At 36.5% G+C, this 72,089-nt stretch overlaps 1 protein-coding gene and 2 pseudogenes across 1 annotated transcript; 2 read left to right on the top strand and 1 right to left on the bottom strand.

Moving 5' to 3' along the window:
- The first annotated feature begins 4,761 nt into the window (after window positions 1-4,761).
- Window positions 4,762-5,418, top strand: LOC149250333 (uncharacterized). Its single transcript, XM_089453624.1, has one exon. The coding sequence runs from the start codon at window positions 4,762-4,764 to the stop codon at window positions 5,416-5,418; it is 657 nt and encodes a 218-aa protein (XP_089309750.1).
- A 491-nt stretch (window positions 5,419-5,909) lies between these two features.
- On the bottom strand, window positions 5,910-6,242 carry LOC149250332 (ferredoxin--nitrite reductase, chloroplastic pseudogene; annotated as a pseudogene).
- Window positions 6,243-24,877: 18,635 nt separating this feature from the next.
- LOC149250331 (alkaline ceramidase TOD1-like) lies at window positions 24,878-49,019 on the top strand (annotated as a pseudogene).
- Window positions 49,020-72,089: the final 23,070 nt, after the last annotated feature.

Here is a 72,089-nt window from a genome sequence, read left to right as displayed (position 1 = left end):
TGAGGGGGGTCCTTGGATTTAGATCTTTATATAAGGCCTTATGTGCCATTCCCCATTTGAACTCTTTTAAGGGGGTCACCTCCTTCCATGTTTCCTTGCCTACTTAGGGCCAAAATTGACAAACCAAGATTAAAACTTCTTCAACTATCAAATTGGTGAGGTCTCATACCTCATCTTGGCCCTCAATGGTACATATCTCTTCAAAGAGACTTTTGAGGATTTCCCATTGAAAATTGTAGGTTGGATGTCATAGGACATGTTACCCCACTTTATATATGGGTTTTTAGAGGAAATTTATAAATTTTCATTGTCATCTTAGCCTCTGGGATTATTTTCACATTGATCATTTTCCAACTGAGGTATATACATCTATATGTAACTCATGGATTTATCATTGGTTTGATGACACCTTTCCTTGGCTATCTAGGACCCTAGGTGTAGGAAGAGGTTGCTTTAGCTACCACATTTAGCTTGATATGTATGATCCATGTGTATATGATATATTCAATGTGTATTATTTTTGTTGTGATCACTTAAGCAATCTATTCTAACTCTTGATGCTTTGGCTATAAGTTCTAAGTTGGATTGTCCCATGGTGTTTCATAATTTTACTCAAAGAAGTGTGTCATCTTGATGGTTTGGGAATATACTTGGTGATTTGAATAGGTGCTACACATCAATATTATTGTACCCTTATTTCCCTTAGTCAAATTTTATCCCATGTCATTCTATAGGATATTCATTCATTTTCCTCAGGTGACACCTTTATGATTAAGAATTCATAGATTTGTGGCAAATTATTTCCCCTTTTGTCATTTGTGATGAAAGAAAAGAAAAAATTGAAAGCCAAAATCATTAAAGATACACTAGTGCGATGTATCTAAGTTTAAACTCTAAGGTTGAAGTGAAAATTCATGTAAATGTTATATCTATGAGTTGTTCAAAACTAATGAAAGCCTCATTCCCTAAGTCCTAGATATAAGAAAAAGGTGAAGAAAGGAAAATAAGGCCCAATGAATGGTAACCCATGATAATGAAACCCAAGATCTCAAAATGACAACTGCAACTATTTCTAATTGTTTCCTTTGAACACTAAATGAGTGGTGTGATGAAGGAGGTATCCCGAGTAGAAATCAACTAGCCTAAGATGAATTCCAAATTCTTGAAATATAATAGTGAGAAAGTGTGGCCTTTGGGTAACATCTTGGGAAATAAGCCACATTCTCTAGGTCAAAAGAACATCCTTGAATCCCATTTATTTCTATTTCCACCAACATCAATCTAATAGAACAATGGTAAAACATAGTGTTTATGATATAAAATAAGTTTGGGTTGGAGAGCCATGCTGAATGCATGGAGGCTTGAAATGCCAAATGGAACACAAGTGGGCAGATGTTTCATTTATCTTCAATGTTTATGTAATAAAATTTTGTTGTGAGGGATATAACACAAAGTAAAGGAGAGAGGATTGGAGTAGGGTTGAACAACAAATGAAGCACATAGGCATTGAGAAGAACGCCTTGGAGTGAGGAGCTTCCCTTTCATTGACAATGATTATGTTTACAAAGCTCATCAAATTCATGGATGAGGGTCGCATTCTAAGTGTCATGGGGGAGGGAAAGTAATTAGCACCCTTGGGTGGCTCTAATGTAGAGGGTTAGACATAATCCACATTAGGTGTGAGTGTGGATCAACACAATATCACTAATTTACTATTCCATTGATTATTCTCCAAAGATGGGCTAAGCGTCTTGTAGCCTTGAGGGTTAGTTTCAGTAGCCATGAGTAAGATGTGAGATATCTCTCCCCATTTTGGTGAGGTCAGAGGTTCAATTCTCTTGGTCTTCTAGGGGCAAGATGCTTGGAACTTGGGCAGTGATGGTCTACCTAAGTTACCATCCATCAATGGTGGTGAAGTCTATGGAATTTTCCCATGCATATATATATATATATATATATATATATATATATATAACAAGGTCACACATAAGATGGGTGCTCTCCTTGTGGTTTCACCCCATCGACACAAGCATTTATGTCACACAAGGCCCGACCTACTTTGTTGGAAGACTATTGTTGAAGGAAAAGCATAGGAACTTGGTGGAGAAGAAGCAAAGCTCCTTGTCATTGGAGGGTCATATTTTGATCACATGAAGGACAATCAATGCTTGTGGGAGTATTTGGCATTAGGATGCAATGTTAGAGGTCTCATTTGTATGAGAGCTCAATGACTTCTTATTCAGAGAAGAGATGCATGCAATAGTGTAGGCATGACATAAACACGACCAAATAACTTAATTGTGAAAACTCTAAGATATAATGTAATACACATCCTTTATAAACAAAATAAATAAATAATTATTATATAAATATATTATTATTCTAATTTGATTTTAATTAAATCCTTAAATTTATCCACATATATTATTAATTACACCAGACACATTTTAAAATGAGATAAATTATCATATATAACTAGGCATATAGAAGTAATTTATCCCTAAAAAAAAAAAAATTAGAATTTTATCCCTCCAAAAATAAAAATAAAAATAAAATTTAGAAATCAAAATGATTTATGACTTAACTCCACCCCTATTTACAACATTTGACAACCATTATCTAACCATGTGTTACCTCCACGCATAATCGATAAGGGTGGGAAACAAAACATTTGAAAACCATTACCTAACCACACATTACCTCCGTGCATAATCAGCTAAGGGAAGGAAACAAAGTGGTTTCAAATTTAAAACATGACTTTTCTATCAAACCACGTCCATGCATAATCAATAAGGGCGAGAAACAAAACATTTGAAAACCACCCCGCATTACCTCCGTGCACAATCAGCTAAGGGAGGGAAACAAAGTGGTTTCAAATTTAAAACACTACTTTTCTATCAAACCACCTCCACACATAATCGATAAGGGGGAAACAAAACATTTGAAAACGGAGTTGTCTATAATGCGACTTTTTGAGATTCCGGTGACGGAATCCGGCGGAAGAAATTGAGATGAAATCATGATTTGTTGCAGTTAAAATGGGTTTTTAACTGCATATTCGGATTCAGCACCCTGAAAAACCCCTGGGACAGTTTCATTGTGCAGAAATTAGCTATCAAAATTGGATTCCAATAAATTACTGCCGGATTTTCACAGGGAAAAATCGCCAGAAAAGCTTTCAAAAAGTCGCGTTAAAGACTACTCCTTTGAAAACCACCGCACATTACCTTTGTGCACAATCAGCGTTAGAGGTTGGGGTTTATTTTTTCTTATCTGCATGCAGGAACAATTTGTGATCTCGACGTGCTGCAAAACAAGGAGTCACATAGAGAAACTGTGGGCAATGTTAATTCTATTTCAAAAATTCAGAAGATAATATAGGACATGGGAGCCCACGATTTTTCTTTGAAGGACATTTTCAGGCCCAATAGCGAGCGTACCATCATGTTCTTTGGCGCTCTCATCAATTTTTGCTGCTATAGTGAGATGGACATTGTATGTTACGAGACCTTATCGGTAGTGTGTATATTGGATTTAATGTGTTTTGACATTTTTTCTTCGTACTCAAGGAAAATAAATTGTTAGGGGTAAGTTGGTCAATAATGGAATGCAACAAGGAACTTGAAAATGAATTACTGATAGAAGAGACGAACATCAAGGTTTTTCTGCCCAAATTCTCATATGAAAAATAATTGCTTTGCTTCAGATTTTTTTGTAAATTTAATTAGTTTAGATTTGCATATTTATTATTTTTTATTAGATCTGAGGTGGAACAATAATTAAAAGAAATTGAGGCAGAGTGACCATCAAAGAAGCCTCTAACTTAAGCACTAGAGGCTGAAATTAAGAAGTTGCAGCAAAACATCTTGCCCCTGAATAAACAACAATCTGATTTGCAGGCTAAAGTGCGTAATCTCTAGGAGAAGATTAACGAGTATAATAATAAGGATCTCAGTCTCCATTACCTAAGGAATACCCTCACGCAAGCACTTGAATATTATAGTGGCATTCCTCTCTTTAAAATCTCATCACAACATACTTGCACAGGCAAGCCATTTTCAATACTGACCCCAATCTCTGGATCCAGCTATCCTTCAAAGAATTTTATGGGCAGTTGTTTTAGTATATGAATGGAATATGATTCCAGCTCACTGTATGTATGACATTTGAATCTTCTGTGCGCCAGATTTTGCTATTATCATAGGTATTTAGTTTGGGAAGTAGAAAAATTCCACTTTACTTAAAAAAGAAACCACTTATATTTATATTGTGAATATCCATCTAAGAGTTTTAGCCCATTGACCCAGAATATTAAGTATTTGAATAATTGAAATGACCAAACAAAACAAACACTACGACGAGGATTCTGAATTGGGGAGCAAGTACCAACGGTCTCGGTCGGTCTCTCTTACCTGGCGAGTTCCCTTGATTTCTAGAAACTTAAATTTGTCAGCAATTTATATCCGTGATTGGGTTTTTCTATTACCATTCTACAGTCAACCGTTCAACCCCCGTTGTTTCGAAAAAAATTGATGATCTGGAAGCGGATCAGTGAATGGACTCCCTCTCATTTGTATTGCTTTATTGGGGAACAAGTAGCGAGGGTCTCGCTTTCCATTGCCTGACGAATTCCCTTACGCAAGTAGTGGGAGTATTATAGTGGCATTCCTCTCTATAAAATCTCATTACAACCCCCACACAGGTAGGTCATTTTCGTTACTCACCCCAATCTCTGTATCCATCTATCCTTCAGAGAATTTTATGGGGGTTTGTTTTTCTTGTACATCACCTCATCTTCCCACTGCCAAATTAGTGGTCATTGAGGAAGAGGCAGATGGATTGATTAGAGAGTTCCTGGAGCATGTGAAAGTAGCAGAGATATTAAGAGAGAGACCCGGCTTCTTCGTCTGCCATGCCGATTCCATTCGTTACGATGAGTTTATTTCTCCCCTTTCTGCAGAGCAGGAACTGCAAGTGGGGCATCTCTATTTTCTGCTTCCTTTAGCCAAACTGAGTCGTCGTCTGCCGACCACTGATATGGCTGTGTTCGCCATTGAAGCCAGAGCTGCCATGGAATGGAACCGCCACCGCTACGAGAAATTAGGGCGACGACGAGGCCATAAAGTCACTCCGAGTGTGACAATGATGGGACAAGAAGTAAGTGAGATCAATCATCTGGATGGACGCCAGACTGATCATGAAATAACATATTCTAGACAATTTAAGGGCGAGGGTTATAATTCAGAGACATTGGAATGGAAAAGAGTGGGTGTTGGTTTGAGGGCAGGGCCTGTTCGCTCTAAAATGCAGCGCACCGGGCGGAAAAGGGTTAATACGACCTCCTTCAATGGACCCTGGAGAATGAAGCTTCCGACCATCTATGAGGAGGGCTTCCATTCCCTTATCGACATCAAATAGGAGAATGCAAAATCATTTCTCTGTCATTCAATTGTCTGCCGCCGATATCCCCTCAGTTATGGAGAAGACGTGGAATTGGGTACCGAGAATAGAAGGATTGTCCGTGAACACCATTGAACTTTGGAAGAGAACCAATCTGAATAGAATGTGACGCAAGGTTTAATGGAGTGTTATTTTGTTTGGAATAGAGCATAATGGACTATAATGTATGACCAAGTTATGAATGTGGAACAGAGCTTCCCAAATCTATCGCTGCCTGGCTTGATCTTATTCTTTTTCCTTCACGCGCATTTGCAAATCTGGAGACTCACCAACAAAAGTTTCAAAAAAAGAGATCCCTATGTAACATTCTCTTGAACTAAAAAAAAAATATACCTATTTCTCTGGAAAAGATCTGTTTATTTCCCAAAACAAAATGAAAAGAAGCTGACCATTACACAATTTAATTCAACATCCAAAATGAATGGTACCAACAGAATCTACTTTAGCACTCATAGGTTGGTTATGGATGGATTCCCCTTGCCATTGTTGACAATGTAGTCAGTCAGAACCTTTGTATATGGCCTTGTGTCAATGATTTCATCAGCATCAATCCTTGCTAAATAATTGCTCACAGAGTTTCTAACGTTGCCCGTTCCACTCTGCAAGCTTGACAGTCCAAACTCCTTCAGCCCTTTCAATATTCCACTCTGCAATCTTGACAGGCCAACCTCCTTCAGCCCTTTCAATATTGCAGGTACATCATCCAGCATAACTCCACAAATCTGCCAATTACGCTGAGTCGTTATATCTGCGCATCTCTTTGCTCCATATTTTTCAGTCATGCTTGCCAGAAATCGAGTTTGGAGTCTGGTAGTCACTCCATTCAGAATCTTAAGTGTCATCATGAATCTCCCATCTTCAAAAACCAACAAAGAACCAAAAAAACGTTCGGTTCACAATTATCAAATAACAAAAAAAACCCAAAACTTCAGGGGAAGGCATAGCCTAGAGGAATTGAATTAGGGCACCTACACTGATGCTTTCTTCGGTGAAAGAGATCCAACCACTTCAGGCATATATCTATATCGTCCTTATTAACCTTCTCACTCTCAATTTCAGCCAAGGGCTTCTTTGCAGTTCTTCAATCTCATTCTCCATGAACAATTTCATGGGCTCCCTTTCTAACTTAATCTGCACACAATAATCTTCTCCATGAATGAATACACTCCAGTTATTTCATTAGAGACTTCAACCATATATCCATGGTTGAAGTGCAAGACATTTTCCATAATTTCTAAAAACAATTACATTAAGTGGAATTTTGAAATTGAAGTTCCTAAACACAATAATTACCTTAATCAGTTGAGCTTTGAATTTGAAAGACATTTTGATGTAAATTAACTTCTTTGGAAAATCCATAAAAAATTAGTTACTTATGATCCATAAAAAATTAGTTTTTTTGGAAAATCCTTTTTCAAAAAATAAAAATGTTGCATAAATAATATGTTGTCCCAAACTCTTGCCTTTATATCCCATGTTATCACAACAATTAAAATGACAAAACAGATGGCGTATAGCATACAACATGATAGTTTTCTAGAATCTTGAATTACATCATGGAAATGCTCCATGGCAATTGTTAAAAGAGAAAATAGAAGAGTCTAGTGTCCAAGCAAATGGTACTTGGATGGATCTATAGATTGATGCCAGAGTTCTCATTTATTATTAAAAAAGGGTTGGGTTTGATCCAAGCATTTTGAAACAGATTTGTGAGTATTTAAGGAATCATTTGTATTCAAAGTCATTAATTCTAACAAAGGGATCCAGTGACCACAAAAGGAATCCAAGACAAAACTTTCCTTTGAAAGGAAAAATATTATAGACATGTACTCTGTTAATAATGGTACTGAGTAATGCTTGACATTTGGAAATCAATCAACACCATTGTTGAATCTAATGATCCATGCCTTATATAGCAGTATGTTCCTTCTATGACCAAATCAAATTTCCAAAACCCGATTTTTGTACAAATATCTCTGCATTATGCATCTTGTGGCCCAGATCTATCATTTTAAACATGATTTAAGTGTGAGGATTCAGATCAAGGAGATCAGATCTGTGATTCTCACTACATATCGATGATTGATTAATGTTTCTTGGTTCTCGGACAATTTATTTGATCTAGCAAATCTGTGACTGATTTCTTCTAGTACAGCAGCACAGTTGCTCCAACTCTTTGGCCATGTCATTACTATCATCAGAATTGAGGCCGTCAAATTTGGTTGCGAATTTGAGATGCAACACTGGACTTGGACACCAATCGAAAGCTCAACCTTTTTCTATTTGAAGCCTCACAACTCTTGACGCAGGTGGATCTGCTACATGATTGTGTGTCAGTAATTTGTAGAGAACATTCACCTTGGATATCCTAGAATTTGTTCTTTCAAACTACAATCAGTTTTCAGATCCTTGTTTCGCTATGAACACGTTTTGCTGCATCAGGTATGCTCATTTCTTATGACTTTGTTGCGGGTGACAAGTGCGTTTGAAGGTGAGGTAGAGGTGGCTTGAGCAGAGTAACATCAAAATAATTGTGCTGAATTTATGTTGATTCCAAATTCCAGAAATATCCTGAAATTTGACTGTCAAGAGATCAAATAATTGACCCCTCTCTCTTATTCTTCAGATTTAAGGATATTCTCGGAATTTGTAATAAGCATAAGGATGCCCAAAAATTTACATGTAATTCAGCCATATATTAATTATTAATTTACAAAATTCCTGTACAGAGTTTGTACAAAGTTTGGATTAATGAAATTGGTATATTTTATTCCCAGTTTTATGAGTTCAATGTCTTTGCGTTAATGTGCCAACGTATGGTGTTAATTGCATAATACATATTATCCATTCAACCTGTCAATTGTAAGCAAAATTGGGTCGAATCACATCCAAATGGAAGTGCAACATTAAAGTATTGTGTTTTATGGAATAGGGAAAAGGAATTATGTTTGAGGTCGAGTTTGGGGGAACTTTTCTCTGTATAGCGAGCTATTCATCTAAATTGATGATGTAAATTCTACCTAGTTCATCGTTTATATGGAACCAATGGTGAAGCCTCTATCCAACACATCACTCATTTAAAATTGAGTTCAACGTTGATGCATATCGACTTGATTCATCGAAACAAAAGTAGAAATTAGTATCCAATGAGTATATACAATTGTAATTGAGGATGAAGTCTATATAGGAATTTGTGTTGATTGGAATTGATGGTAAAATCAGCTTAGTAGGTTATAGACACAAAACCATGGTTGTAGCATGTGTGCATCAAATCTTCACAGACTATGATTGTAGAGCTATAGAAATTGGTTGCAGAGACAAATGATTGTTGGTTCGAAGGTTATAAAAAATAAGTAGGCCAAACACCAAATCTCTCTATCAAAAAGACTAGTTGGCTCTCAATTCTTGTGGTCATGGGCTTGAAATTTTATTCCTCATGGAATGAGATATAAAAACCTCTTGCCATAGGTTATAAAGAATACATAACCTATCAAATTTGGAATTGGCCTTCTATCCTTTATCTAGAAATAATGAATCAATGATTGATCCTTACAATGTAAATGGGTTTGAGAAGTAGAGTGCAATCAATTACCTTAAGACCAATCTAGTGTGGTTTTGGAACCTAAACTCAGTCTTCATAGAAGACAAAATCTAGCGTGACTTCTAGAATTTATTGAAACTATTACTAATGTGTAATGGTTTTCATTGAATGAACTCATTAGAGCATTTTTAAGGCTCCACATTCTTGCATTGAAATAAATCTGATCGCACTCTCTAAACCAAATTCTCAACAATTGGATCTATATCTCTGTTCATTACTTCATTGTGCAATCATATGGGTTGGGGTGCGTTCAAATCTCATGGATATGTCTAGATATCACTGATATACTCACTTCCTAATCTGAATGAGCTCAATATACATGCAAATCAATGTGATGCTAATTGGCCCAACACCAAACATTTGCATAATGTTTGAATTGTTTTAATGCTTGGTTGTAATTGGGAAAGTATATAATGCATTCAAGAAATTGCGCTGCCACAAATGTTTGAACTCTGGCATACAACATCTATAGCCATTCAATTTGTCTAGTAAGATAATTGCACCCTCATGGTTTGAAGTCATTTTGATTTTCATGGCTCAAAAGTAACTCCGGGTTTATTAGGCGTCCACATTCTGGTTGGCACTTGGGAGGGTACCTACTACTGATAATCTTTTATCTGTGTGGTTTATTCGTTGTGCTTAATGGGTGGTTTTGTAATCACTTATTAATCCCTAAATGTCCACTTGGCTTTGAATATTCACCAATCAATAATGGGTTGACAGTGAATTAATTTGGTGTTTGACCAAAAATTAAAATATATTTTTCAATTTATACATTATAAAAAAAATTACATTTTTTGAAATTATTTTAATTTTATTGCTCGAAATGGCTTGAATATTATTTTGTAATCACTACAATCCTAATAAAGGTGCAAATTGCAGTTACCACACTTTCCATGGATCGTTTGAATCGTATTGATTTATATATTTATTATTAAGTTTGATTTTATTAAGTGTGGGGGTGTTTTAATTGATGTTGTGAGAACTCTGTACGAAGAATTCTTGAATTAACTGGGCATTGCTTGCACAATTTGGGTCGTTTCAATCAATCAGAGAGATGGTTTGATAAGACAATTGATCACAAAAAGACCCTTTCTATGTCAGGAACTCTTTCACAACATCCTACGCTTGATGCTCTGGCTGCGCCACTGCATGCGGAGAATGGCGCCACTGTTAAATTAAATCAAATAGATGTCATTTAATCCGATAAAAGAGCATATGGAAGATGTGAGAGGCAGATGAAATGGGTAGAGGAAACTAGAAAGTGAACTGATTAAAAAAGAATGCCTATCGGCATAAATATTGCAAAACAAAAGGAATAATTTAATAAGTGTTTTATTTTTTTCTCATATTAATTTTTGAAAGAGTGCTAATCTAAACACGATCATGATCGTTGCAATATTTACTTGAATTTCCATATGTAACAATGTGGTTTTTTGATCTAACATTCAAACTATTAATATCTGAACATACAAAACTAAAATTTAATGCAAGAATTAGAAAAACATTGGGATCCCTAGTATCTGAGTGAGAAAGGATGGCTAGTTGATCTATCCATCCACTTACTATGAGGCGACAATGCTCCTAGCCACACTGAATCCTTCCAATTTTTTGCCCATATTGATTTTTTTTTTTGTTTTATGAATTCTTCAATAGTAGGGCCATTATCTTTTCCTGTAAAACATAGAGCTGCCGTGAAGAGGGTTTTGAAACAAAATTCACTTACTAGGCGAAAATTTGAAATTGTCACAGTTTAGTCAATATTGCTCAGAATCCCTATTATGACCTGTTTTCGGAAATGGAACAACCATTCTGCATCTATCAATGTGATAGAAATCCCGATTTAGGCACTGGAATTGCCGATCCACACTGCAACTGTCCCACCATCACAAGAAATTGGTGAAAAATCGCTGATTTTAAATCAGCGATATCTCCCTCATCCAGACTTCGATTCAACTAATTTTTTTTTTGAAATCGAGAATTTTTTCACAAAGAATCCATATATGCAATTATATTTTTCAGATTGTGCACCAGAACATACATATCTGCACCGCAAACTTGCTGCCCCAAAAAATGTCTGCAACAACACTGATTTTGAAATCAACGATATCTCCTTCATCCGGACTCTGATTTGACCAATTTTTTTTGAGATCGGGTATTTTTTCACAAAGAATCTAGATATGCAATTAGATTCTGCAGATTTTGCACCAGGATGTCCAGATCTGTGCCGCAAACTTGCTACCCCCAAAAATTGTCTGTAAGACCACTAATTTTTAGATCAGCTATATCTCCCTCATCCGGACTCCGATTCAGCTGATTTGTTTTTTGAAATCGGGTATTTTTTCACAAGTAATCTAGATATTCAATTATATTTGCATATTTTCCTCCAAAACATACATATCTGATCTGCAAATTCGCTACCCCAGACAGTTCCTGCAAAAAATTAAAAAAAATTCTCCACTTTTGCCTAAGAAAGTGCTCTGATACCACTTGTTATAGATCTGATATGAAAATATATGAAAATAATACCAATATACCCAATAACTGCAAATAATCACAAAAAATAACAAGATCTGAATATAGATAGAAATGCTTCTTTATTGATTCAACCCTTAAGGTAGGGCAACACCATACATTCACTCCTTAAGGAAGGAGAACACTCCACAAGCCATATGCTTGTTCATACAATAATCCTTGACACCTCTCAATGTGGAGTCTCTAGCCTCTATATAGGCCTCATACATACAATACCATGGGTCATTACCATGGTTCCCTCAATACCATCTATCTAATACCATGGGCCCATTATATTATTACTAATTACTTGTGGTCCCTTACATGATACAAGTTAACCACCTTATTTATTACTATGGCCCATCCCATTATTACATTATTCCCTTGGGTACCTCCCTTTGTACCCCATATTATCCCCCCTAGGTATATAACAATGCTCCTTAGTATAATTTGGCTAGAAAAACATTGGGATCCCTAGTATAAGTTGATACCACGGAGTAGTTAGTTATAATCATAGTAAATCATGAGATGACTTTACGTTAAAAAAAATAGAGTTGTGCAGAATTCATATGGTCCGGGTGATGAGAGTGCAGATGATCAAGCTGTGTGGCGTTGAGGGTTTCGGGAGATAGTTGCACTGTGTTTTACAATTTCATATTTCTGGGATATCAGGACACCTTGTTAGACGTGGGAGGCATTATTTTCAAAATTGTTACATTGAGGGTGTTGTCGACTTAGTATGTGGCAATGGAAAATCTCTCTATCAGGCAATGGAAAATTTGTCTTTCGATTGATTTTCTTTTTTGTTTCAATATTGCTTGGTGCTCATTAATAATAATACATTTTTTTTGTTGGCGACAGAAATGCCAGCTACATGCCATTCCTAAACTTCATGGTGCATTTATGGCTCAAAAGAGTATGTATGCGTCGGAAGACTCAGGCTTCATCTTTTTAAATTGTGGGCAAAGGAAAAATGCATCTAGGCAGGCCATGGGGAACTTTCTGTTCAGAGGTAGGAGGCAAAGATAATCAACGTATGTTTATTGCAAATTATTTCAAGGAAGTTGTATGTCGTGTACCAGACACAACCTTTGATGGTACCACTCTCCACTTTTGCATGTTCTCTAATTTGAAATGTTTTTCTTTATGCTGACTTCGAGAGTGTTTATAACAATTACATGGTTGGGATTTAATTTCTAGTAAGAATAATGTTGAATAGGTTAATTTTGATTTGTTTTTCCTGTTATCTTTAAATTGGTCATTAAATCTGGAGCCTATTGAATACATTAATTTTGTAATGGTATACCATATTAGATACGTTGAAACAACCATTCTTTTTGTTTTCTGATTTTTAAAACCTTTTCTTTTGTAAGTTTGACATTACTATATTGCCAGGCCCATGAGGTGAGGTGTAAAATATGATGTATTTATGAAAAAACCACTGAAATTAATCTGTAAAATCCAAGGGATAAAATCATTAGTTATAAAATACAAACAACTCTAGTTTCAACAATATGCTTTTGTCAATAACCTTTTTAGAACAATAGTAGAGACAAAGTAGATGAAATCAATATTTGATAAATTTTATGCCTCAAAAGAGAGACATAAGCTACACAACCACCTTTATGTAACCATAAAAAGACATGACTTAATTAAACACTCACTTCACTTCATTAATTACTCCCAACTTGAAAACTTGAAACAAAAATTTTGTTTACCTTTTTAATGGAGTGGTAGAATTGTGTTTTAAAGGGTGAGCTAGAAATCAGTACTTGAAAGGTAGAACTTGAGAATAACAAGCTATGTGATTTGGATCTAAAGACATAATAGATAGTGGTAAAAAAATGATGGTATTGATGAGTCTTCCCAGCAAATAAGCTCTAACTGTTAGACCATTGCCCAAATTTCAGTTATCTGCAATGACAATAGTGACTCTAGCTTTATTTGTATGTATAGCGACTTTGGCCATTGTCCTGTTCGTTTCCTATGAATGATTTTGATTTTCAAATTCCAACTAGTTTGTTGTTAAACTAATTAAATATTTGATGACAAACTTATAGTTTTCAAAGCTCTTTTTTAAATCTATTTTCTTGAGAAAATTTGTCTTTTTACTTTAGGTATTGTAGATTGCTACTGTGTGACATATGTTATGATATAATTGTCTAGATAAATAGATAGAAGTGTTGTACAACATAGTCATTTTTAAATCTAAAGAAACAAAATTTCCAGACACAGTTTATTAATTAAGAACATCTTTTAGACTTCTTAGCTAAGTTATGATTATATTTTAGTAGCGGATTTTGTGTATGCTGATATTGTGTTGTCCCTTTGGTTTTTGTCAGGTAACAATGGTTAATAAGGAATGTGTTCTTGAGCAGTAGGCACACGTCTTATTCTACTATCAACACGAAGCTCCATGGTTTTCAGGTATGGCAACAAAAACACAGATGTCAGTGGGATATCGAAAGTATATGTTGGATGAATTTAATATTAGTGATGATTTTGATTCCTTGTGAGATAAAGAATGTCACAAGTCCAATTCAAATAAATAGAAGCAACTCAAGAATGAAGGTGAAGTTATTGCTTTTGTTCCAAGTCAATTTTTATTTATTTATTGGTTGTTTTCATGTTTTGAGTGCGGACTTGTGAAATTCCAAATTGCATGTTGGTTTATGTAAAGGGGATATATATATATATATATATATATATATATATATATATATATATCCCCTTTACATATATATATATATATATATATATATTTCATTCATGGTTTCCAGAGATTCATGTTACATTTTCACTAAAGTTTAGATATCATTCAGATATCTAAACACCAAACAACAACAACATTGAGATTTTTCTTTCACTCAACCTATAACATATTGCATCTATCTTCATCAATTCTCTTCTTCCATATGCTATCCACTTCTGACATTTCCTTTGCAATATTTGGTGCATTTACCAGTTATAGGTCATTTATAGGCTAAAATGTCTTCATACTTTCACTTCTAATTGAATACTCAATTGAACATATTGATTCTCTTATACATAACTTTTTTTCCCTCCACCCACTTTTCATAACTTCCATAACCATTAGGTAGGGACCTACAACTTCGATGCTGCTTTGCTTGTTTAGTAAAATATTGTCAAGACTTTAATTTATTGAAAGTTGTAGAATTTACAATTTATGAAGTTTCAAGGTCTAATTTTTAAAAGTCCAATTCTTTAAAGGGTGCTAACTCAATGGAAGAGCACCTGATTTATAAGCAGGAGGTTGATGGTTCGATTCCATCATTCCCTGACATCCATATGGAATGGCCATGATCAATTTTTGGTGACGGAGGCTCTTTTGACCATCACCAATGAGCTTTCGTGTGATTTTCCAACCTTCACCAAAATATGAAATGGTGATGGTCAACGAACGCCACCATATATACGGATTAATAATGATGACCCTCAAAGGTCTATAACCATAAATCATTATTGTTGATATGAAATGGTGACGGTTGATGTTCGTCATTATTCATGACGGACCTTGAATGTCACCAAAACACCTATACTTCTGGTAATACAACTTTTGGTGACAGTCAACGAATGTCACCATATATATGCACCAATAGTGACAGCCATGAAAGATACATCATAATAAATTGCTATTGTTCATATGAAATGGTGATGGTCACTATCTGTCATTATAATCAATATTCGTGACGGATTTTGAATGTCACCATAACAAATATACTTTTGGCGATGCCACCTTTGGTGACGTTCATTTTTTGGTGACCGAGGTTATAGTTCGTCACCATTTCTCATATGAAATCATGATGGTCGCTATGCGTCATTATAAATCATTTTTGGTGACGGACTTTGAATGTCACTACAACACTCGTACTTTTGGTGATGTTCAGTTTTTGGTGACGGAGGTTATGGTACGTCATCATTGCTCATATGAAATGGTGACAGTTGCTATCCGTCATTATAAATCATTATTGGTGACGGAATTTGAATGTCACCATAACAACTATACTTTTGGTGACACCACCTTTGGTGACGTTCAGTTTTTGGTGACGAAGGCTTTTTTGACCGTCACCAATGAGCTTATGGTAATATTTTTTGCCCCTCACCAATGTCCTTTTTTCTTGTAGTGACTGTTGCCTTTAAACAAGGGTAATTAATGTTAAAGCAGACCATGGTATTAATTTTTTTGAAAACCCCAAAGATATGAATACTAGAAATTCAGGATTTAACATAGCTGCATACAAGCACATAGCCTCAATTGCTAGCTTGTTGGGTTAATTTCCAGTGGTGTAGGTTTAAGGAAAATGTGTAATTTAGCCTGAGAGGCATTGAACATTTTATCCCAAGGGAGGGAAATTGTTTATTAGATCAAGTATCTTTCTATTTCAGATTCATACATCCTTCTTGCTAAGCATTCCCATAGCTCAATTTCACCCATCTCTCAATTGTTGTTGTACGTGATTGGGTAAAGCCATACGCTTGTCTAAATGTTATGATGAGTAAAGTTTGGAATGCGTTTGGGTTCTCAACAACAACCATTGTGGACTCGGTATAAAATAACACACCCGCAACAATTACATTGATTGTGTTTTTAATATTTTGATCAGTGAATTGGTATAATTGATTGTGCATTGTAGAAAACAAAGTTAATAGCTGATTTATGTGTATTATCCAGTTCATTCAATCATATGCTACAACCAGAATCCCTCTTGTGATGCATTGCCTGGTAGTTACAACCTTCAGGAATAGTTTATTAAATAGGGGTATATATCTAGATTCAGTTTCTCCCAACGATGGGCATGGTATCTCACCTACAATGAACTGTGATTCGGCAGATGTGCCATTGTTCTAGAGGCTGGATATAATTTTGTTGTAAATCAAAGTATATATATATATATATATATATATATATATATATATATATATATATATATATATATATATATATATATATAGATAGGCGAAATGGAATTTGAGGCCCACTTGAATTCTCCGCTGAATTTGGACCTTGGTATTAGAAGCAAGTAGGTCCCAAAAAAGCAAAGCCTCGAAGCCAAACTAAAGAAAAGTTCACTAGAACTATTGATGAGCATTGAATTTGGAAACTAGTGAGCAGACCAAGATTAAATACTTATCAAATAAATAGAATTTGCAGAGTAACAATTGTTTACTTTCATTAAGGATCCATGTTTATGAGATACGCCATGGCCTATGTTTCTTGCTAGGATTGTGAGGACCCATTTCGTATTAAAAATTTCATTCCCTCACCAACATGATTTATGTTTCTAGATTTGTAGAATGTTCTATTAATCATTTAGCTACATCTATTAGTTTTACATATAAAAATAATAATTTATTTTATAAATAAAGATTTAGCCAAATACCAAATTAATGTATAAGACTCCTTATTTATGAAAAGTAGTTCAATGTTGGTTTCGAAACATAACCTTGCATACTCTCTTTCCAATAAAAACTATTGATGGAAAACTGCCTTTGGCTTCTGATGAGCCCCCAAATTGGGTAACCTATTGGGCTCATTTTGCCTAATTTTCCTTGTTCAATCCTCCATTTTTCATAGATTATGCATGTTTTTCTAGTATGTTTACGTTATTTGAACGAATAAGGGTGGTCACTCTACCTAGGAGGCTAATACATGGTTATTTCAGGATTTTTGGACAAATTTTGGAGCAAAACCAAGCAATAATGGGTCAGCTGACAGCCAAGCTTGAGGTGAGGATTCGTAGGGAGGTTGTCTCTTGCATTAAATGGCCTTCCTCGAAATCTCCACCCTCAACACCGAGCTCCACAGGCCACCAAAACGAGTTTTAAAGGCAGCCAAGCAGTTTTTGGAGGAGTGGTTGTTCACTAGTAGTTGGGACAACCGAGTCCCTTGAATCTAGGAGGGCTGCTAGCCCCCTCGTATTGTACAAATAGGAAGGCCTCAGCCTTCGTAGTTTACTTTTGGAACTATTGTTATTTTTGCACTATAGTGCTGTCATTTTGCTCAGCCTGTTTTATTTTAGCTACTGCTGTACAACTTTCATATGATGGTTATTTTTGAATAATGAGAAGCAGCTTTACTTGGCATCAGATCTGAGTTCTTTATAGGAGCCTGTAGCTCTTGGGTTTGGGCCCAACTCGAGTGCTAATGCCTCCTTTATGTATTGTTATTTGTTCTTTATGCATTTGCAGAAACATTTCTGTTAAGTAGGTTAAAGTTTGCTGATTAACTAGGTCACTGTTAATGGTTAGATAGACTTTTGAATGCTCAGATTTAGTTGATAGGTTGTTAACAGGAAAAAGCATCAAGAAAAGGGCCATCAAACATCTTTGGTTTCACCTCTCCTTCAGTAGGATTAGGAGCTAGGATCAGGATAACTTTGCTGCCCACAAAACGCTGATTTTGCTTTGCCATGCAGTCACTAGTGTTTGATTTTCATGTGTAGAAGTTGGTCACAAGTTCAGACTTTTGTTTGCTTAGTTGCATGAGTTAAAATACATGGTTTCATTGCAGGTTAAAATACATGGTTTCTGCAAGATAGATTTTAGTTAGTTGCAATTCCATCTGTTTCAGTTTTGCGGGTATAAGCAGAGAAAAAAGAAAAAACAACCAAAAGTACTTTCATGCCTTGTAGGAACAGAGATAATACTAAAAAATTCCTACGCAACACCCCCACCACTTCACTGAGTCACCCTTCTCTCTTCTTCGGTGGCAGTGTTCCAGAAGAACCTATAGGTGAACCTCCTGAGATATACGAAGATCCTATAACAGAAGAAGAGCAAGAAAACATTCCTTTTGAGACCATGGCTGACAACAGAAATGGTAGAGACGATGATGAGAGAATAGCAGGTACCTTCCCCATCCGAGAGACTAACGGGGACATGAAAATGAAGAACATAAGTCCCTCAACCTTACCTCATTTCCATGGATTGACCACTGAAGACCCTGATACCTTCCCGTTTGAGTTTACTATCATTTGTGGAACTTATGACTATACAGAAGATGAGAAAAAGTTGAAACTCTTTCCCTCTACCCTCAAGGATGCAACATTACACTGGTTCATGGGGTTACCTGGAAACAATATCACTACTTGGGCTCAGATGCAGCAAGCCTTTAACAACAAATACTAGGATTACTGTAGGTCAAAGGAAACCAAGGGAGAAATCTTCCGAATGACCATGGGAAATGATGAGTCTCTAGAGGACTATGAGGAAAGGTTCCAACTTAGCTATAAACGGGCCAGGTGCACACTTGACCCTGAATCGCTAAAGCTGGTTCTGCTTCGAGGAGTCCCTGAAGACCTTCTAGATACCCTTCACATGCTAGCTGGAGGAGACATTTACCAACTACCTTATGAGGACATAAAGACTGTGTTTAGAAACCACTCTAGGGCATTCCGGAAAAGAGGCAGAGGGAATCCACTTTCAGCTAGTACTACCTTCTCCAAGCATGAGTTTGCTAATTAGATGGAAGACCTCAAAAGTGAGATGAGATAAAACATTGCCATGCAACTTGATACTTTCTGAATCCAACAAAAGATAGAGGAAGCTGAGAGGGCTTTGGCCATCTTCTATCCCAGATGTACGAGGAAGCACCCTAAGAACAAGTGTCCATTGCACTCAGTAGAGGTATGTTTCATTTGTGAGGAGGAGCACCCCACAAACCAATGCCAAATCTTACTCGGATTCAAAGCCATGTACCAAGGGGCTGAGGCACCCACTAAACCTCTCTACTTCCTCAACCAAAGGAGGCCGCATGGACCCAGACCTTACCAGCAGGGGATGCAAGGGACATCCCAAGCTTATTATAGCCCCAACCAATCTGCTCACATGCCTTCTTGGGGTCCCCCTACTCATCCTTCCTGGTCTGCACCTCCTCCGTGGTCTTATCCACCTCAATACCATACTCAATCCATTGCTCATTCGTTTCACTCACATGTCCAGCCATAGTCTCAGTGGAATGCACCCCAACCGGGGTGGAGGCCCCAATACAACTCTCCTCCTGCCATTCTGCCTCCACCATCGGCTCAACCACAACCATTACCTCCTGCTCCTCCAAGACAACCCCAAATGCCTGCTCAACCGAGCCCGAACCCCAACAACCGACAGGCTCAGCAGGTATACACTGGGGAGACAACATGTCCTACCTATGCTGTGGAGATCCAGGAGATCAACCTGCGATCCGGAAAGACCCTTCTAGATCGCCAATCTCCTCCCCCATAGGGCGAGGAAGACAAACATGAAAGTGAACCCAAAGCCATTCCACCCTTTTCTGAGCGACTAACAGTAACCACACAACCAAACCCAGAGGAGACTGAACTTCTGAGGGAACTGAAACAGTTGTGTGTGAAAATACCCCTTCTCCAGGCCATCAAAGATGTACCGATATATAATAAATTGATTAAGGAGAAGTGTTTCAGGCACCCAGGCAGGAGAAAGAGAGATGCCTCGACTATCAATGTAATAGGACAACTGTCTGATCTAATGTTGGGGCAAGTAATATGTCCAAAGTATTTGGACCCTGGGAGTCCTGTAGTTGATGTCCACATCAATGGCACCATTATCCCCCATACCTTGATTGATCTAGGGGCTGCCATTAATGTGATGACCTGGGACACCATGCTTAAACTCAACCTTCAGAATTCCTTAAGGAAGACCTCGACAGTCCTGGAGTTGGCAGATCGCTCCACCGTGACTCCTGAAGGGATTATGGAAGATGTCTTGGTCTCTATTGACTCTTGGGAGTACCCTGCGAACTTCTTGGTACTTCAACCAAAGGCAAAGCTTACTGGATACCCCCTCATTTTGGGAAGGCCTTGGTTAGCCATGGCGGATGCTTACATCAGTTGCCGAGCTAGAAACATGACCATCAAAAATGGTCCTATGTCCAAGCAGCTAGTCCTATACCCTCCTGCCTAGCCTCTGCTAGAACATGATTTACCACTCTGGTTGGAAGAAGGAGATGAGGATGAGGTCTACTCTGCACCATTGTGCATAGTAGAAACCACTAGGGGAGGCCCTCAAACTGAGGATGATCTGATTGAGACTTTGATTCAAAGTCCTCCTCCCAGTGCACTGTCCTTAGAAGAATTGGTGGAGGATACCCAAGCCAGCACCTCGGTGGACCTCTGTGTGACTGATCCAACCTCTCCCAGAGTTAAGAATGTGGAGTTTGGTCCTGAGAGAACTTTAAAGATCAGCTCCTCCCTATCTCCTTCCCGGGAGAAGGAGCTGTGTAGCTTACTGAACAATGATTTAGATGCTTTCGCTTGGAACAATAAGGAGATGAAAGGAGTCCATCCTTCGGTCTGTACCCATCACATCAACATTAAAGAAGATTGTAAACCAGTCAGGCAGCCTCAGAGGAGAATAAATCCAGCCCTTAAGGACATTGTCAAAGAAGAATTGCAAAAATTGTTGGATGCAGGATTCATCTATCCTATCTCCGATAGTGAGTGGGTTTCGCCTCTAATACTTGTGCCCAAGAAGAACGGGAAGTAGAGAATCTGTGTAGATTACCGAGAACTTAACAAAGCCACAAAGAAAGACCATTTCCCTTTGCCTTTCATAGATCAAGTCTTGGATGGACTAGGAGGGAAGAAGTTCTTCTCTTTCCTAGATGGGTCCAGCAGGTATAACCAGATCCAAATAAGCTCGAAAGACCAAGATAAAACCACCTTCACCTGTACTTGGGGTACCTTTGCCTATTGAGTCCTTCCCTTTGGGCTATGCAACGCTCCTGCCACTTTCCAGAGAGCAGTATTGAGCATCTTTCCTAAGTTGGTCCATGATTCGGTAGAAATCTATATGGATGACTTCACTCCTTATGGGTCCAACTTCCAAGAAGCATTGACCAATCCGAGAAAAGTTCTAACCAAGTGCATTGAGATGAACCTGTCCCTCAGTCCCGAAAAATGTGAATTCCTGATGACTGAAGGGACCATGCTAGGACATACCATTTCTCGCCAAGGATTACAGGTGGATCCTAATAAAATTTCTATCATCCAAAAGGTCCCACCTCCTTAAAAGGTAAGAGGTGTTCGGAGTTTCCTAGGCTTAGAAGGATATTATCGAAGATTCATTAAAGACTTCAGCAAGCTAGCCTCGCCATTGTTTTGCCTCTTAGGGAAAGACGTTAAGTTTAAATGGACTGACAACTGTCAAGGGGCTCTGGATGAGTTGAAAGAAAAACTGGTGTCTGCCCCGATCTTGAGAGGTCCAAACTGGGCCCTACCTTTCCACATCCACACTGATGCCTCAAACAAAGCCATAGGGGCAGCCTTAGGACAAATTAAGGAGAAACTCCCATATTCCATATACTTCATCAGCAAAAACCTGTCCAAGGCAGAAATGAACTATAGTGTAACCGAGAAAGATTTCCTGGCCGTAGTCCATTCCCTAAACAATTTCAGACACCACATCACCGATTATCAAACATTTTTACACACTGATCATGCTGAGATTAGATACTTAATGAATAAGCCTGATGTCAATGCTCGTATTATTAGATGGTTACTTTTGTTACAACAATTTGATTTGACGATTGTCAACAAGCCAGGTAAGGAAAATGTTGTTGCTGACTTCTTGTCTAGATTGGACTTACCTGCAGGTGAGGAAGGAACAGTGGATGACCAGATGCCAAATGAACATCTATTTGCTATCTCAGTACTCTCTCCATGGTTTTCTGATATAACAAATTACTTGGTCTCAGCACAGTTCCCTCGCATCTGTCCTCAAAGGAGAAGAGCAGAATTGTAAGAAAGAGTGCCCCGTTCACTTGGATCGGGGGCAACCTGTTTAAACTTGGCCCAGATTAGATCTTGAGACGTTGTGTTAGGGAGGAGGAAGTCTTTGACATCCTCCTAACCTGTCATGATGGACCTTGTGGAGGCCACTTTGCAGCAAAATGGACTACCTTCAAAATTCTACAAGCAGGCTACTATTAGCCTACTCTTCATCAAGATGTCAGAAGATATGTCAGCCAGTGTGACCGATGTCAGAGGATGGGGAAACCAACTCCAAGAGATGAAATGCCTCTCCAGCCTCAAGTGACCTTCGAGCCATTTGAGAAGTGGGGCATGGATTTTGTGGGTCCTATCAACCCTCCTTCAAAGCAACGGTCTTACATCATTGTGTGCACCGACTATCTGACCAAGTGGGCAGAAATGAATGCAATCAAAGCAACAACAGAAGAAAAGGTGGCTGAGTTTCTGAGGGAAAATATCTTCTACAAGTTTGGCTACCCAAGAGAGTTAGTCACAGATCAAGGAAGCCAATTCACCTCCAACCTGATTGAAGATTTTCTCGCTCATCACAAGATCAAGCACAAGACTTCCACCCCCTATCATCCTCAAGAAAATGGGCAGGTGGAAGTCACTAATCGAGCATTGGAAGGGATTTTGACTAAGGTTGTGAGCAGCAGCAGAAAGGATTGGGCAGATCGCCTGGTTGAGTCCCCTGGGCCTACAACACCACATGGAAGACCACGACCGGTTTCACAACTTATGAGCTGGTCTACGGGAAGAAAGCTTTGCTGTCCATAGAGTTCGAGTACAATACATTGAGGGTGGCAGCTCAGCGGGACCTAGACCTCAGCCATTCTCAACGTGAAAGATTATTGCAACTGAATGGATTAGATGAACAAAGAATGCAGGCCCTTCTCCACTCAGAGGTAGTTCAACTCCAGAGGAAGATATGGCATGACCGACACCTTAATGAGAAGCAATTCTAGCCAGGAGATTGGGCGCTGCTGTATGACTCAAGATACAAGGATTTCAAAGGAAAGTTGAGGAAAAGGTGGTTAGGACCATATATAGTGGAGAAATGTAACGATAATGGTTTAGTCCTTATCAGGACCATTGATGAAGAGGCCATCCCCATGCTTGTCAATGGGGATCGACTGAGAATCTACAAGAAACCCCTCTCGAGGCAGGAATTCATTAAAACTGTGGAAAAATCAGTGCTGGTAATAGAGCAGGGTTCTGCCTTTGTTCTGGCCACACCTTGATCATCAAAAAAAAAAAAAAAAGAGGAATAAAAAGATCCCTGGACGAAAACCTCTCTGAGGTGGCCAGGGCAGGCAGTGAGGGTGAAAACCTCATGGAGGCACCCCCGCTGTCTCTCAGAAAATAAAGAAATGGAATAAAAAAAGATCCTTGGGTGAAAACCTCTTTGAGGCGCCCAGGGCAGATAGTGGGGGTGAAAACCTCATAGAGGCACCCCTATTGTCTCTCAAAAAAAAAAAAAAAAAAAGAGAAAAAGAAGAAAAAGAAGAAAAAACAGGTCTGATCTTTGAAATTATTGTAGGTTGCAGGGATATAATGCAGATAAAGAGGGTCGTGCAAATCAAGGAAACGGGTCCATCCCAAGCTACCAGGCATCCTCACCGGCACTCCCTCCATGGCCACACACTTTTTCCAGGATTTGGACACATTCGGGTCAAGATTCAACCTCCTACAGGAAGTTTCAGGGCTTTCTACAAGAAGTTTTGCATTTCTACAGGAAACATCCTGTAGAACCTTTGGGCAAGACAAAATCGATTCTGGAGGAGGATTTAAAACTTGAAGTTTGTTGGTGAGGCCTGCAACCACCCCTTTGTCCCATCCATCACCTATTTCCTCTCTTTCCTCTGCCATTACCACAATTTGGTCCTGTACTCCTGCACAGTCATGCAAAAAGTCCTGTTTTCCTCAGATCGCCATTTTTTTCCAAGGGACAAATCAAATACATGAAGGCTCGCACACTCTACCTATCAAAAGCTCCAATAGGACCCTTCATCCGTGACTGTAGTCATGCCCATTTCAACATGCAGCCCAGGAGGAGAAGTAGCTATAGGATGTCCTACAGGAATCCTGTAGCAGCTGATCCACCTGGAATACACACTATGGAGTCAGGAGCAGTTGAAATCAACACAGGAGGCATGCAACCAGCTCCACGTAAATATGAACACCTCCTCAACAGCTGAGAACAGACGGGGCCGTGCATGCAACGTTCACCACTAGAGGACCGGGTCCTGAAAGCCTTGCATCCAGCATCAGCAAATGAACGAGGGAATTCACACGCCTGTGCACGAAGCAGCAGTGAGCAAAGCCATTGTTTCATGTCCAAAAACCTGTGAAACACGTCCACGGTCACCCCAGGTAAGTGCCTAACCTTATTTTGTCAAATTGCATAAGCTATACTATGAACACTGCATATCTGTGAATGGGCGGATTGAACGAATGCAATGGCCAGTCAACTGGCCACCCACAACCAGTAGAATTGCCTCGTGGGATATGAACGAGCATGGTTACGCTCGATTCCGCCAGAAGGACATGGAGCCGACACGTGGGAAGTGTCCAGTTGGGAGATCAACAGATTTGCAGTGAAATCGGCGGACTGATAGGGATGACGGCGGGCAATGGCGGAGATAGACATTGGCGGTTAGAGACACGCCGAGGAATGATGGCCGTGATGTTGTCTAACGGCTCGGCCTGGACACCTCACCCCCGCACCATGAATTGCGTCGTATTTCAAAATCATTCGGCCAGAGCACGCACATTAACCATTGTCATTTACGCCTACAACCGGTTTTTCAGCAACGTGAGCGTCCTCCTCCTCTGCAGTTCGTTAGCCCGAGTTTCTTGGCCCAGTTCAAACTCTTCCCGCATCCCAGACTTGCTCCGCAGCGCCGTGACGTCCTCCAAAAGCAGCAGAAGCTCTCTACAGGAAGGAGCTCTACAGGAAGCACAGCGAAAGCTCCCGGAGCAGAGAAACCCATGTCTGTTGCGTCAGAATTCGAAATTTCGAAGAGAGGTAGGCTCGAACACGCCATCCCCATGCTTAATTTTCGAAAGGTGGTGAACTAGCTTGTTTGAACTGTGGAAAATTGAAATCAGTCTGCATGTGGGTCAAGAATGGTGGCTTGCTTATATGATACACAGAATTTCTTTTAAATGGTGCTGCGTCATATTCACCCCCATGGTTCCTATTAACAAACTCTCCCATTATAACGACAAACCACTGTAAGTCTCACCTGTGCACATATAGAATTTTTTGTGACTGTTACATGGTTGGTGTGAAAATTAGCTCTGCACTCTGTCTGTGAGAGCTTAATTCCTTTTGACAAGTCAAGTTTTGGGCGGCAACAGTATTATAACTAGAGAATTGGTGAAAGGGGAGATACACATAGCGAAGAAACCCTGTCCTGAGAGTCAAGGAGGAAACCATATCCGAATTTCCATTCTACCCAGAGCTCAAGCTAAAAACAGAGTGTTTTCATCATGCCAGGAGGGTTTATTAGAAAGGAACCCTCAGATTCCAGAAAATTGATGAAAAGTCCTGAGGTGGTAGAACTGTTTACTCGTGCCCACTGGATGACCTTCTGTGACAGAATTCAAGGTCGCGATGATGAAATAACAGAGGAGTTCCTAAGGTCCCTGCAGCCCAAATCAAAAACACTGGCCACTGTAAAGTTCAGAGGATTGACCTTCAAACTCACTCCACAACTCATTAGTTGGGTCACGGAGTTGCCATTGGGGATACCATGGGATAAAGAGGAAAGGAAATTGGGTCAGAAAGCCAAAAATGAGTTTTTCCTACCAGAAGAACAATTTTCAGAGGATAAGAATGGGGTCCGAAGAGCCAGCCTTCAGCCATTTTGGAGTGAGGTCAGCCTTCAAGTTATGAAATATATTACCTATGAGGGGCGATTTAGTATTGTGTATGGTTATCACTTCCGCTTGTTAACTGAGCTTAGGCATAAGATGGATTTGCCCTCAGAACAAAAATTGAGCATCCCATACTTCCTCCTACAGTCATTGATTGAGTGTGGCACAAAATTGAAGGAGGGGACACCAGACCAGTTGGCTCATCATGGGCTTATCAAGCTCCTCGTAGAAGATGCCCTCCATACTTATACTGTCCCTATCTCCTCGGAGATTTTCTGCAATATGTCTAAGGATGATGATATCCGGACTCTGGCAGAAGAACTCACTTCATACAACAGTGAGGAGAAGGAGCATATTGAGGCAGAGAAGAAAACTAAGGGTAAGGAAGCTAAGGGTAAGAAAACCCAGGGCAGGCCATCACAGGAAAAGCCACAGGAAAGACAAGAGGAAAAGCAATAAAAGGGACAAGCTGCTGAGGCCAAAGCTGTGAGTGGAGTAAAAACACAAATGCCAAGGGAGAAGCGGTTGCAAACTCGGGCAGAGAGGACTGAAAAAGTCCAAACAAGTAAAGGCACACCGAAGGCAACCACAACAAAAGTCAAAGAGAAGGCACCCCTAGCCAAGCAAGCCAAATCAAGGAAAACTGGTTCTACAGGAAGCCAGCAGACTATTTCTACAGGAAGCCAGAAAACTGCTTCTACAGGAAGCTAGAAAACGACCACTACAGGACTTTCTACAAGAAGTCTGGGGAAAGGGCAGCAAAAGGAGAAATTAGTTGAGATTTTAGCTAGGGAGGCAGTAGCAGTGCTGGCCACCCTAAGCACATCCCCCAAGCAGAAGGAGAAGCGGAAGAGGGAGCCTCCCCTGTATTTTAAGGCAAGAAGGAGTGTGACGATTAAGACTGGCAGACCCCAGCCTCCATTAAAAGAACCAATCACAACTGTAGACACCCCTACCACACCAAAGGATAGGTCCCCCTCGAAGGCATCCATCACTTATGAGTGGGGAAGCTTGAAGACATCCACCTGGAGGGAGAGAATGGAAAGGTTGGACACAAAAGCCTCTTTATAGGATGTTGAAACTATTCTACAGGAAACATTGGCCAGGCTCAAGGAGATCGAAGAAATGGAAGGTGAGGCAGCCAAATCACCACAGAAGGAATAAGATGTCAAGCACATTATGGAACCTAGCCTCGAGCCCAGCTTGGGCTCCTACTATAACTTTTTGGAGGCCGGAAAGATCATTCCTCAGAAATTCACAGTGCCACTTTTCCTTGCACTAGAGGAAGAGAGAGTGAGGACCCACACTTGGATGAAAATCGCTAAGTCCAAGGGAGTGGCAGATATAGGTCCTCTGGAGGAGTAGCTCAAGGAGGCCAAAAGAGAATTGGCTATGGTACGACATGTGGAGAGCAGCCAGCGGGTCAGGCTACAGGAAGAAAATGAGCTGCTTAGACAGCAGCTACAATTACAGGGACAGAGGAAGGAAGACATGCCTCACATCTTGGGGGAACAAGAGCAACAGGAGGGGCCCACAACAGCCACAGATACCCCTTATGAAAAAAAAGAAAGGAAGGGACACAGACTAAAATTGAGGCACTGAACCAGCAACTACAGGAACAAGAATTGCAGATACATTCTCTGAAACAGCAGCTGCAAGAAAAGGAGGCCCAACTGGCCTGCATGGCCAGCTGGGCAATGGAAGCCCTGCAGTGCAGGAAACCTGCCAAATCCTATGCCCTATACCTCAAGGAACAATGGTTACAATTTCAAATCAATACCTTGGCTCAAAGGGGCATCACCCCTTTCCAAAATTATCATCAGTTTGCAGCTTTATGTGGCAGTAGTTCATCTGAGGATAGGGCCAAATTGGCAGAGTTCTACTTGCACAACTTCGCCCTTCCGGACATGAACACATGGGATCCCAACACAGTGATAGGAGATGTCCAGCTTATGGCCATGGCCTCTTGGATGAGCCATGAGGAGAAGAGAGCAGCAGAGGTCCGCAGTATCATAGGTAGAGAGCTCAATGACCCTCTCATGATCAGAACAGAGCCAGATGACCCATCAGCAGTGATAAGCGCCCACTAGCACTTGGCCAACAGTCCTCAGGATCTACCGGAATACATTAAGCAACAGGCTCAAGCCATTGCCCATTTTGAGGACATGGAGAGACTGTTGGGAGAAAATTGTATGCATGCCTGCACAAGGCGGTGGAACACACTACCTCACAGCCTGAAGATAAGGGAATACCACTCTCCCACTAGGATGAGGGAGGCCTTGGCATGGGTACCTCTCTACAAATGGTTGATCCAGAACTTGCAGGCCAATTGGATTGGCTTGAAATTCAGTCCTCCTTTACTTCTGGGTTTGCTAGAAGGAGTGAAGGAAGAGGAGGAAGGTAGACAATGGGAGGAAGTGGAGAGGAAGGCAGGATTCCACGACCAGGAAGAGGATATCACAGCAGAGGCTTGAGATGTGAGGGAGGTGATAAAAGCCATAAAGGATGATGAGCTGGACTAGTTGCTTAGAGGATGAGCAACTGATTTAGCAGGGGGTGATGATGAGCCCCCAAATTGGGTAACCTATTGGGCTCATTTTGCCTAATTGTCCCTGTTCAATCCTCCATTTTCATAGATTATGCATGTTTTTCTAGTATGTTTATGTTATTTGAACGAATAAGGGTGGTCACTCTACCTAGGAGGCTAATACGTGGTTATTTCAGGATTTTTGGACAAATTTTGGAGCAAAACCAAGCAATCATGGGTCAGCTGACAGCCAAGCTTGAGGTGAGGATTCGTAGGGAGGTTGTCTCTTGCATGAAATGGCCTTCCTCAGAATCTCCACCCTCAACACCAAGCTCCACAGGCCACCAAAATGTGTTTTAAAGGTAGCCAAGCAGTTTTTGGAGGAGTGAATGTTCACTAGCAGTTGGGATAGCCGAGTCCCTTGAATCTAGGAGGGCTGCTAGCCCCCTCGTATTGTACAAATAGGAAGGCCTCAGCCTTCGTAGTTTACTTTTGGAACTATTGTTATTTTTGCACTATAGTGCTGTCATTTTGCTCAGCCTGTTTTATTGTAGCTATTGCTGTACAACTTTCATATGATGGTTATTTTTGAATAAAGAGAAGCATCTTTACTTGGCATCCTGAGTTCTTTATAGGAGCCTGCAACTCTTGGGGTTGGGCCCAACCCGAGTGCTAAGGCCTCCTTTATGTATTGTTATTTGTTCTTTATGAATTTGCAAAAACATTTATGCTAAGTAGGTTAAAGTTTGCTAATTAACTAGGTCACTGTTAATGGTTAGATAGACTTTTGAATGCTCAGATTTAGTTGATAGGTTGTTAACAGGAAAAAGCATCAAGAAAAGGGCCATCAAACATCTCTGGTTTCACCTCTCCTTCAGTAGGATCAGGAGCTGGGATCAGGATAACTTTGCTGCCCACAAAACACTGATTTTGCTTTGCCATGCAATCATTAGTGTTTGATTTTCATGTGTAGAAGTTGGTCACAAGTTCAGACTTTTGTTTGCTTAGTTGCATGAGTTAAAACACATGGTTTCATTGTAGGTCACACTTTTGTTCATTCTCTTTACTGGCAGCTAGTAGATTTAGGTCATCGTAATTAGGTTTTTGAATTTACAAGTCTTCATTGGATCAGTTGGAAAAATGCCTTGCAGAGCACCTGTACCACTCCTTCATCTGTTTAGTATCCATCAACACCATCCACTCTACCCTCTACTTAGAATCCTTGCCTCCCGTTCTGTTATGAAACCAGCTAAAGAAAAGATAGATCAACGCCTTAGAATTCAGCCTCTTCGAGGGGGCAACCTCCTTTACATTACATAAATGAACAATTCTTGGATGATACAAATGACAAAACCTCCTTTCTATATATAGGAGTCTAAGGAGTCACAATATAATCCAGCCGACCTAACAATAATAATATAAAGCCACAAAAATAACAATAGAGGGATTCTATGGGCACATTAATAACAATATGGGGGCAATAGGGGCACAACAATATAAATAAGGGGTATAACTACAATAGTAATGGGGTAATCACTAGTATTATAGGGACCCAACATGCCCCTCTCCTTCAAAAAAGTGTTGTCCTCAACGCTTGAGTAGTTTTGGATACTTCTGCATAAAATTCTCATCCTCCCATGTGGAATCTTCAGCGGATAAGTTCTTCCACTTGATAAGATACTCTGAAATTGATCGATTTCGTAGCTGTCGAGTTCTTGTTTCTATAACTGCTTCCGGTTCCAATATAATTTTTCCTTCCTCGTCAAGTTCTGGCAATATTGTTTGAACTGGGAGCTTGTCGCCTATAACCTTCTTTAAACATGAAACATGGAAAACTGGGTGCAATCGAGAAGCTGCAGGAAGCTCCAATTTGTATGCCATAGTACCAATCTTTTGCAACACCTTGTACGGACCATAATACTTTGGTGATAATTTATTATCCTTCTTAGCTTGCTTGAGGGACATTTGCTTATATGGTTGTAGCCGTAGGAATACCCAATCACCTACATCAAAACTTCTTTCACTGCGATGTTGATCTGCCTGTTGTTTCATTCTATTCTGTGCCAACACGAGGTTATCCTTTAAGAGTTGGAGGACTTGTTGTTGATGTTCGATGTGATGTTCCACTGCCTGAACCTTAGAATTTTCTCTTAAATATGATGTGATGGATGGTGGTTGATACCCATAAAGTGCCATAAATGGGGTCATTTTTGTTGTTGTATGGAAGGAAGTGTTATACCACCATTCAGCCAGAGGCAACCATTTGACCCATTGTGTCTGTTTATCAGATACAAAGCAACGAAGATATCCTTCCAAACATTTGTTTACTATCTCAGTTTTCCCATCAGATTGAGGATGATAAGATGAGCTATGAGCTAACTGAGTACCAAGACAAGAAAATAATTCTGTCCAAAAATTTCCAGTGAAAATGGGATCTCTGTCACTTACAATAATCTTTGGGTTTCCATGTAGCTTTTGAATTGTTTCCATAAATGCAGTAGAAACTGTACTGGCTTTAAATGGATGTGATAATGCACAAAAGTGTGCATACTTGGTAAGTCTGTCAACTACCACCATGATGACACTCTTTCCCTCAGACTTGGGTAAACCTGTGATAAAATCCATTGAAACCTCCTCCCAACGTTGGCTTGGAATGGATAAAGGTTGTAATAGACCCGGTGTCTTAATTGTTTCAACTTTATTTTGTTGGCAAACCAAACATTCTGCCACAAACTTTTGAATATCTGATTTAAGGCCATCCCAAAAAAATTCCTTCTTAACCCTGTGGTAAGTTTTTAAAAATCCTGAGTGCCCTCCTAAGGGAGAAGTGTGCAATTCCATAAGAATCTTTTGTTTTAGCTGGGAATTCTTACAGAGGTATAAGCGATCTTTGTACCATAACGAATCATTTTTCCAGCTAAATGTATCAGACGTACTGGAATCTTGTTGTAGCTTTCGAATAAGTGCCCACACTTCTTCGTCATTCTTCCATTCCTCCCTTGCTTCATTTATCCAATCTGGTTGGATAATAGAAATGGCGCACAACAATGCTTCCACATCCTCATCCTTTCTTGAGAGTGCATCTGCCACCACATTTTGCTTCCCTTTTTTGTAGATGATTTCAAAGTCATAACCCAACATCTTTGTGACCCACTTTTGTTGCTCTTCAGAGGATAATCTTTGTTCTAAAAAGTATTTAAGGCTATCATGATCCGTTTTTACCTTGAAGTGTCTTCCCATTAGGTAGGGTCGCCATTTCTTAAGTGCATGGAGTATTGCCAACATTTCCTTCTCATAAATAGCTTTGCTTAAAAACTTTCCCTTGATTGGACGACTTTCAAAAGCAATGGGTCTTTCATCTTGCATTAGAACAACACCAATTCCATTTCCTGAAGCATCACATTCCACAATAAAGGTTTTTGTGAAGTCCGGTGTAGCTAAGACCGGTGCTTGGCACATTGCCTCTTTAAGATGTTCAAAGGCCTTTGTTGCTTCCGGAGTCCATGAAAATGCATCTTTCTTCAATAATGTTGTTAGAGGTGCTGCTATTCTCCCATAATTCTTAACAAACTTGCGATAATACCCTGTCAACCCAAGAAATCCTGCAGATGCTTTATGGATGTGGGGATTTTCCATTCCTTAATGGCTTTAATTTTGCTAGGGTCTACCTTAACTCCTTCATGAGATACAATATGACCCAAATATTCCACCTCCTGGACTCCAAAGAAACATTTGGATCTTTTTGCATATAATTGTTTCTCCTCCAATAGTTGTAGCACCCTGTCAACATGTTCAACATGATCCTTCCAAGACTTGCTGTAGATTAGTATATCATCAAAAAATACTAACACAAATTTTCTAAGGAATGGTTTGAAAATTGAATTCATCAAACCTTGAAATGTTGAAGGTGCATTGGTAAGGCCAAAAGGCATGACCAAAAATTCATAATGACCCTCATGAGTTCTAAATGCCGTTTTCGGAATGTCTTCAATCTTCATTCTGATTTGATGATATCCTGAACGAAGATCCAACTTGGTGAAGTAAATTGATCCATGCAATTCATCCAGTAATTCATCAATGACAGGAATGGGGAACTTATCTTTAATAGTGAGCTTGTTGAGCTCCCTATAATCCGGACACATGCGCCATGATCCATCCTTCTTGTGCACCAATACTACTGGAGCAGAGAAAGAACTTTGATTCGGTTGAATTATACCAGCCTCTAGCATTTCTGCAACCATACGTTCAATTTCACTTTTTTGGACATAGGGATATCTGTACGGCCTGATGTTTGGAGGAACACTTCCTGGAATCAGATGAATAGCATGATCATGATCACGCATAGGTGGGAGACCTTTGGGAGTCTCAAATACCTTGGAATGATTGTCCAGGACTTTTTGGAGATCTGGAGAAATAGATGATTCTAATGTGGAAACATCTAGCGAACATAATTGTGCAATTACACCCCTTTGCTCCTTTTTTAGAAGCTTTGTCATACCATTAGAGCTGATTATCTTTCCTGGTTTCCCTGCAATACCCCTTAATTCAACTTCCTTTCCTTCCGTAGAAAATTTGATGAAAAGTTCTTGAAAATTAAAAGCTATTGTACCCAAGGATTGTAGCCATTGGACTCCTAGTACAACATCAGCACCTCCCATTGGAATGGAAAGCATTGGGCTAGTCAATACATATTCTCCCATGGATAGCTTGATATTATGGCACTTTCCAGAGCAATTTATTGTTCCTCCATTTGCAATCATCACTTGACACTCTGGTGCTGGATATAGGAAGCAATTCAATTCTTTTGCTACCCTACAATGAATAAAATTGTGGGTGCTTCCTGAATCAATCAACACTATTACCTTTTTCTTCTTGATTTGTCCTTCTATCTTGATGGTTTGAGGAGTGGTAATTCCCGCCAATGCATTACAAGATATGGTCGGATTTATTTGTTCTTCATCTAGGCTTTGTTCCTGGAGTATATCCTCTTCTTTTGACCTTTCTTGCTCCTTTTCTTCTTCCTCTTCACAATCTATGTAGAATAATTTCTTCTCAGCACACTTATGACCTTTAGTGTATTTGCTATCACAACTGTAACAAAGCCCTTTTGCTCTTTTTTCTTCCAATTGTTGTGGTGTCAACCTTATAGGTTGTGGAAGACTAGGGGCAACAACACTTCCGTCTTTATAGTTGTGAGTGGTATGCTTCCTGGTTGCCATAATTTTGCTTTCCATTTTTCTTGCTAACCTGAATGCCTTCTCTAATGAATCAGGTTCCCAAAGTCGAACATCATGTTGGATATTATCTTTTAAAGACCCTATGAACAACCTGCATACGAATTCTTAAACAAAGAAAATAAACAATGCGAGAGCATAACCCATAAAACACATATGCACAGAGATTTTTCCCTGGATCCCAAAACCGGGACTACCAGCTTTTTTTTCATTATGTTCCTTTCAATGTTACAATACATATTTATACATGCTGAAGCATCCAATACCATGGACCGAAAACCATCGTGTCCAAAAAACATGTGCGAAAATGATGCACAAAACCATAGGTGGGTCCGCCCAACCTAACATATGGTCCAAAACCAAAATTTTTTGGGGCGCTGCCCCGGACCCCATAAAGTGGGGTTACGGGTGCCCTTCAAACCCCCTATTAACTACGTGGAAAGAATATAACACAACCCAACAATCTCCCACTTGTTGTTTTCTTTCCACAGGGGGCCACAGGAGAGCTTAGTCATTTTTCAGCGCTGAGATTCCCATTGCTTCTCTACACCAAGAGAACTTCTCAGAGCTCACTGATTTTGTCAATGCATCTGCAGTATTCTTCAAAGTGTCCACCTTTACCAGCAACATTTTTCTGTCTTCTATCATATCCCTCACAAAGTGATATTGAACGTCAATGTGCTTTGTCTTTGAATGGTAAGCAGGGTTCTTTTCCAAGAAAATTGCACTTTGGCTGTCACAGTCTATTCTTATAGCCCCCTGTACTAACCCCGTACTTGAACACAATCTCTGCAACCAAACTGCTTCCTTGCTTGCATGAGTGGCTGCCATGTATTCTGCCTCTGTAGTTGATAGTGCCACTACAGATTGTTTCTTACTCATCCAACTGACTGCACCTCCAAATAGGTTAAACACATACCCACTTGTAGATCTTCTCTGATCCAGATCTCTAGCCCAGTCTGCATCAACAAAGCCATGAATATCGAACACTCTGTCCAATCCTGGTCTTCCTTGGTAGCACAAACCATAATCACTAGTGCCACGCAAATACCTGAAAACCCGCTTCACTGCTGTCCAGTGCTCCTTCCCAGGTTTTAACATAAACCTGCTCAATACTCCCACTGCATGTGCAATTTCTGGTCTAGTACAGACCATTGCATACATCAGGCTACCCACTGCACTTGCATATGGAACACGGGACATGTCCTCTTCCTCTTCTTGTGTCTTGGGACACTGTTTAGCAGATAACTTCACACCTACAGGAATAGGAACCTTCACCGGTTTACTATCCTGCATATTAAACCTCTGGAGTATTGTCTCAACATACTTCCTCTGGTTTAACCAGAGCTTCCTCTTTGACCGATCTTTTTTAATTTCCATGCCCAAAATATAGTTTGCAGCACCAAGATCTTTCATGTCGAATTTGGAGGACAATTGGGTCTTCAAATCCTGGATAATTTCTTTGTCATTTCCAACCAGCAACATATCACCCACATACAAGACCAGATAAATAATACGGTCACCAATTAATTTAAAATACACACAATGATCTGCTTTGCTTCTGGTGAAGCCAAGTCCCCGTATAAATGTATCAAATTTCTCATACCACATCCTTGGTGACTGTTTTAACCCATACAGAGACTTCTTTAACTTGCATACCAGTTCTTTCTTACCCTTCACCGCAAAGCCTTCAGGTTGCTTCATGTCGATTTCCTCTTCCAAATCCCCGTGAAGAAATGTTGTCTTCACATCCATCTGTTCTACCTCAAAATCAAAAGCAACAGAAACAGATAAAAGTAATCTAATAGAAGTTACCTTGGCAATACGAGAAAAAATATCACCAAAATCAATTCCCGACACCTGGGAATAACCTTTTGCTACCAACCGAGCTTTGTATTTCTCCACGTTTCCTTCTGCATTTGTCTTCTTCTTGAACACCCATTTGCTACCAATGGGTTTCCTTCCAGCCGGCAACTCCACCAGACCCCAAGCCTCATTTTTGTGCAAAGATGCCATTTCATCGACCATGGCCTCTTTCCAGAGTTTTCCATCCTCTGAATCCACTGCTTCCTTCACAGTTATGGGATCATTATCAGTAACAGACAAAGCAAAATTTGAACTGAAAGCAGATGGACTATACCTTTCTGGCTGCCTTCTTTCTCGAATTGATCTTCTCACAGCCGGAGTTTGTGGCTCTTCATCTTCTGATTCCTCCTCTGCTGCAGAGTCTGATTCTTCCTCCTTTGGCTCAAACTCTATCTTCTCAGGTTCCTTTGGTTGGACTTCATGTTGAATAACATCTTTTACCTCTCTAAACAACACATCTCGGCTGTACACAACCTTCTGTGTGACTGGGTTCCAAAGCTTATAACCCTTTAAACCATCCTTATACCCAATAAAGATTCACTTTTCAGATTTACTATCCAACTTGGTTCGTTTCTCCTTTGGAACATGTACATATGCATCACATCCAAATACCCTTAGATGTGAAAGAGAGGGTTTCTTACCAGTCCATACTTCTTATGGAGTCTTATCCTCCAACGCTGATGAAGGTGATCTGTTGATCAGGTAACATGCAGTATCCACCGCCTCTGCCCAGAATTCCTGTCCTAACCCGACACCACTGAGCATGCTTCTTGCCCTTTCCATCAACGTCTTGTTCATTCTTTTTGCGACTCCATTTTGCTGAGGTGTTTATGGAGTAGTCTTCTACCGTGCTATACCACACTTCTTAGAAAATTCTTCAAATTCCTTGCTGCAAAATTCTCCACCATTATCTGTCCTCAACACCTTTATCTTCTTCTCTGTCTGATTTTCCTCCAGAGCCTTAAATTTTTCAAACCTGTCAAAGACTTTAGATTTCTTCTTAAGAAAATATATCCATGTATTCCTTGAGAAGTCATCTACGAATGATACATAGTACACAGACTTACCCAGCGATGGAACCTTCACAGGTCCAAACACATCACTGTGCACAAGCTCTAATATCTATTTCGTCCTCTTACCACCAGAGGGGAAACTCACCCGATTTTGCTTCCCATATACATAGTTTTCACAGAAATCAAAATCCAGAGAGCTATTATTCATACCTTCTACCATACCTTTACCATGAAGTATTCGAAGGCCCTTCTCTCCAATATGTCCAAGCCTTTGATGCCACAACATGGTCTTCTCTCCAGAGACCACTAGATTCTCTACTCCATTTTCAGGAACCATAGAACTATTGCACCTATCAACAATAGTGCTACCTTGCAGCTTGTACAGAGTTCCAATCCGAACTACCTGCATTAATATCAGTGCTCCTCGAACCATCTTGCAGGTATCTTTCTCGAACACCGTCTTTACACCTGCATCATCCAACTTGCTTACAGAAATTAGATTTCTGGCCAATGCAGGAATATGTAGAACAACCGGAAGTGTTCTAACCCTTCCACCTTGCAACTTCAACTTTACTTTTCCCTGACCAATGATTCTAGCCTTCCTATCATCTCCTAAGAAGACATCACCACCATCGTATTTCTCATACTCGCAGAACCACTCTCTATGGGGAGTGAAGTGAAAGGATGCACCTGAGTCAATCAACCATGCCTCATGATCTACATGTGTACTTGAAGAAGCCAAGTACACATCCCCACCTTCATCTGAGGTGGTTTTCGCCTCTGTAGAAGGAGCATCATCAGATCCCTTTCCTTTATCAGGAGCTTTAGATTTACAATCCCTTCTGAAGTGCCCTTCCTTTCCGCATTTCCAGCACACCACCTTTGTAGGTTTTCCTGGAGATTTAGATCTCCCACTCAATGACTTACTTTTGTTTCTGTTCTGGGACCGTCCTTGTACAGACAAGGCATCACCATTCTGGTTGTCCATATTTTTCCGTCTCATTTCCTCCATCAGCAAGGCTGAGACTATTTCATCAAACTGCAAAGCAGTTGCATTGCTACCTATTGTAATAACCAGACTATCCCACGAATCTGGTAGAGAACACAACAGACTGATGCACTTATCTTCATCTAAAATTTTGATATCAACAGATAATAACTGACTTACCACAGTATTAAACGCATTCAGATGCTCTGTCACCGAGTCTCCATCTTTCATCCTCAGGTTATACAGCTTTTTCCGCAGGAACAGTTTATTCACCAGAGACTTAGATTGGTACAAAGTCCCTAACTTGACCCACAAAGCCTTTGCCGTAGCTTCCCCTGATACATTCAGCAATACTGAATCCGAGACACACAATCATATTGTGCTCTTTGCCTTCCGATCCAACTTCTTCCATTCTTCATCGGTCACTCCCGATGGTTTAGTACTCGGATCTACCACGATCCACTAATCTTTATCCACCAACAGATCCTCCATCTTGAGTTTCCACAACTCAAAATTCTGACCATTGAACTTCTCAATCTCTATCTTTCCACTGCTCGCCATCTTCTTTCACCACCAGAATCGATCTCGCAGATCTCCCACTGAACAGGGTCTACCACAGGACCGAGCGAAACCCCTCAGCAACAAAGGCGTCCCCTTGAAGCCAAAACAGCTCTGATACCAAATGTAGGTTTTAACCCTGTACAGAAATTACCTGCATACGAATTCTTAAACAAAGAAAATAAACAATGCGAGAGCATAACCCATAAAACACATATGCACAGAGATTTTTCCCTGGATCCCAAAACCGGGACTACCAGCTTTTTTTTCATTATGTTCCTTTCAATGTTACAATACATATTTATACATGCCAAGCATCCAATACCATGGACCAAAAACCATCGCGTCCAAAAAACATGTGCGATAATCATGCACAAAACCATAGGTGGGTCCGCCCAACCTGACATATGGTCCAAAACCAAAATTTTCTGGGGCGCTGCCCCGGACCCCATAAAGTGGGGTTACGAGTGCCCTTGAAACCCCCTATTAACTACGTGGAAAGAATATAACACAACCCAACATTGCTGTGGTGTCAACCTTATAGGATGTGGAAGACTAGGGGCAACTGCACTTCCGTCTTTATAGTTGTGAGTGTTATGCTTCCTGGTTGCCATAATTTTTCTTTCCATTTTTCTTTCTAACCTGAATGCCTTCTCTAATGAATCAGGTTCCCAAAGTCGAACATCATGTTGGATATTATCTTTTAAAGACCCTATGAACACATCAATCCTATGTTGCTCTCGAATATCTTTTACCCTTATGTTCAATTTTTGGAACTCCTCAATGTGCTCCATTATTGAACCCTTTTGTTGGAGACTTATCAATTGGCTAAAAAAAGTGTTGCTTTTTGTATCCTCATAATGTGCTATCAATTCTTCTGTAAAAATTGCCCAAGTGATAAATTGTTTACGAGAGCAAAGCCATTGATACCATACAAACTGATTTGGTTCCAAATATAAAGTTGCCATACGTACCTTTTGTTTGTTTTGCACATTATTGAGATCGAAGAACTGCTCCATCTGTAATATCCATGTGGCGGGATCCTTCCCATCAAACTTCCTCATATCGATTTTTGGAATATGGTGAGTCTTCGATCCAACATTAGAGTCTATGGAATCATGATTAACATTTCTTTTGTTCACATCATGAGTTTCCTTTACAACCTTTTCACCATTAGTAAGTATTTCTTGTAGAAAATTTGTCAAATCTGTCTTCAAATCTGTCCTCAAATCTGTCTTCAGATCATCCATCTTAGCTTCCATGCCCTTTATCTTAGATTCCACGCCATTTATCTTAGCATCTGTTAGCTTTTGTGAGCGTGACATTTGTTGCACTTGTTCTTGTAATTTTGATATATCATGTAGCATTTCTTCCTCTTCTTCATGAGTCATGCTAGAGCTTTCAGGTTCCTTACTAGGTGTTTGCATTTTCTTTCCTCGGGGCATCAGTTACCAATAATAATGCTTTACTACGCCCTTTGAATTCCTTCAAACCAAGCTTATGCAAAAATTAAAAAAAAAACTACACACCTTTTTTTACTTTGTAGAAGCCTGATATTGAATCTGATGTATCTCTGTAATTTCGAATCATCCAGTTCAAAAATTGTGACCTGTAGTATCCTTCTATGTCCTCTTTCCAATGCCACTAGTCTTATCCATATTGGATTCTCCAAGAAAGAGTTATGCACAATCTCCCCAGTGACCTGATTATAGACTAGTTCAATAGAGCGAACTTGTATGAAGTGCCACGTGTCACTGTTTTAACCTTTGACTCTAAAAAATATACAAAAGAAAACTAAAGTCTGTCCTCTTTCTGTACCTTCTTACGAAATTTCAATCCGATGCTCAGAAAGAAAGTTATGACGATTTTCCCTAGGTCACCTGTTTTGAGTATAATTCAGGAGTCTGCAAAAAGACCAACTTCCTCAGATCATATCTCCGAAAATATCACGCGAAAAGCTCTAAAATTCGGACCCAAGGTTCAACGCAATTTCTTCTCAAATGGGTTTTTTTTGTGACTTCTGGAATGTCATAGAAAAAAATGTTATAGCGAAAATGCCACGATGACCTGTTTGGAGCAGCGAAACCCTAGAATCCAAAGCTCTGATACCAAATGTTATGAAACCAGCTCAAGAAAAGATAGAAAAGATAGATCAATGCCTTAGAATTCAGCCTCTTCGAGGGGGAAACCTCCTTTACATTACATAAATGAACAATTCTTGGATGATACAAATGGCAAAACCTCCTTTCTATATATAGGAGTCTAAGGAGTCACAATATAATCCAGCCGACCTAACAATAATAATATAAAGCCATAAAAATAACAATAGAGGGATTCTATGGGCACATTAATAACAATATGGGGGCAATGGGGGCACAAAAATATAAATAAGGGGTATATCTACAATAGTAATGGGGTAATCACTAGTATTATAGGGACCCAACACGTTCGCTGTCTGCTCCCATAACCCTAGTTGTGCGTAACATTGCTTCAGTCGTCCCTGAACCAAATACAGCCATCCACACATGTCCACAACTCCATCCACCGATTTCTAGACCATCTCCAACCCTCACCCTACCTCCACACTCGCTCCTTCACCTTTCCCTCTCCATTCATCCACCAAAAACCTCATTTCTGAATATCCTGTAGAAAATTACAGACATCTTGTAGAAAATCATAGACATCCTGTAGAATCCCTGCAGACTTCCTGTAGAGGCTCACGAATGAGGTTTCTTGATAGCCAAACTCGGTGAAACTCTATGGAAGGGTGTTAGGGACCCCTTAGGCCCTCTCTGAACCTTCTTGACCTTTCCCAAGCATCTCTTCTCGCCCATCCACCTCTGCACAGCCAAAAACAGTCAAATCATATGCATAACAACTCTGGAAACTTATTCAAAAATACAAAAAGATGTTTTTTCAGATGTTACTGTAGAAGTAGCTTAGATACATGTATTTACCTTCCTAGAAGTCAATGGCATTTCTTTCAGTAGCTTGCATCCTCTTTCTTGCATCAGTAGGGTTAGTTGGTAGAATTAGGGTTTGCTACGGTTTGCGTTTTCTTTTAGCTTTTCAATGTCTTTTTGCAAGTAGATCAACCTTCTTTAAATTAGCTTTATCCATCGGTTAGAAAGCTTCTTCTCAGAGCCCATATAAGTTGGCTTGAGCCCCTAGCGGACTTGTGCTAGTTGACCAAGTGACAACTGCGGCAAGAGCTAGTACTTGTGCATACAGCACCGTCGCTTCCAAGTTTGTTACGAACTACCGGGTTGATAAAAGTAAAGAAGGGAGTCCCAGGAGTTGTAGCATTGTTGCTGCAATACTGGAGCTCACCAGCTTCCAAGTTCAGATTCTCTCTGAGGAACCAAGTTGTTGATGCATTTTATTCATTCCGAGTTTTTCATGTTTTGTTTCTTGCCTTCATCATCAAGCTATTTTTTGCTCTCTCCCCTCCAATGTCCTTTTTATCCACAACTGAATTTCATATTTAATGGGTTTCTTTGGAAGTTCAACCATCATAATGATTGGTTTCATATTGTGAGTGAGAAGTCTTGGATTATTCATTCAAATTTGCAAAAATAAATTTCATTATGACAAAGTTAAAAGGGAGGGAAATGGTTAATTGCTCATTTATGTGTATTATCTAGTTCATTCAATCATATGCTATAGCCAGAATCCCTCTTGTGATGCATTGCTTGGCAGTTACAACCTTCAGGACTAGTTTATTCAATAGGGGTATATATTTGGATTCAGTTTCTCCCAGCGATGGGCATGGTATCTCACCTACAACGAACTGTGATTCGGCAAATGTGCCATTGTTCTAGAGGTTGGATATAATTTTGTTGTAAAGCAAAGTATATATATATATATATATATATATATATATATATATATATATATATATATATATATATATGGGCATGGTATCTCACCTATAACGAACTGTGATTCGGCAGATGTGCCATTGTTCTAGAGGTTGGATATAATTTTGTTGTAAAGCAAAGTATATATATATATATATATATATATATATATATATATATATATATATAGATATATATATATATATATATATATATATATATATATATATATATATATAGGCTAAATGAAATTTGAGGCCCACTTAAATCCTCTGTTGAATTGGGACCTTGGTATTAGAAGCAAGCAAGTCCCAAACAATCAGAGCCTCGAAGCCAAACTAGAGAACAATTCACTGGATCTATTGATGAGCATTTACTTTGGAAAAAAGTGGGCAGACCAAGCTTAAACACTTATCAAAGAAATAGAATTTGCAAAGTAACTACTGCTCATTTTCATCAAATATCTATGTTTATGAGATACACCATGGCCTACTGTTTACTGCTAGGATTGTGAGGACCCATTTCCCATTAAAAATTTCATTCCCTCACCAAAATAATTTATGTTTCTATATTTGTAGAATGTTCTGCCAAACTAAAGGTGTCCTCTGTTTGCATCGTTCGATTTCATGTTAGACGATTAGATTGTGGTAGGCCGTTGATTTGAATTGCAAACCGCTTTAACCAAGCGGCAACCGATCCGACCTTGGTTAGTGGGGCATGAATCCAACCACCTTCATGCACAAAATTTTGTTATAGCTGGCCGCAGTATTCGACAACTATTCCATTCTGGTGCGCCGCTGGCCACAGTATTGGACAACTGTTCCATTCTGCTGCGCCGCTGTTAGCTTAAATCAAATTCTGGTGTGCCCCCGTTAATTTAAATCAAATTCTAGCAGTATTCGACAACTATTCCATTTTGGTGCGCCGCTGGCCACAGTATTCGACAACTGTTCCATTCTGCTGCGCCGCTGTTAGCTTAAATCAAATTCTGGTGTGCCCCGTTAATTTAAATCAAATTCTAGTGAGACGAATCCCATAACAACGGGGGATGAGACAGACGCTGCTCACTGAGCATGGTTGGTCTTTCAACACTGCAGAGTGGATGGAACCAAAGAATATATGAGGGATTTCAATTCCAATCCAGATGTTCACAGAGTGTGGCAGACTGTGGAAAATGTATCAAGAATGGCTCTTTTCTATGCCGAATATCAGAATTATGGACCAAGGGCCAAGTTCTCTCGAAAAGCTATTGGCACCCTGGGGGAAGACATTCTCTGCTCTCGTTGTACAAAGGTAGTGAGAAAAAAGGCCTATGTTTTGTTGAATATTAATAGTTATTGTCAAGTTTTTATGTTTGTCTCATTGGATAAATTACACAATTTTGGTAAAATGGCTATTTTAATTGGCTAAATTACTTTGCAACCGATGGGTATGGTTATTTATGAATTTAGTTTAACATGGTAATTGTTTGAATTCCACCCTTCGCTGAAAAGTTCATTCGACAACTTTCATATTCTCTCTCTTTACTAGCATTGTAAACTATTTTAGCCAGAAATCATGGGCACACAAATATCCTGTTTGATTTCAAAATATACACACTATGCCATAGGCTTCATTTTCGACAACTTTCATATTCTCTCTCCTTACCAGCATTGTAAACTATTTTAGCCAGAAATCATGGGCACACAAATATCCTATTTGATTTCAAAATATACACCTATTGTTAGACTATGCCATAGACTTACGGAATATCCTATCGGCACATGAATTTTATTAAATTTAATTAAAAAATACAATGGTGAAAGCATGTCGTTCATGCGTTTTAGGCATATATCCTATCCGTCCAACAATTTTATTAAATTTAATAAAAAATACAATGGTGAAAGCATGTCGTTTGTGTTTTAGGCATTCCTTCTTCAATTTTATTAAATTTAATAAAAAATACAATGGTGAAAGCATGTTGTTTGTGTTTTAGGCATTCCTTCTTAAATTTGCTGCGCATTTTCTAAACTCCATCAATACATATATTTTAATGTCAAGAAAGTATTTACAAACACATTCATTGAATTTTTCATTTGTGAAATTTATTAACATAAAACTTTATTAGATATTTATATATTCATTTATGTATATAGTTGGGTTGTTGCATCTGTTTATATGATTATTATTTTAGCGAAACAAATTATTGACATTCTTATACCAAAATCAGAAAGAGAATTTCACTTTCAAATGTAAATCGGGTTCAAAGATTATATCGGGTTTCACTTTCAAATGTAAATCGGGTTCAAAGATTATATCGGGTTTAAAAATGAAGGTGAAGCAGAGAAATTAGAGACCTGAAGGTTAACAATAAATCATTTAGATTGACATTTTTTCCTTATGGAAAATATATTTTGAAACTTATTTGTTGAAGGTGATGATATACCAAAATCAGAAAGAGAATTTCGCTTTCAAATGTAAATTGGGTTCAAGGATTATTTTTTCTGTGTTTCTGGTTGTCAATTTCATGTCAAAACAGAGCCGGTCACCAAGGAGTGTGGCTCATTATGCTCTCTACACTCAATGTTTGTGTCTTTAGTCATTAACTCTAGCTGAAACATTTTAGTGTCTTTAGTCATTAACTCTAGCTGAAACATTTTAGTGGAATCCAGGGCCAAGGATTTGGTTTCCATCTTTCTGTTTTTAGTGCTGAGTGATGTGTTTCAGTTTTATTCAAATACGTGAGCCCGCTTCATGTTTACATAAGTTGTTAAGTTTATAATGATGCACATTTTTTAATATTTAATCATGAGTTCAACTTGCCAGTAGAAAATGGAACAAAAAGAACAATCACATGAGATAATATCCACTATAAACTTCTTCATAAAAACTTTGTAGAATAATTACCAATTCATGGTAACTAAATATTTCATGTAGAGTTATGCATTACTTCAGTCCTTTACAAAGCAGAAATTCTAGTAACTAGTTACCGTTGATATCTCAATGCTCATGATTGCTTTTTCAAGGCCGTGATGCATATCAGTGTCAAGAAGGATACTGATTAGTAGCTGTGGAAAAATTATTATATGATTTGTCAAGGATAATGATTTGTTATTGGCTCCTATTGTTGCAATTGGGGATGATAAAAGCATTGCAAGTTTAGATATCTTAAGTAGTTGAAAAAATATTTGCTAATCTCTCCACGAAAATAATCTCTTTTTATTCTTGTTCTTGGAAGGCAACATTTTTCGGAGTCCCACTGCAGAGGCTATATTTCGTGATGCTGTGCAGAAAAGGGGATTGACATCAGCATTCAAAATTGACTCTGCTGGAACTATTGACTACCATGAGGTAGCTTCTAGCTTATCATGGGTCAAGGCTAATTGAATTGGTATTTTTGTCTATTATACTGCAATAAATAGGTATCACGTATTAATATGTTGAAATTATTTGAAGGGCGATCCTGCAGATCCCAAGACGAAGAATGCAGCCAAGAAACGTGGAATAGAGATAACTTCTATATCAAGGTCTATATCACCTACAGACTTTTAAGGGTTTGATCTAATACTTGCAATGGACAAGCAGAACAAAGGTAAATAAAAAGCATAAATGGCATATAAAACTCCCAAAATTTTCAGTTTCATTTGCTAAGTTGTTCCAAACAGAATCTAATAAGCCAATACTATTGTTAAATTCAGCAAAATGTACATTAAAGTATGTCTATGTTATTGTTAACATATGCTTCTAATCAGTTTCTAAGTTGTGTGCAAAAATAAATTAATAACATGGGATGGATATATTTTGTAGCTGACATATTGACAATTCTCCTTCAGCACCCCAATGCACAAGGCCTTTATTGCTTTTGCCAGGTAATTGGTTACATTTGGTATTCTTTATCGTTTCCCTGTGATACTGATACCACGGAGGAAGCCATTTTTATAGTCAGATGGAGAAAGTTGGGGGGAACAAAGTAGCTGTGAGATATCAAATGGACAATTACTGTGCCAATGGCTTGCAACCTTGGAGCTCTGAAAAGCTTCCTACAGCAGTGGTACGAGAACTCAACTTTGCTCAATTATGGTGAAGTTTTAGTGTGATAGCATCTGAGATTTGTTTTGAGGTTGGTTCTCTCTTTAACTGATTTTTTGATTTTGTGTGTTGTTGGCATTACAGATGTGCCTGATACTGCACTGATATTGAGAAAGCACACCCTTCGCACACCCTTCCAATGAAGCGATTTTCTTGCATGTTATTCAATGAATTAGAAATCTTCAATCCTCAGGATCAGTTGCCATTTGCATATGTAAGACACATGATGACGCCCAAAGTGAGGATTCACATGTTCGAATCAGCCATTTTTAATACAATAACAAATGAATATTGACACTCTTACAAAGTCAATCGAAGCATTTTCAAAGAGCCTCCTTTGGACCTACAAATTTCTTTGGGTTATGAATCCAGAGCCTGCAAATCGTATTTGGATAGAATGTGGGCTGCATATTCTGTTTGATTGTAGATTATAGCCTGCAAAAGCTATCAATTTTTTAAAATGTGAATGGTCATGAAATAGCAGAATATGGGAGGATCCACAACTGCAAATTGAACCAATGCATGATGTTGATGGATGCCATTGGTGTTAATTTTGTGCTAGATTGGATTAGATGATTGATTTACTTCTCAATAATTTAAGTCACTTTTACTGCCTCTGCCAACAAGAGATGATAGAGACTGTGCACCTATATCTAATATGTGTATTGCATTTAATGGAGTTGATAGGACTGAATTGTTTTTCCATGTAAATTCCATTGGTGATTCTGGTTATACCGGAAATGAAGGAAAATAGAATGAAACGTGCTCTTCTGGACAGCTGATATCCAAACTCGGTGTATGCCATGAATTTTTTTTTAACTCAAACAGAAACAAAGAATTTTTCCAGCCGGCTCTTCGTTGTCAACGCAATCCTGAACTGAAATTTGGTACAAGTTGTATAGGCTTGCATGTGCACCATCGTGACAGAGTTTTTATTAAAGGAGTTGTAATGTGGGGACAGATGTTGATTTGAGACAGTACAAATATATGAGTCTCTTTTGTGTTAGACTACATGGACGGTGGAACCCTTGCGTAGGTTCTTCAAACCCACAAGAAAATCCCAAAACACTATTTGGCTGAGGTTGCCAGGCAGGTGCTCAAGGGCTTGCATTACCTGCACCAGAACAAAATTGTTCACCGTGATATAAAGCCCTCCAATTTACTGATCAATAAGAGAAGTCAAGATTCCTGATTTCAGTGTCAGAACTATGTTGGCTCACACTTTGGCCCAGTGCAATTCCTTTGTGGGCACTTGTGCTTATATGAGTCCTGAAAGGTTCGATCATGATGGGTATTAATATACAATTTCTATTGTCTTCTGCGATGCAGTTCCTTGAATACCCTTCAGATTATGAAGCGGAGAAGTATTTTCTCAGGAAAGCTACAACCATGGTGAATCGGTCTTGCCACTTATATTCTGAGTTTTCAGGTAATCAGAGATCCTCATATTTAACAATTTGAGAGATCTATCAAGAAACATTACCTTATGGCATGCATGTCTGTTAAAGTAATAAGGCTAAAACTATGTTTCGTTGTTGATGGCAGTCTCGGCTATTGTTCATCAGATTCAGAAATAAGAGTTATTTGGTAAATCTCGGCTACCGTACATGAAAGGAACTGAAAACCCCAATTCAACTTCAGGTCCAGTGACCTTCAGTGGAAATCTGGATGTGAAGGAAAGAAAAAGGTATTTCAATTATTCTGAAGGGATTGATTTGCCTTGTGGTTTTGCCAATTACCGTACCCAAGGGTTCCTTGTGTCTGAAGAAGACAAGAAGGTCATGGAACAATGCAAGGGGGGTGTGGTAATTTCAACTATATTTGGAGCCTATGAAAGATTAGTAAACCCAAGAATGTTAAGAAAATCACAATAGAAAACATTTGTTTCTTCATGTTTATGGGCAATGCAACTCTCACACTTCTTGCCAGATACCAGATCAAGCCCAATGAGTCTCATAGAATTGGAATTTGGCACATTGTTTTGGTTAGGGAGTTTCCATACAAGGAATCTGTAATGAATGGCCGCATACCCAAGTATCTTTCCCACAGGCTTTTCCCAAACTGTGTTTACAACATTTGGAAGGATGCCAAGCTACAGCTTGTTCTTGATCTTTTGTAAATTTTGGAAAATCTCCTTGTAACTCACAACGTTGATATTGCTATCTCAAAGCATCCTTACAATACTCATACCATGGAGGAAGCCATTTTTAAAGTCATATGGAGAAAGTGGAGCAAAGAAGTTGTGAGGTATCAAATGGACAATTATTGTGCCAATGGCTTGCAACCTTGGAGCTCTAAAAATCTTCCCTCAAGAAGTGGTATGAGAAGTCAACTTTGCTCAATTATGGTGAAGTTTTAGTGGGATAGCATCTAATATTTGTTTTGAGGTTGGTTCTCTCTGTAACTGATTTTTTGATTTTGTGTGTTGTTGTTGGCATTACAGATGTGGCTGATACTGCACTGATATTGAGAAAGCACACCCTTTCAATGAAGCTATTTTCTTGCCTGTTATTCAATGAATTAGATTTCTTCGATCCTTAGGATCAATTGCCATTTGCATATGTAAGAGACATGATGACCCCCAAAGTGAGGATTCACATGTTCGAATCAACGATTTTTAATGCAATAACAAATGTATATCAACATTCTTACAAAGTAAATTGAAGCATTTTCAAAGAGCCTCCTTTGGATCGGCAAATTTCTGAGCCTCCTTTGGACTGGAAAATTTCTTTGGTTTATGAATCTAGAGCCTGGAAATCGTATTTGGACAGAATGTGGGCTACATATTCTGTTTGATTGTATTAATTCATTTCAAATTTGATTGGCTGCTAATATTATTCTGTTTGATTGTATTAACTCATTTCAAATTTGATTGGCTGCTAATATTACAATTTCCAGAAGCTATCAATTTTTTAAACTGTGAAGGGTCATGAAATAGCGGGAAATAGCAGAATATGGGAGGATCCATACCTGCAAATTTAACCAATCCATGATGTTGATGGATGCCATGCGTGTTAATTTTGTGCTAGATTGGATTAGATGACTGATTTACTTCTCAGTAATTGAAATCATTTTTACTGCTTCTGCCAACATGAGATGATAGAGATTGTGCACGATATCTAATGTGTATTGCATTTAATGGCGTTGATAGAGACTAAATTGTTTTTCCATGTGAATTCCAGTGGTGATTCTCGTTATACTGGAAATGAAGGAAAATACAATGAAACGTGCTCTTCTGGACAGCTGGTATCCAAACTGGGTGTACGCCATGAAACCATTTTTAACTCAAACATAAACAACGAATTTTTCTAGGTGGCTCTTCGTTGTCAATGCAATCCTGAACTGAAATTTGGTACAAGTTGTATAGGCTTGCATGTGCACCATCGTGATAGAGCTTTTATTAAAGGAGGTGTGACGTGGGAACAAATGTCCCCATATGTTGATTGTTACATTTCTGCATCTTTTTTAGATTTTCCTATCCCTATGTCGCCATTGCTCTTCTATTTATGCACATTTCTGCATCTTATTTAGATTTGCATATTCCTATGTCACTATTGCTCCTCAATTTATGCACATTTTTGCACCTTATTTAGATTTTTCTATTCCTATGTCGCCATTGCTCCTTAATTTATGCCTTACGGCGTTTCCTTTGCAACATTTGGTGCAAATGCTAGTTTATGTTTCTATATTTGTAGAATGTTCTACCAAACTAAAGAACAGTTCATTGGATCTATTGTTGAGCATTGACTTTGGAAAATAGTGAGCAGACCAAGCTTAAACACTTATCAAAGAAATAGAATTTGCAGAGTAACAATTGTTTATTTTCATCAAGGATCTATGTTTATGAGATATGCCATGGCTCACTATTTACTGCTAGGATTGTGAGGACCCATTGCCCATTAAATTTTTCATTCCCTCACCAACATGATTTATGTTTCTAGATTTGTAGAATTTTCTATTAGTCATTTAGCTATATTTATTAGTTTTACATATAAAAATAATAATTTATTTTATAAATTAAGGTTTAGCCAAATACCAAATTAATGTATAAGACTCCTTATTTATGAAAAGCAACTCAATGTTGGTTTAGAAACAGAACCTTGCATACTCTATTTCCAATCAAAACTATTGATGGAAAACTGCCATTGGCTTCCAAGTTCAGATTCTCTCTAAGGAACCAAGTTGCTAATGCATTTTATTCATTCCGAGTTTTTCTTCTGCCCTTCATCATCGAGCTATTTTTTGAATTTTCCCTCCAATGGCCTTTTTATCCACAACTAACTTGCATATTTAATGGGTTTCTTTGGAAGTTCAACCATCATAATGATTGGTTTCATATTCTGAGTGAGAAGTCTTGGATTATTCATTCAACTTTGCAAAAATAAATTTCATTATTACAAAGTTAGAAGGGAGGGAAATTGTTAATAACTCATTTATGTGTATTATCCAGTTCATTCAATCATATGCTATAGCCAGAATCCCTCTTGTGATGCATTGCATGGCAGTTACGACCTTCAGGAATAGTTTATTCAATAGGGGTATATATCTAGATTCAGTGGCTCCCAGCGATGGGCATGGTATCTCACCTACAAGGAACTGTGATTCGGCATATGTGCCATTGTTATAGAGGCTGGATATAATTTTGTTGTAGAGCAAAGTACATATATATATATATATATATATATATATATATATATATATATATATAGATAGATATATATATATATATATATATATATATATATATATATATATCGAGAGAGAGAGAGAGAGAGGTATTAGAAGCGAGTGGGTCCCAAACAAGCAGAGCCTCGAAGCTAAACTAAAGAATAGTTCACTAGATCTATTGATGAGCATTGACTTTGGAAAATAGTGAGAAAACTAAGCTTAAACACTTATCGAAGAAATATAATTTGCAGAGTAACAACTGTTTATTTTCATCAAGGACCTATGTTTATGAGATATGCCATGGCCTACTGTTTACTACTAGGATTGTGAGGACCCATTGCCCATTAAAATTTTCATTCCCTCACCAACATGATTTATGTTTTTAGATTTGTAGAATGTTCTATTAGTCATTTAGATACATTTATTAGTTTTAAATATAAAAATAATAATTTATTTTATAAATTAAGATTTAGCCAAATACCAAATTAATGTATAAGCCACCTTTTTGTGAAAAGCAGCTCAATGTTGGCTTAGAAACAAAACCTTTCATACTCTGTTTCCAATAAAAACTATTGATGGAAAACTGCCATTGGCTTCCAAGTTCAGATTATATCTAGGGAACCAAGTTGTTGATGCATTTTATTCATTTCGAGTTTTTCATGTTTTTCTTTTGCCCTTCATCATCGAACTCGTTTTTTCTCTCTTTCCTCCAATGTCCTTTTTATCCACAACTAACTTGCATAGTTAATGGGTTTCTTTGGAAGTTCAACCATCATAATGATTGGTTTCATATTCTGAGTGAGAAGTCATGGACTATTCATTCAACTTTGAAAAAATAAATTTCATTATTACAAAGTTAAAAGGGAGGGAAATTGTTAGTAGCTCATTTATGTGTATTATCCAGTTCATTCAATCATATGCTACAACCAGAATCCCTCTTGTGATGCATTTCTTGGCAGTTACAACCTTCAAGAATAGTTTATTCAATAGGGGTATATATCTAGATTCAGTTGCTCCCAACGATGGGCATGGTATCTCACCTACAACAAACTGTGATTCGGAAGATGTGCCATTGTTCTAGAGGCTGGATATAATTTTGTTGTAAAGAAAAGTATATTTATATATATAGAGGCTAAATGGAATTTGAGGCCCACTTGAATCCTCTGCTGAATTGGGACCTTGGTATTAGAAGCAAGCAGGTCTCAAACAAGCAGAGCCTTGAATCCAAACTAAAGAACAATTCACTGGATCCATTGATGAGCATTGACTTTGGAAAATAGTGAGCAGACCAAGCTTAAACACTTATCAAAGAAATAGAATTTTCAGAGTAACAATTGCTTATTTTCATCAAGGATCTATGTTTATGAGATAAACCATGGCCTACTATTTACTGATAGGATTGTGAGGACCCATTTCCCATTAAAAATTTCATTCCCTCACCAACATGATTTATGTTTCTAGATTTGTAGAATGTTCTGCCAAACTAAAGAACAGTTCACTGGTTCTATTGATGAGCATTGACTTTGGAAAATAGTGAGCAGACCAAGCTTAAACACTTATCAAAGAAATAGAATTTGCAAAGTAACAACTGTTTATTTTTATCAAGGATCTATGTTTATGAGATACACCATGGCCTACTGTTTACTGCTAGGATTGTGAGGACCCATTGCCCATTAAAAATTTCATTCCCTCACCAACATGATTTATGTTTCTAGATTTGTAGAATGTTCTATTAGTCATTTAGCTACATTTATTAGTTTTACATATAAAAATAATAATTTATTTTATAAATTAAGATTTAGCCAAATACCAAATTAATGTATAAGACTTGTTACACGAACTTAGAGCTTTGTAAATATGTAAGCTTTGAAATTTATTCTCTTAACATAGTTTTCATATGAATTGCAACAATGTTATTATAGGTCCCTTTAATATAGTTGTCATAGGAATGGGAGAATTGTTAATATATTTTCTTCATATTAACTTAGAATATTTGTATCTTTCCTTCCCTTAACATGGTTATCATTTTCACTTCTGCCATTTTTAGCTTTATTTTTCTTTCAAAATTTTGCTAGACAAATTTGTTATTATAGGTCCAATCATTCCTCTAATCAAGTAATAATTTATTTTATCTTCTTTCCTTTTGTTTCAATCTCTGTGAAGTCTATGTGATAAATGAAACTTCATGCAATGAATTGAGCCATGAGTATGAGTTTGTTTATGTTAGAAGCTCCTCTTATTATTTTCGTTGTTTTTCTTTTATGTATCTTGCTGAAAGCATTCCTAACAATCCTTGAAAGGATTTCTAACAATCACCAAAATGTTCATAGTGTCATGACCAATACTTCCAACACCCTCAAACGTTTTCATTAAAACATCTCCAATGCTTTTTTATGTCGAACTTCTCAGCATTAGACCATTTCTCAATTTGCTTGTTTTAGATACTCAGAGACTGCATTTTTCTTTGTCAGTTGATTTGAGCATTGTTTCATCAATACTTTACAATATAATATGATTATATTATTGCTAAACTGTCACTATCCTCTTATTCTTCATAATTATTCTTTGTCTGTAAATTTCATATATCAGTGAGAAGAAGCAAGAATTGAAGCTTTGATAAATCTGCAGACTTCAAAAGTTGAAGCCGAAACAAAAAATCTTGAGGTATAAGGAGTGTGCCTATAAATATTTGTACACATTTTTCTGTTAAAATATTCAATGATATTTCATCCAGGGAACATCTTTGTCTGCTACCTAACAATTGGCAAATTGTCTTGGATAACTTAATAATTATATTGTAGGGTACAACCATGCATTTGGCACGAATCTTACTTCTATTGAAAAGGAAATGTTAGTATGCATTGAATGGCATTTCTTCACTTTTCATTTGGTGGAGACTATAGCATTTAGAACATATTTCGTAACTTAGGTTTCAACCATAGTAGGAATTTTTCATACAAATGCAAAATCTCGTGAGATTAAGACCATGACAAATATGCCAGAAGTCCTTTTCTATGTGGGAATGGGTAGGCATGGTAGCCTTTATAAACGTGCCCTGTCTCATTGACATGATCATTTTGATGTGTATTATTTTGTCTCTCTTTGTACAATTAAGATGCATTTTACAAAATGGGAAAACAAAGGGAGAGCAGGAAAGACACTGCTTGCATATAAGAAATGAATCCATGAAATGGTATAGACACCATGAATCCATACCTGCAAAATAGTATCTTAAATCAGACAAGAGTTTTACTTCAAATGCCTTTTTGGGCTGCACATTCAAAGGCTACACAATTTCTAAATCTACACCCATGCTTATTATCACTGGATGCTAGGGCACCTGCCTTATTGCTTCTAACATGCGTAGGTTTCTGAAATTTTCAATTTATAGTATTAAGTATGTTACACTTGTCTAATTGTTTCTAACATGCGTAGGTTTTCGAAATTGTCAATTTATAGTTTTAACTATGTTTGAAAGAGAATGATCATATGGAAGTTGTTGTCATAAATCTCTTCATTTTTATGTTTACAAGCTTAGATAACCACTCAATTACAAACAAATTGAACATGCTTCCCACCCTTTAGTCCATAAATTTTCATTTACTATTATAGGAATGTAATGAATGTTAAACATGTTACGTGAAGAAAACCACATTTATGAGTTTTGTTCTGTATAGTACTTATTTTTTTATCTCTACTTTCAGAAAATGACAACAAACCTTACTGAGAAAGCTATTTTCTCAATGCTGTCTGGATCAACTCATATTCAACCATACCTACAAATTGTTGAACTTGAACCCATTTAATCAATGCAAAATTCAACTCCATGATATCACACTTCCATCTGTGATGGAACACATATGAAATACCTTATGCTTCCAACAGATTTCAATGACCTTGTAGCAACAGGCTTGCTACGAAAGTGTTTTGTTACACATGTTAAAAGTTGGACTACTTCAGCTATTGGTCCATCAATGTAAGTTTGTTATAAATTTATTACTTCAACTTTAACATTTTTATTGACAGCACTTTCAACTCTAACAATTATTCGTATGACTCTCATTTTCCGTGTAGGTCTATAAAGCTAATAGACTTTGAGATTTCTGCTTCATTTGCACCCTTAATTGGTAATCCAAAAAATATGAGTATCCTAATCACTTTTGAAGAAGACACTCCATCCTCATCGAAAAAGATCCTTCATAAAAAAGGCACTGCCCTCTTCCAACTACTCCAACCCCATCCGTCATGCCAGTCCAAATTTCCATCAAATCACTAAACCCTTACCATTCAAATTGGTGCATAAAAGGATATGTTCAAAGAAAAACAACTCTTCGACAATTTCATAATAAATAGGGACCCGATAAAGTGTTTTGCTTTGACCTGTTCGACACAGAAGGTTGAGAAATACATATTACTTGTTTCAACAATGTCGTTGATTATTTTTTTTGACAAAATCCAACTTGGAAATATCTACATTGTCTCTAAAGGGAATGTGAAAATGACTAATAAGCAATACAACCACTTAAACAATGATTGGGAAATTTTGTTAAATGCAACATCTACCATAGAGCATGTTGCAAGCAAAAAAAACATAAGCCAATGGTGCAATACAATATAAAATCAATCAATGATATCAGAAAAACAAATGTCAACTCCATTGTTGATGTTCTTGGTATTGTCACTGACATTTCCAGTGTATGCACTATACTTAGAAAAGACGACTCTGCAGTTACTAAACAAACACTACAACTTCAATACATGTATGGGTATAACATGGATGCGATCTTTTGGGGAGGAAATTTTGATGTCGTATCACAAGAAATATCCTTCCTATGTGTTGCAGGAAATAACCCCATCATTGCAATCAAGTCTACCTGTGTTGGAGAATTTAATGAAAAAAATGTCGGCATTACAACGAGATCCATTATTCTTGTATATATTGACATTGAAGAGGCCCACACACTAAATTCATGGTTTAAAAAAGAAGTTTCCGCTGTAGCTTCTACATCCTTGACAACAAGATATTCAACTCCTTTTGGCCATCAACAAAAAAAATAACAATTGTTGATATTTACAATATAGGTTCCTCAGAGAAACCAACATTCTTCCAATTGAAGGGCACAATAACAAAAATTGGGATGGACGGTTTTTACTACATTTCTTGCCCGTCCATCGTTGATGGGAAGAAAAGTATGAAAAAAATTATTCCCCAAAATACGGGCATGAGGTTTTTCCCAAAATGCAACGCTGAACTGACTGTGATTACAAATACTTACTTAAGATCGACATACAATATCACACTGGTGAATTAGCTTCAACTGTTGCTTTCAAAGATGTGGGATCTACAGTTCTTGGGATTAATGCCAAATACTTCTATTTGTTATCCTCAAATCCAGATCTAATCAAGGAAATTGTCTCCAAAGCACTATGGACAAATCATATCTTCACACTATCAGTGAAGACAAAAACATTTAAAGGAATACCACGGTTGAAATGTGTTATCATGAAAGAAGAAAGATTGCATTTCATAATAGAATGCAACAAAATCCTTCGAGCAATTGGTAACATGTCGATATCGTAGATAGATATTGTAAAATCTATTTTTCAATTTTTGAAAGTTTCTGTTATCTTATTTTATAAAGACAATTTTGCACCATATACTATTTCATGCCTTCTCGCCAAATTCTCTTATTTAGTATTGAAATAAATATTCGTCCTCCATTGTATCTAGCATTGTGGATGTACACTTATTCACATTCTTTTCATCTTATTTATTTTAACAAATGAGGTAACTTGCTGCATTAGAAATGCAACTATTTACATGTATAAATGAAAATTACTTAAATGTTCTTTCAAACACATTATTCAAATAAACGATTCACATAAAACTATTTAAAACTAAAATTTCTTTCTCCTCTTTTTCTTTTATACAATAACATGGTTTTTCTCTCGAAATAACATTGTTGTTTTCCCCTCTCTTGCGTATAGGTACCATAACTTTTGCAAATGTATTCTTCTTGTAATGATGAATGCGCCCGAAGAAACTATGCAGCAATTGAAGAACAAATAAATGCACATCGATGTGAGCATTATCAGGCAAAAAAAAGCATCACATAATGTCAAAAAAATAAAAAGCAGAAGGAAAACCAACATTCATCGTCTGAAGCGTATGGTGAAAATTCACATTTTCCATAAAACCTCTCCATATTTCCCAATTATGACCCCAAAAAAAATCCTCCTTTGCAATTATCAAACTCTCTATCTTTTAAGCAAACCTCTCAAACAAATACATCCATAACTAATTGCCCTATCCCCTCATTTTCACATTCTTTTAGCAACGTTTACACTAATGAAGCACATCGATAATTCCGTGCAAAGATTGATAAACTTGCACCTAAATGTCCATGCTCATTTGTCTTGAATCATATCCTAGAATACATATCCGCGATTCGAACCAAATGTATTGCTGCTCCAGATGCATATCTGAAACAAAAAGTCATCGCTTCTCATTATCAAACAACATGGACCCTGGTCCTCAGCCAACTATCCTTACGTCTCTTTCACAAATAGAAGAAATGATTATTTCTAGGGTTAACCCTATACTCTAGGTAACACATGCACGTGGTGGCCAATATAAATATAATGGCCACACAATTTGTTTTCCACAAGACATTACAAAAATCGCAAGCGTGTTGGAACGATGTGTTGAAGACTTGGACATTCTCATTGTCACCCATCACAGTAATGACCATCATTCGTATGATTTCATTGTTAGTAGACATCGCGTTCTTGTTGCATCAGAATACAAATTGGAAAATGACCCATACTATAAGAATGCTTGTATTGATAACAACGCACTAGCATCCTTACTAGCAATCCCCACCGATGTCTAATCCTCCCTTCGCCATTCCAATACCACAGAAACAACTGTCCACCTTTCACCTGAACCACCACTTGAGCCCACTGAAGATTCTGCAAACCCATCCCTACACCACACATCATCATTCATACCCATTATTCCCAATACAAATACAGAAATCCAAGAAATACGCCATTATTTACATGATTACAACCACCATTCTGATACTACAATTGAACGACCACTAATTGACTTATCCCCAATCAATCAATAGAACACAAAAGGTCTACTCTCTATGGCTTTCCCGACCCTTTTCCCCGCAGGAGCTGCAATGCCAAATCAACCAAGAATGAAATCAATTTAGTTACATGAATACACTCTTCATCTCATACGTTACTACGATAACAGATTCAACAAACACCCACGCTTTCGTTATTACATATATAATATCATGATGTGACATCGCAGATAACTTTCCAACATTTATTGAGGATATGAACATCCGATTAGAACAATTTCCAGACATAGAACAAGTCATGTGATTCGGTTGATCTTTACATGGAACAAGATCTTTTTGGCACAAAGCTAAAAATGAACTAACGGACATGATATCTCAGCTTGGTTGCCCAACGTTCTTCTTCACATTAAGTGCATCTGATACAAAATGGCCTGATCTTCATGCAGTCATGCTCGAATGTCAACCTTCTGATATTGTGAACAACAAAAATGGAGAAATGATAACATTATCTCTAACCCACATTTAACATCACTATATATGCACCATAGATTCACAACATTTCGTGAAGTTATATTAGAGAAACACTTGCACACAAAATACTACTAGTACATGTAAGCATTCTACTGCATTTCTTTCGTAACTCTCTAAGCATCAAACCTCATCTACTACAAAATTATCTTACACAAATGCATACTTGACAGGTATGAATGGAAACATAAAGGCTCTGCACACATCCATTGTTTCCTTTGGATAGAAAATGCACCTGATATGGAAAACCTCAACTGGGAAGACATAGAAGCAGTTGATATTGCTAGGAAATCCTTCGATAAGTATATTTCAGCTTGGAACCCTCGTATTCCTTCACTTTCAAACCATCCAATTTCTTAGACAAATTCAGAAGATCTTTGTCTATTGTCCATGCCACAAATTTTCAGAACCAATCCTTTCAATGATTATGAACAACTCATTAATTGCGTTGAATGTCACACAAAATTCACTGAAAGCACATGCCTAAGAAAGAAAGGATCCTCATTTGAATGTCGCTATAAAGCACCATGGAAATTACATCCAAAATCATCCTTATTCATTGACTCCAATGGCCAAAAAACATACACCACTACTCGCAACGATGATCGACTCAATACACATAACCCTACCATCCTATCTATTTGGCATGCAAATGTTGACTGCTAACCAGTACTCTCCATACATGTTGTACATAAATATATCAGAAAATATGCATCCAAAGCAGAAAAAATAAATCTAAAATCTTCCACCACATGCTACGTAGAATTGTCCTCGCTTCACCCATTGCTGACCCCATTTCGAAAATTCCTTTCAGAAACCCTTGTTGATCGTGACATTGGAGCACAAGAAACCTGCCATATACTACAAAAATTACCATTAACATTGTGTAGTCGATCATTCTTTTCTTTAAATGTAAGCCAAAAGATTTATATGCGCCTTCCAAAAACTAACACCACCTCTTTTACATCCCCACACATCATAGATACATATATCCAATGCCCATCTACCCTAGAATCCACATCACTTATGGAAGTGGCAAATCCTTGTCATATGATCCTTGTTGCAAAACAAACAAATGAAAACTTCAACCTACAAAAGGAATTATTCGGGTCATACCATGCTACTCCTCCATACCATCGATAACAGAACCTTGCTATGCTGACTTTTGCCGAGTTGAAATATGGATAATCATGAATAAATGTTTTTTTCAGGAATTAAAAAAATAGTTCTTTTACAATTATTCATAATTGTGGATGATTTTTAGGAAATAAGTTGGGTTTAAATTTGAAACGTTTTTTAACTTTTTGGTGGACACAACCTATTAGTTTAAAATTATTCATAATTGTGGATGATTTTTAGCAAATAAGTTGTGTTTAAGTTTGAAACGTTTTTTAAATTTTTGATATACACAACCCATTAGTTTAAAGTTTAAAATAGAAAGAAAAGTAAAAATCAAAGTAATTAGCTTAGTATTATTTATTAGCTCAAGTCAATAAGTTAATGTATTTTTTGAAAAACAAAACAAAATTTAAATATTAATAAATAAATTTTAGTAAAAGTAAAATAATAATAAAGTAAGTCAATTGTGAAAAATGTCAAACACAATTATAAAAATGATCAAAAGAAATTATGTAAAAGAATTTGTTTGGGACTACGTTTTCATCATATCTAATATATTAATTCTAATCGAGTTAAAAAATTTAAGTGGTGACTTCACATCAAAAAGTGCCTTAACAGAATACCCAATCACTATTTATTCAAAATGGGGTATCATTTATTTATTACATATTAAAAATAATAATAAAAATTATTTTAAATATCTATTAAAAAATATTTATATTATTTCAATTTCTTTATATATCAGACATAAAATTTAGATATTCAAAATCTAATAAATAAATAAATAAATTAATTAATTAAATATATTAATTTAAATATGTGATTTATTACACAATTTAAAATAATTAAAATTAAAGTAACATAATTGAAAAACTTTTTAAAATAAAATTTAAAGCAATGTAATTTTAAAAAGATATATATTTAATTATAATTTTGATTAGATTATAATTAAAATATAAAAGATTTAGTGCCCATGGGGTTTTGGATAGATGGTGATTTGGTGCTTTGTTAAGGTACTCTTTGATGTGAAGTCACCGAATCAAATCCAAGACACTCCTTGATTTGAAGTCACCAATTCAAATCCAGTTCCTGAAAGATCAGGGTGATATATGAAACATGATAAAAATTTAGAAAAGATGAAATAATAGAAATAATTGATACGTTTAAAAATATTAACCTTCATAAATTCTACCATAAAAGCATAATCGTATATTTATGTTTAGGACCATTTGATTGGATTATAACAATAACAGAAAAGATTTACTTAAAAAAATAGTGAAAAATAATCAAATTTAATATATATAATCATACCAAACTAACAATATTGACATTCATAAATTCTACCCTGACTCCGTATTTATGTTCCAACAGACCTGGACCATATCATGTGAATGGCTAATGGAGAGAAAGGGATAGAATTTGATGGGTAAATTGTTTGTTATGATGTGATTTGTCCGTTAAATACAGGTAAGAAAATTACAAAATATCAAATTTTTTTTGTTGAAATTATAAATACTGGTAAAACAATATCGTCAAATTTAAAGAGTGTGTCTGTTTTAAAATTCCAACCCTGTAGAAAAGTTATAAGATTGGAAATTGAGTTGTTAGACATATCATTATTCCAAAAAGGTTCAATGCTTTTTTTTGACTTGGTCATCCTCAAAATAACAGAACCGGAACTAGTCGGTAAGTAGGTTACGCAACCTGCTCTGTATGCCCTTATATATTGGATTCTACCAGCTCAACCTGCTTTCTCTTCCACGCTCTCCTTCATCCGTCTCAGCTACACACACGGAAACGCTTCCAATTTCTTTGAATCTCTCGAGCGCGTCCACTTTACCAGCTTCTACTTCATCCACATCCAGGTACTTCTTTTATTACAGTTTCTGCTTTCATGTTTCTAGCGTGGAAGTGGTTTGTGCTTTTTCGGAAATTATTATTGGGTTCACGCGTTTTAAGTTTTCCAATTTATGAGGTTAACACGGGGAAACGTCCCAATTTTGTGAGCTTCGTTTTTAACTGGGAGATTTTATTTTTTTCGTTTAAATACTATGATCAATTAAATTTCTCAATTTAGTGTTTTCTCTTCCATGTTTGCTAAGTAATTTAAATATCATTACAATTGTCCAATATTTATTTAATAATATGATTTTGTGGTAGTTGTGGCCGAAACTAGAATGGAGATGAGAAATGCATGGATGAAGAACATCTTGTTATTTATTTTAGTTTTGGTTTTATTTTTGTGGAGTAAGCCGTAGAATTGGTGTTTCTACAGGGAGCATGATATTTTTTATTGACAAGAAGATGTCAAAGAGTTGGCCCAACATAGAGTTGCTTCTATTTCGAGTTCCATAAAAACTCCCATTTCTCTAATTTCCATGAACTTGCCTATTGCAAGTCTCCAAGAGGTGCCATCGACTACTAAAATCATACACTCTTCGATACCTCTTACCATGAACTCTCTTAACCCAAGTCTTCATGAGGTTCCATGGGGTCCCAACACCATAGACTCTCCAATGCCTCCCCCTGCCATGAGCTCTCTAAACCCAAGTCTCCATGAGGTTCCATCGGGTCCCAACACCATAGACTATCCAATGCCTCCTCCTGCCATGAGCTCTCTAAACCCAAGTCTCCATGAGGTTCCATCGGGTCCCAACCCTATAGACTCTCCAATGCCTCCTCCCGCCATGAGCTCTCTAAACCCAAGTCTCCATGAGGTTCCATCGAGTCCCAACCCCATAGACTCTCCAATGCCTCCTCCTGCCATGAGCTCTCTAAACCCAAATATCAAATTCTAATTCCATTAATTCTATAAAACCAATAAAATCTTTAAACACAAACCTTCCAAAAGTACTCTTCAATCTCACTTCTATCGAACATAAAGTTCCTTGTATTCCCAAGTCTATCTCATTCCACTATCCACTAAAAAGTGTCTTCATGAAGTTCCTTCTAGTCCTGACTCTATCTCATTCTCCTATCAACTAAAAAGTGTATCCACTAAGTCTTTCTTCTCATCCATCCATAAAAAGTACTATGTGAGAATGTTTTTGTGTAATAACCACATGTTTTTGATCTACAAAGATCTAATGGCATATGATTTCAGTCCACACCATTTCAATGTTTCTCTTATCATTTACTACGCATTATGTTTCACTTTTAATTTACTACGCATTATGTTTCATATTTAATTTACCTTTAAAAAGCCCATTATTAAAGATATTGTTCACTAGTTTAATGAGATGTAATGTGGTTCAATATGTGTGATTATTTTTATTCTACTTTAACGAACGGTAATTACAAGATTATTCCTTATTCTAACAAGATAGATACATTAATTTAATTTACAATAGAAATAAATTCATACTATCATTATCGACTTGTTATAACATGCTATTTTTTCATATATATATATTTTTAAATAAAAATAATGTTTGTTATTCCGAAATATTATTTATGTTTTTCGTTGGTTTGTTTGTTTTGATTTTAAATAAATTAAAATTTTTTATTTTAGAGGAATGAAAAGTATAATATTTTTATTTATTTGTTTCTTTATTATTATATAAATGTACTTTTCAATGAGGTTCACGAGTTAATTGTCTCTGGGAAGAAAATTGTAAATGGTCATTATTTTAAATACGAGAAAAAAAGATAAAAAAAAGTTTTGGAAAATTAGAATAGATTGTAAAATTCCTTTCAATAAAAGAAATAATATAATTTTATTAATTATTAATATTAATATAATATTATTAAAAAAAATTGTTGAGAAAAAATTATTATTAGATTAAAAAATAAAGGATGATAAATCTGATTTATATAATGAATACTTGTAATATAATTTGAAAATCATAATTGATAATTAATGAATGTTGATCTAAATTTCGGAATATCCATAGTGGTGATCATGTTTCTTGGATGTTTCTAATCCCAAAGAAATCTATTCTAAAATTTAGCTCAACAAAAACTACCCACAAAAATTTGAAATTCAAAACTCATGAATGGTTATTAAGTTAATTTGGTATGACTAATTAATACTTTTTTTTCTTTGAGTTATATGTAATTATCTAGTGATATCATGATATGAATTAGATTATTTATTTTATATAAAAAATTGGATATAATATTTTACAAAATAAATAGTTATACTTACATAAAAGAATATAATATAATATTTAATAAGATATGATATTTTCTTTTCTTCTTAAAGGTTCATTCTTTAGGGCATATCTTAATGGATATTGATCATGATGACCATCAATTCTCAAATACACATAACTAGTACAACTACATTAAAGATATTAATTTGTTAGCCTTTAAGCTTCTGTGGTAGTTTTTTGGAGTAGTATGATTCGGATTATCCACAGTATTATGTTCATTATGTCGACGTTTCGAATCCCAAAGGGGGTCCATGATCAGGACCAAAAATGATAGAATATGAATGATTGTTTTGAGAGAAAAATATTCCAACCAGAGTATATATAAACCTAGATAATGATAAATTTTTATAGAAGCGGACCCCTACAAATATAAATTCTTTAATTCTAATTTTAATTATTCTATTTATTCTAGTTTTAATTATTTTAATTTTAATTATTCTAATTTCAATTATTTTAATTTTAATTAATTTTATTTGAATTATATGTTAAATAAATTAGTTATTAATTCTTAATAAATATCATTGATTAAAACCAATAAGATATTAATTGTAATAAGTTTATTTATATAATGTAATATGATTAGTTTCTAGTTTTTTATTTATAATAAGTTTTGAATTTGTATATATTTTTTTTCCTTTCATTTTTATTTTTAATTTTTCTTTTATTATTATTTTCCTAATTAGTTTAATTTTAATTTATTTTAATTAAAATCAATTTTTATTATTAATTAACATCAATTTTTATTTATTACTAAATTAATTAATTAATCAATTTATCAATCAATTAAGCTATACTAACGTGATGAGATATTTTATTCCTATTTATTCTATTGATTTATAGATTAGTTTTATTGTTTGATTAATTTTATTATTTTTATTTAACCTAATTATCTAAGAAGTAAATTATTTAATTAATATAATTAATTAATAAATTAATTTAATTCATTAATTAATTATTAATTTTTTGTTTTAATAATTTAATAATTTTTCTTTTTCAAATGTTAATTTTATTTTAGTTAATTAAACCCTAAGCATCTAATTAATAAAGAAGTAAATTATTTAATTGATTCAATTAATTAATTAATTAATTTATAATTTTTTGTTTTAATAATTTTTATTTTTCAAATGTTAATTTATAAAACTATTGTTATTATAATCTATAGTTACTAGAATAAATTTTTATTTTGTTATATTGGTTATTATTAATTAATTTTAATTAGTTAACTAATTTTGGGGAGAAACCAGTGAAACTACGCTTCTAAAGATTTGGAGGGATTTATCTGTATAATTAGGGGGAGCCAATTTCCACTAATCTCACTCGCATTGTCCCTGTTGAGGTTCTGAGGAAATTTCATAATTTCGATAGCCTCTCTGATTTTTCTATTTTGATAATGATCCTTTCTTGCACTGATTTTGGCCTCTTCTAAACGCATGATGTTTGGTTTTGGATGAGTGTTCAGCAAGGGCTGATGTACGGGATCTCCCATTCTTAATATCAGTTCCGTGCTCTTTAAGTATTGTTTTCATGTGGTTAATATAGTTGAAGGTTTCATCTATATGTACCATTGATAGATATATAACAAAATAAAATATTGCAACAAAAATATTATTATTAATTTTGATTTTACTTAATCCTTAAGAATCAGGTCTTATAAAAAAACAAAAGTGTTGAAGAGTTTTTATCCTTTATGACCAAGATACAAAGAATTTTTTCTAAATTTAGGTATGTTTTGAAAATCCCTAGGAAATTGGTGAGTGATCGGATATCAATTTTTTTAAATTTATTAAAAGTCAATGCAACCTAACAAACTTTCTAGCACACTACAACCTTTGATAAGCATTCAAAGAAAGCATATGCTCAACATATTCCCTTGAGAACCAATCCAGAGCATCAATTAAAAAAAAGTCAATAAATCTTCATCAACCTTAAGTTAAAATAAGAAGCCTTCCACTAATTATAATAATAATATTTAATTTAATTTTTAAAACTACGATTTAATCTAACATTAAATTCATATTTAAGATTTATTTATTTGTTTTGAATCTATTTTCATGTTGTTTTAATTACGACATGCACATTTTTTAAATAATGTAATTTTTTAATCAATTTTTTTTTCAACTAGGTTTGTATTTTGAAGTGATTTATTTCACTCAATTTGAACATATCTACAATTAAAACTTGATTACATGTCTTTAAACGATTATTTGTTAAGTTTAATTGCAACTCATTAAATTTTTATTTTAATAAGTTATATTACAAAAAATATTTATTTATCAAATTATATTTTAAATTGAAATTGAATAAATTATATTAAGAAAATTTATATGTTTTAAGTGAATTTAGTTAATAGTGGGTGTTTAGGAGAAATGTTGTTATCTTCTCTAACTAAATTCAATTCTCTCATATAACATATTCAACTAATAAAGAATATTAATAATGAATATTACTTGTAATATATTTAAGCCTTGTTCATATTAAAAATTCTATGCCAAATTATTTAAACTTTGAAAAACTGCTCTCTTTGTTGACGTTTTAAAATTCTATGCCATTCTTAAGCTTTGAAGAAATGAAAATGTTTATAGACTAGTGTAGATGACTATTGTCTATGAAAGGAATTTTAAAAAATTCAAATATTAATAAATAAATTTTAGCAATGAAGTAAAATAATAATATAAAGTAAGTGAAATGTAAAAGAAATACAATTATAATAATTATCAACAAAATAATTATGTAAAAGAAACTTGTTGGAAATAAACTAAGAAAGTAATTCTTAATTATATATTTAAAATAATAATAAAAATATATATATTTTTAATATCTATTAACGATATTTCATCTTAATTCAATATTTTATTTACTAGTGATAAATAATAAATTTAATATATATAGTTATTATTGTTTATTATATTTACGTTATAAGGTGTTCTCCTTTGAAAACAATTTCGCTCTCAGGTTATGTGTACATTCCCGTGTCCTTGATTTAGGTGTTAGTCGATTAAAATAGTTTGATCCATTCGATTAATTCGACCGGTATTAAATTAGTTACAAATTTAGTTATAAATTATAAGACTCACGACGCGGGTCGACCTCGCTCTTTCTCGACACTATCAATCGAGTGGAATTTTTTTGCTAGACCAATGATGCAAAACTGGAGAAGAAGTCACAACACAGATATGGGGATGATGGCTAATGCTTGCTCTGCCATGTCATGGATTAGGGCATTATTCCTTCTCTTCACTTCAACAAAACCGACCACGATCATAGAGAATGTTGAAAAGGCAAACTCGATACCCATTCTCTGAAGCATGGTGATCCCCTTGTTATCTCTTGTTATGCGTCGGGCGATGGGCACCACTACCCTCTTGTAAAATGGAAACCATGCGATGAGAATCAATAGGTAGAAGATGAAGAACGATCCTACGGGTATTTGGAAATTGTTGAAGTCGAGCCTTCGGTCCATGGTCTAGGCCTATAGAATGACTAACATGTTTTTTCTACGTGACTGTGACTTGATTGGAGATTTCACAGGAGAATATGGGCATTGTTCGCATAATAGTTTTGAGCCCCTCAATGTATTCGATGACATAATCCTCTACAAGGCAACCTTCCTCCAAATATCTACACTACACCAATCCTGCAAATATTTTCAACACCTTTTGCAAATTTATGAGGAAATCTTCCTTCCTTTACACATTGCAATTTTGTATACAAGTTTGAACTACAGGGCAATAGGATTTCTGGTAGCATCCCCAGCAGCTTTGTCAAATGCCAAAAGTTGATGTACATTGAATTTAGCCAAAATAAGTTGACTGGAGTGATCCCTCCTAAACTGGCAAGTATTTTCTATCTCGGTGTTCTTCATCTGTCCCATAATGCCCTCACCGGGATGATTCCCCTAGAATTCTAGAATTGTGTTCCCTTAGAATGTTTCAATGTCTCCTTCAATCATCTCTCAAGCCCTGTGCCTTTAGATGGGCTTTTCAGAAGCATAGACAGTAATGTTTTTGCAGGAAAGGGTGGTCTTTGTGGAAGAGTCCTAGCAGAGTCTCAATGCATGAATTTAAATGACCATTACCTCACTCCTTCCTCATATTACACGCTATATAGTAAGAAGAAACTTCATAATATATGCGAGTTTATATGGTTTCTTGGTCTAGTAGTATTCATTCTTATAATTGGCAAAACATGCTACTATAACCAGTTTATAGGTCATGTCGATGGTGGGAAATATAGGGAGGAAAAGCTTGAAGAGGACCAATGGAAGATGACTACCTTCTAGGAACCAAGTCTTACAATAAAATATCTTCTGGAGTGTTTGGAGAGTGCTCACATGGTGGGAAGTGGAGCAACTAACACAATTTACAGAGAAGAAATGCCAGGAGGCAAAGTGATTGTTGTGAAGAAGCTGTGGAGAGTTGATAAAGAAGAGATTAACTGGAGGAGAGCAGTATTAGCAGAGGTTGAAATTCCCAACCTACACTATGAAGAGTATCTAGCAGAATCTTGCATGTCTCTGTAAGGCCAATATGGTTGCACCACTATGAGATTTTATGACACTGGGAGGGTCCTTTGCCAATTTGATATTATGTGTCCCTTAAAGGCATATTACAATTGATCATAAGCCTTGGAAAACTTCTCTGGCGCAAACTTGTGCAAAATCCAAACACATATGCAAGTTTCATTGAAAATACTTACAATTGTCATTGGAAATAATTACGACGTTTCCTTTGGTGCAAATGCTAATTAGATATATTTTTATTTTTTAATTATTATATTTATGATAACTTATCCTCTTAGTTTTGAAATATTATTAAGTTATTATTTTGGCATGAAGAGAATTTTCTTTGAGTATTTTTATAAATTATCATAAGAATATTTTTCTTTATCATTTGAACCTTACAACTAATTCATAAAATAATTATATTTTAAATTCAAAACACATTTTAATTCCAATATAAACTATCGATAGAATAACTATATTTTAAATTTAAAACATATTTTAATTCCAATATAATTTTTACATTATATGAATATGGTGTGTATATTTATGAATTAAAATTAATAATGCATTAGGTTATATTGTGATAAAATTTTATGATAAATATAATTTGAAGGGCAGTTTTAATTTTGGCCTTTCTCACTAAAATTTAGTGCATACAATTTTGGATAAAAATAAGATTTATTGTTATTTAAAAATGATTTTTAAATATATAAATGAATTCAATGCTCTAAACTCTTCCAGTGCTAGAATTTTGTAAATTACACAACTCAATTATGATTTTAAGAAATTCCTATAAAATTTATAACAAAGTGAATCAAGAAAACATATTAAGAGAAAAAGAAAAAAAATCTAATAGTTAGATATTCGTTATTTAAATACCAATTTCTGGTAAATAATAAATTATGATTAATGAGATAACCTGTGCCATATTGATGAGCAAGTGTAGCGAAAAGGCATGCTTGTGGAATGTCATTGTTCCAGAATACAAAAGTCAATGAGAATGATGATGATAATTTTCTTTGTAGTGTTATGATTCCGAGACCATTCAATAGTTTGACAATTCAGTTTTGTAGGACATGGGTTTTTTTCTGGATTTTTATGTTGACAATGTAGCTTATTTGTTAATTTTTATCTGGAATGCTCGGATTAATCACAATTTCCCATGCTACATAAACACGTACCCAAATCTATATCTGTTTGCCCTCTTTCAAAGTTTATGATGATTATGTATTCGTTTACCAGGATTGTTGTTTGTTTTTGAGTAATTATTTCACAAAACAAACTGCTTCTATGAATTAAATTTTTAAAATATGGGAGAACCAGGTAGCCACCAAGGTTTTGATGTAAAACTTCTGATGAGAATAAGAACAATTCATTCAACTACAACATTAAGCTTTGAGAAATTCAATAAAGCATTTGACTTATGTGCAGGTAACCAGTTAGTTTCACTTATCCTCTTCTACAACCACAAGAGAAATCCCTTATAATCTTACAAATTGTCTGACTCTGCACATAGTTATGATTCAGTAAAACAAGCTTAGTGGCCACATTTTTTTGGGATTTGGAAAGCTTGAAAATTTGTCCTTTGTCATGGAACAATCTCAATGGATATTTTCCTTCTGATCTCTTTAATTCACCTACAATAGAGTAACTAAATGTTTCTTATAATCTAATGTAAGGAAGCCTTCCTCCAAATATCTGGGCTACACTAATCCTGCAAATATTTTCAGTACCTTTTGCAAATTTATCAGGAAATCTTCCTTCCTTTGCACATTGCAATTTTTGTATACAAGTTTGAACTGCAGGGTAATAGGATTTCTGGTAGCATCCCCATAAACATTGTCAAATTCCAAAAGCTAGTGTACATTAAATTGGGCCAAAATAAGTTGACTGGAGTGATCCCTCCTAAACTGGCAAGTCTTCCATGTCTCTATGTTCTTCATCTGTCCCATAATGCCCTCACCGGAATGATTCCCCTAAAATTCTAGAATTGTGCTCCCTTATAATGTTTCAATGTCTCCTTCAATCATCTCTCAGGCCCTATGCCTTCAGATGGGCTTTTCACAAGCATAAACAATAAATTTTTCACAGGAAACCCTGGTCTCTATGGCGGAGTCCTAGCAAAGTCTCCATGCATGAAATGACCCTTGCCTCACTTCTTCCTCATATTACACGCCAGATACTAAGAAGAGATTCCATAATACATGGGAGATTATATGGTTGCCTGGTTTAGCAGTATTCATTCTCATAGTTGGAAAAACATGCTGCTATAACCAGTTTATATGTCATGCTGGTGGTTGGAAATATAGGGAGGAAAATATTGAAGAGGACCAATGGAAGATGCCTTCTTTCCAAGAACTGAGCTTTACAATAGAAGATGTTATGGAATGTTTGGAGAGTGCTCACATGGTGGGAAGTGGAGCAACTGACACAATTTATAGAGAAGAAATGCCAGGATGCAAAGTGATTTCTATGAAGAAGCTATGGAGAGTTGATAAAGAAGAGATTAATCGGAGGAGAACAATATTAGTAGAGGTTGAAATTCTCTACCTACATTTTGAAGAGTATTTAGCAGAATCTTGCATGTCTCTGTATCTCGAGCTTATTCTTTAGATTCCAACTGATTAAAGACTTTTAGAGCTTCATTAATATTACCATACTTATAGAATCCACTTATAAATATGCTATAAATGTCACTACTTGCAATGTAATCCTTGTCAAGAAATAAGCTATGAAAAGGAGGCCCTGTTTATGTTTATGATTTTAAATAATTTTAAGCCTTGGTTTGGTGTATATTTTTTACATATATGTATAAATGGGATATCAAACAATTCAATATGAATAGTGAAAAGAGCACCCAGGTCTAGAAATCGATTTATGATGCACGATAAACTTTTGTAGCAGTTTTGCAGTGTTCCCTATAGCATAATTCAATACATTTTGAAGCCTTTGAAGTCACTACACATATGACGTAAAAAAAATATCTTATATACTAGCATCATATCTCATGTTATTATAATTGGTTTGAAGTGAGATAACCTGTTTGTGATGAGTAAGTGCAGCGAGGGAGGCATGTTTGTGGATTTTTGTTGTTCGAGAGTACAAAAGTCAATGAGAATGATGATGAGAATTTCTTTTGTAGTTTTATGAATTTGAGGGCATTTAATGCTTTGACACATCCATTTTGTAGGACATGGTTTTTTCTTTGGATTTTTATGTTGATGAATTAGCTTATTTGTTAATTGGTATATGGAATGTTGGGATTAATCACAGTTTTCCATGCTACATAAACATGTACCCACATCTATATATGTTTGCCCGCTTTCAAAGTTTATGATGATTATGTATTCGTTTACCAGGATTATTGTCTATTTTTTAGTGATTGTTTCACAAAAAAATCTACTTATATGAATTAAAATTTTAAAATATGAGAGAATCAAGTAGCCCCCAAGGTTTTTATGTAAAAATCCTGACGAGAATAAGAACAAATCATTTAACTACAACATTAAGCTTTGATAAATTCAATAAAGCATTTGACCTATGTGCAAGTAACCAGTTAGTTGCACTTATCCTCTTTTCCAACCAGTTCACAGGAGAAATCCCTTATAATCTTACAAATTGTCCCACTCTGCACAGAGTCAGGATTCAACAAAACAAGCTCAATGGC

Source organism: Pinus tabuliformis, chromosome 7 (genome assembly GCF_031772625.1).
Source record: "Pinus tabuliformis cultivar Carrire ecotype Pingquan chromosome 7, CPIR1, whole genome shotgun sequence".
NCBI lineage: Eukaryota > Viridiplantae > Streptophyta > Pinopsida > Pinales > Pinaceae > Pinus > Pinus tabuliformis.
The sequence above is the reverse complement of the archived record's forward strand: the minus strand, read 5'-3'. Positions and strand labels throughout refer to the sequence as shown.

Excerpts from the sequence above, each read along its gene's own strand:
- LOC149250333 (XM_089453624.1), top strand. The coding sequence starts at position 4,762 with ATGGGGGTTTGTTTTTCTTGTACATCACCTCATCTTCCCACTGCCAAA.